Below are 72,089 nucleotides of genomic sequence, written 5' to 3' on the forward strand. Positions count from 1 at the left end.
GACTGATACCTTTTCCTATGTGTATTTCTCTGCAGGTCAGAGCCCATCAAAAAAAGGGTATATGGCGTGCCCTCGCCAAAGACGTGCGGACCCAGGAGGTCTACGGCAGGCGGAGCACCCACTGTCGCAAACGGTGGGAAGACCTGGGATGCTGGGCACGGAAGATGGCGGAGGCCCAGCTAGGGATGGCCTCCCAATGAGGAAGGGGTGCCATCGAACCCTGACCCCCCTGATGGCCTGCATACTGGCGATGGCCTATCCAGAGCTGGATGGGTGCTTGGCGGCATTGCAGCAGCCATAAGGGGGTGAATACAGTGCCCCAGTATACTACTTGTTCCTGGTGGGGTCGCATCCGGGCGGGGGATGTGGGCTTGTAGTCGCCCCTAGGCCAGGCCGGACATTGAAGTGTCGGGCCAATGTTGGGCAGGGTGGCCCACGTTGGGCAGGGTCTGATGTAAACCTCCTCCAACCAAGCTATTAGGCATCCACTACTGGGCAGGGGTCTGTGGGTCTCAGTTATGCTGCAATTGGCGTTAGTTATGCCTGTCCATGGGCTGGTGACTAGCATTGTGACTGGTAGTGCATTGCCTAGTGCGTAGGGCTATTCCCTGTGTGTCTGTGTCCTGTACGCCAACATTGGTGTTGTTGGCGCTATTGACCAAGTGTATCCTTTGTGTCCCCCCTGTTTTTGTTTTGTCACCCTGTCCTTATGTGCATTAGCATCATCTGGCGGAGGAGCAGAGGCACCGGTGACGGAGGGAGCTGCACCCTACATGGCCCAGGAGACCGAATCCACCTTCGGTGAGGGCACCAGTGGGACGGAGGGCGAGGGGAGCACCACGGCAGAGACTGTAGGGTACAGTTCTGACAGTGATACCTCCTCCGATGGAAGCTCCCTGGTGGTGGCGGACACCTCTGTGCCCACCCCAACTACAGGTACAGCCGCACAGCCCTCTCAGCAGCCCATCAGCGTGTTTCCTGTGCCCGCTCACCCAGGAGGGGCGGGGGCATCTCCTTCGCCCCATGCACCTCAGGCCCTGACCCAGTTAGCCTTGCTTCCCTGAGTGAGGAGGCTATTTACCTCCTGTGATCTATCTCTGTTGGGCAGTCAACCATTGCCAATGCCATCCAGGTGCTGGCAGCCCATTTGCAACAAACAAATGCATTGCTGGAGGGCATTCACTCTGGCATGGCGGCCCAACAGAGATCAATCCAGGCTCTGGCCTCCTCCCTGATGGCAGCCATTGTCCCTGTTTCTAAACTCCCCCCTCCAACTTCCTCTACCCAGTCCCATTCCCCTCAACCCCAACCTATCCCAAGCACACTGGCAGACCAGCATGCACCCAGGAAAACACAGAGGAGTGGTTCAAGCAAATACAAGTACCACACATCATCCCACAGGCCCTCACACAAACACCATCCAGATGCAGACATACCAACATCCACTGCCTCCACACTGTCCCCCTACTCTTCATCGTCCACCTCCTCTCCACTCACACCTGCATGCACTACATCCTCATCCACTACCACCATCACGCCTATCACTACACGCCCCTCACTAGCAGTCACCACCCCCACATCCATGCACACGTCCCCTGTGTCCTCTCCCACTGTGTCTGTGCCCCCTCCTCCCAAAGTACACGAACGCAAGCACTCAGACACCCAACAGCCATCCACCTCACAACAGCATCCACCTGCATCCAAACACAGCAGACAGACACCTCCTACAACCATTTCTTCTTCCTCCTCTCTCAAACCTTCACCCTCTTCCCGCCCCAAAGTCCCTAAGAAGCTTTTCCTCTCCACTGTTGACCCTACCACTCCGCCCCGTCCTTCACATCGGGCCATGGTGGTCAGAACCCAGACGAGCACCTCGGCCACCCAGTCCATGACCTCAGTAATGTTGATAGCTACTGCAGTTGGGAGAGGATCCCGGGCCAAGGCAGCAACACAGAAAGGGTGCCTGCACCAGGTGCATCAAAGAAGGGCAAGGAGGCACCACCAGCAGCGTCTAGGAAAGGCAATGAGGCACCACCAGCTGCGACTGGGAAGGGCAAGGAGGCACCACCAGCTGTGACAGGAAAGGGCAAGGAGGCACCACCAGCTGAAGGAGGGAAGGGCAGGGGGCAATCCCCGGCTGCTGCCAGGAAGGGCAATGGGCCTGCACCAGCAGGCAGGAAGGTCTGAAGGCCTGGTGCTGGGACTCATTCGGAGCCCCCACCACCAACCATGGTGGTTCAGCCGTCCGAGGCTGCAGGGGATGGGCTGGAACCTCCCCCCACCACTGCCAGCACTGGCAGCAGCACCAGCACCGACACCAGCACCACTGCCAGCAGCAGCAGCCCCAGTGGGCAGCCGTCCGAGGCTGCAGAGGATGGGATCGAGCCTTCCCCTACCACTGCCAGCACCGACAACAGCACCACTGCCAGCAGCAGCCCCAGTGTGTGCCGTCCGAGGCTGCAGGGGATGGGCTGGAGCATCCCCCCACCACTGCCAGCACCGACACCAGCCCCGCCATTGCCACCACTGAGCAGCTGTCACTGTCGGCAGACAGTGTGTAGTCCTGCGTCCATGGGCTGTTGTGCATCCTGGCCCCTGCAAATCCTGTAGGTCTGACAACCAGGTGAGAGACTGAGACCTTGCACTCCCCAAGATCTGAATCACAGGGCACAATGCCCCCTCCAGAACCAGTGAAGAAGCTATCCACTCACCCTATCCTTCCCAGGATGAAGCACACTGGGCACAAGGTCCCCTCCAGAAACAGTGGAAGAAGCCATCCACTCACCCCATCCTTCCTGGGATGAAGCACACTGGGCACAATGCCCCCTCCAGAACCAGTGGAAGGAGCCATCCACTCACCCCACCCTTCCTGGGATGAAGCACACTGTTCACAAGGCCCCCTCAAGAACCAGTGGAAGAAGCCATCCACTCACCCCATCCTTCCCAGGATGAAGCACACTGGGCACAAAGCCCCCTCCAGAACCAGTGGAAGAAGCCATTCACTCACCCCATCCTTCCCAGGATGAAGCACACTGGGCACACGGCCCCCTCCAGAACCAGTGGAAGAAGCCATCCACTAGAGAGACTATGGCCTTGCACTTCCCAGGACCAAGCAGTGGTCAACCCACCCACTAGAGAGACTGTGGCCTTGCACTCCCCAGGACCAAGCAGTGGGCAACCCACCCACTAGAGAGACTGTGGCCTTGCGCTCCCCAGGACCAAGCAGTGTGCATACCACCCACTAGAGAGACTGTGGGCTTGCACTCCCCAGGACAGCGCACAGGCCAGGTAGCTCCCTCCAGGACCAGTGGAGTTGTACCATCTTCCGGCTGAGGTGCCCCACATTCCCTGTCCCCCTGAGGTGCCTGTGTATTTTCGACATGATGCCCCTGCAGTGTTCTCTCCGTGTTGTTGCAAGAGTGAGGTGGGGCCTTGGCATATGTGCTGTGGCCCTGCGGCCCATGGACATTGAGGACTGGGCAGTGTCCCTACATTTATAAATATGCATATATGTTTGTATTTTGATGCACTTATTCATGTTATTTTATCTTATCACACTCACATTCTTCAAATCATTTTGTCCTTGCATTATTCCTGATGGGTACAGGATGAATATGTAATGTTTGTGCATCTGGATGTGTGTATGGTGTTGGGGGTGGGGGTGTTGAGTGTTGTGTGTGTGTGTCACTCTCTTTTTCTTCCCCCCCTTGTGTGCTAGGCAGCAGTACTCACTGTGGTCGTCTTCGCCGGCGTTGATGTTCATAATGCAAAAAAAGGTAGATGAGCATCGTAAATATGTGCAGCTCGGGCTCCATTGCATCATGGTTGTTCCCTGAGTCTCCACAGGTGAGTCCTTTGACTTCTGTGTAGTGTTTCCGCCATGCTTTTGATGTCATTGGTCCTGCCCCGGAAAAGGTGGTGGATAGGCCTGTCGTAATAGTGTGGGCGATATATTGTCTTCCGCCTGGCTGTTGGTGGTTACTGCTGTGGTGCTTGTTGATACCGCCCTGGCGTTTGCTGTGTTAAAGTGGCTGTCTGTCTGAGTGGTTTCTGCTGTGGTCATAATTCCATTTTTGTTACCGCCGGCCTGTTGGCGGTATTACTGCCACTTTTTCGCCAACCGCCAAGGTTGTAAGGAGGGCCTATGTATAGTTACAATCCTCTTAAGGGAACCTTAATAGAAAATGGGAAAGATAAAGAGAAGAAGGGTCTAGTTTCATTTATCTTTGTTAATCAAGCCAAGTTAGATGAGATGTGTAATACTACATATCTTTCATGCAATGTTAATGGCAAAATATTGTCCTGTAATTGACTGGTTAACTACGTTTAATCCTGAAGTAATTTACTTGCAGGAGACTCATCTTAAAGAAAATACACCTAAATTCTTTATCCCAATGGCCTTTACACATGCATTTTTTGCCTCAGCTGGGCTTGCAGCATGGCGTGTGGTTATCTTTTTGTCAAGATAAGTAGACTGGGATATCAAGGAAGTTATTAGAGACAAGCAGGGTCAATGGTTTTGGCTGAAAGTTTGGCTCCAATGAGTTCCCCTTAACCTCCTCAACTATTATGGCCCAGTGCAGGATGAGGGTGCTCCTTTTAAACTTTGAAGGAAATATTTTCCCTGCCAATGGATATGATGGGCCCATTAATTTGGAGAATAGATTTTAATTTTATTCAGTATTTTAAGTTGGACACTTCAAATAAATATAGAAAACAGCTGAAGCCTAAAACAGCTAAGGTGATTGGTTCAATGAAAAGTAATTGAAATTTGTTAGATCCGTGGTACCTTGATCATTATGGACAGGCTCAATTTACCTGTTTTTCAAGCCAATGTAATATGGCTTCTAGACTGAACTACTTTTTAGTCTCAAATCAGCAAAATAGAGGGGGACAAGGATATGGGCCAATGCATTTTCAGATCATTCTGTGGTAGGAGTCACTTTGGAGGTAGAGCGCACCAAAATCTTGAGCGTGTATTGGCAGTTTGATAGGACACTCCTGCTGAATCAGGAATGGTTGGATAGTATGCGTAAATTTATCCAGGAATTCTTCATGATTTATCAGGGTACTGCCTCCCCATTCTCTGTATGAGAGTCATTTAAATTTAAAGTTGCACTTAGCGGCCAGGTGATTGCTTACAAGTCAGCCCAGAGGAAAATGTGGGAAATATGAGTCAAGGAATTACAAGACGCTCTCTATTGTGCTCACAAAACTTTAACTAGGGGGCGGCAGAGTGTAGAGCTGATTTAAAAATGAAATTTGATCAAGCCAAACAGATGTTGAGTGACTTCCATGTTCTCGAAGAGATCACTAGCTTAAAAACTTTGATGAGAGCCAGCTTGTGGACAAACTGCTAGCCTGGGCAGCTCTTGGGAAACAAGACGAATTGCTTATTCGGGTTTAAAGATCCCAGCTCCAATCGAAGTCAAAAAGATGATATTAAAATAACACAGGCATTTTTGCAGCATTATAGGATGTAATATGGTAATTTCTGAATCTAGTCTTGAGAAGTTTTATAGATTATTCAGGCTTCCAAGCTTGACAGAGACCCATTTAGCGGCATTATTGCTAGATATCTTGCTGGAGGAGGCTGCTCAGGTGCTTCAAGGGATGCCCAATGCCAAAGCAGCCGGTATAGATGGAATTCAAACTGAAGTCATTTCAGAAAGAGCTATTGCCGCATTTCTTACATTTATTTAATCAAATTAGAGATAGTATGGACATCCCCCTGACATTTAAAGAGTTAGTGGTGGTAAGTTTTTTTACAAGAGAAAAATATCATTTTAGTGTACCGACCAATATGCCTACTCAATGCAGACTACAAGTTATTAGCCAAAATCTGGACATTGCGTATAATTGAGATTGGCCAGACCCTGGTCCACATGGTTCCTGGTGGGTTTTTCTGAAGCGAACGGTGCGAATGCAGTATTTGGGCCAGGCTATTGATTTTTTCTCCTACGCCCAGGACAGGGCTGCAATTGCAATGATTGATGCCAAGAAGGCATTCGACCTTGTGAATTAAGATGCTCTTTCCTTTGCTCTGGAGAAATTTGGTTTCCCAGATCGAATGGTATCAGTGCCCAATGTCCCCTATACTTTTTACGCTTTTTATTGAGCCATTAACGGAACTTATATGTAGTGCCAACAGCATTGCCCTCCCCCCCCCCCGCAATGGATGTCCAAACCTAAGTTGTTTGTAGAAGGCTTGGTGTTACATCTAAAGGCTGACCAGGTTAATATTAAGGAAGCACTGGATATCATTCAAGGTGATAGAAATTTGGGGGGTATAAGGTGAATCAGGATAAAACTGAGACATTGCTTACTAATGCTCATCCATTGATGCTACCACCAGCGTTAATACAAAAATGTTTTAACAATATTCGCATAAAGCTATCATGGGATCCTTGTGACGAATTGCTACATGAATTTATTTAAATTGAACTATTAGAAAACAATGGTGAAAGTGAAAGGGCTTCTAGAAAAATGGTCTTTGCTGCAGCTCACGTTGAGAGGGAGAGTGTCATTAATTAAATTGTCAGTCTTGTCGCTGTTTTTATTTATTTTTGTAAATCTCCCAATAGAGGCCAACAAGGCATTTTTTAAAGACTTAGATTTCCCTATAGTTAAGTTCTTATGGAAAGGAAAAAGTCAAATCCTAGAGTGAAATATTCAATTTTTCAGTTAGATAAGGAACCAGGAGGATTACCTTTATCCGATTTCTTTCTGTATTACCAGGCCGCATGGTTGGATATTATGTTCAAAATGTGTATAGTGGATACTTTTTTTAATCCGAAAAATGGTACAGGAGAGTGAAAGCAATTTGCCAAAATGGCGAGATTGCCGAAAAGAACAAGGTGCTAGCTGAAATTATTTAGTCTGTACAAGGTGTTTTAAATGTAGGCATAGTCTGCCATGTCATCGCTGGTAAGGTTATAGGACTGATAGGGGCTTGGTTTGGCACTTTCCAAAAATATTTTTAGCATCTGAAACTCTAAAGGTTGTTCGACACTCAGAGACTTCTACCTATGCACTCGGCTTGCTAACTGGGCTGAGATTAATGTACGAGTAGGGATGGAGGTGCGTAAGCTCTGCATTGTTTTGTCCAAATTAAATGTTTGATATATACTTGTCTGCAAGAGATGAGCCATTCTTCAGAGGCAATTAAGAAACTTTGGTACCAAATTCAACTGGTGGGAATAAGGAATTGGTACAGGTATTTTTAGAAATATACAGACTTGTTATTGAGAGAAAGGTATCTGAGTAAGGTAGAACAGGAGACAGGATGGAGTTTGACAATCGGAGAATGGGAGCGCATCTCGATATTAGGCCATAAATCTCTTAGGGCAGCTAATTTCAAAATAATGAATTTATCTCATTGGTTAGTTTATCACACAATGAAAGCTGTTCATAAAATGTAACCATCTGTCACCAGCAAATGCTTCAGGTGTGCCCAAGAGGAGAAAGGCGATTGGTTACATATTTTTTTGTGTGTCCTAAATTGTCACAATTCTGGGATACATTTTTTTGATAGCTAAATCAAGGGATTAGGATGACGTGAAAGCCAGGACCGAAGATGGTACTTTTTGGAGTATCAAGTCAAACTTCTTGGCAAGATAAGTATACTCAAAGTTTTGTCTAGCATCATTAGCCATTGCGATGTCATTGATTTTAACATACTGGCATACAGTCACAGTACCAACCCCTCAGATGGGGTTCGTGAAGCTATAGAGGTCAGGGAAATTCGAGGTGGCGTACGCTAGGAGAATGGGCAGCCTGAAGAAATATCTTTTTGTGTGGGCTCCATTAAAAACGATGATTGTGTATGCAGCAGTATTGTAATGCAATTGTCCTTTTGGTTTAATGGCTAAGGAACATTAAGCTTCGATAATGCAAAGGGACCATGAAGTATTATTATGTATTATGACGAATTTGCTGCAGCATCATCGAATGTGTTAGTAAAGGTGTAATGGCATTGAAGAATTGGTTTCGTTCTAGAATGTAAGTCTTGCAAAGCATGAAGGCACTTTATGAATTGATGCACCTGAAAATGAGTTACAGTTTTCTATTTTGCAACTCTTCTTAACATTATTGCATTTTTATTGTGGTGATAAAGGTTCTACAAATGTGATTCAGATGAATTTGCACAGATGTTATGTTGATTAACCTTCAGATCTGCAATAAATGTTGTTGTGTGGGACATATATGCTTTACAACTCTTAGAAAAGTGCTGTAGCACTGCAGCTCTTTTTTTGCCCAACTGCTTATTTTGCACCAACCTTTGTTGCACTTTAAGTATGTAGACCACTTAGCTGTGATAAAGGTTCTACTAACATGACTCATGTGCAGACGCTATCTTGATCAAGTTATGCATGCTTAATATATTTCTTTGTGTTGGATAACCATGATATTTTTAGTTTAAGAACGTTCTGTAGCATTGTAGCGATTTCTAGGATGAGGAATAAGAAGGAAAGAAGGAATAAAAAGATCAGAGAGCAATTTTTTCATTTTGATGCCAAGCTCCTTATTTATAACAACATTTTAAGATTGTTGTTTAATTTATATTCGGGCTAGGCCTGTTTCGGAGAAACGAAACTTTCGGTCCTGCTGTATAATGTTATTTTAAATTTTGTATGTATATGATGGATTTTTAGACTATGTTCATTTTTAATGCGGGAGACCTTTGGTCTGGTGTATGAATTGAGTCTTTATATTGTATTGTGGATTTGATAAATCTGCTCAATACATGTTTTGTTTTTTTTGATTCACCTCTCTCAGTTGAGCTATGGATTGCCTCATATCCAAGGCTTTATCATATGTCTTTGTTCTGTAGTGAAACTACTAGACAGCATATGGGTAGGGTAGTACTTACCTTTATACTTTGACTCTCTCACCCTCCCACTGTTGACCACATTAGCATTCAGAAGCCAGTAAATGGGGTGGGTAGGAGCACTTAACATAAACTTTTAAAAAAAAATGTTTAAGTATTGCTGTCAGATAATTCTACTGCTGCTCCTCTTCCACCTACCAATATAAACAGATGATTAAAAAACTGTGCTGAATACACGTCCCTTTTCCAGGACATACACCTTCAGTTGCACCACGACGTTTACAATAGATATACATAGCATAGGCAGTTCCCAATTCATTTTGATCTAATGTATGGTGCTGACTTGCAGGTCACAATGTTCAACCGAATAAATTGTCTTTATAAATCTCCCAAGTGTATAGGTGAATGATTCAACAGCATGTATGTCATTGAGGGGTCGCCAGCAGTCACAAATAAGACCCCTGACTTGCCATTTGTCACCCCTGGCACCAGTGGCAGCTCCTCTTCCGAGGTGCAGGACCGTCACCACACTGCTTTCAGGAAAAGAAAAAAGGAGGAAAAGGAAGAGGAGTGGTATGTGCACCATGAGTGTGCATGTCTGTTGCCCGGCCATGTTGGGCCGGCCAAATGGTCATGTGCACTTAGCATTTCTCCACCCGGCTGTTTTGCACATCCAGGAGGAAAAAGTGCACAGGGTCCCATTCCCTGTGTGAGCACCAAATCAGGCCGCTCACACCAATCACGACGCTGCTGTCATGCTGGTGACAGCAGCGTCATGATTGGCTCTTGGGAGTGTCAGAACCTGTGTGCTGTCCGGAAGAGGATGAGGCTGCTCAGGACGAGGACGGAGGAGAGACAAACCTGTCTCCCAATGGAGCCGGTAAGTGTTCCCCCCACCAACCCCATTCAGTGGCAGTCACCTTGCGACCCCTGGGCTTGGGGGTGGCAAATTAATTGCCAGGAACACATTGGCAGCTCATCCTTATGGACGTCAATTATAGCTCCACTCTGTTTTCTGTCAAATTGTTATTACACTAATAGTGATGAGTAATAATATATCATTCACTATTAGTGTAATAAAAATGCGGTACAGTTAGTTGGAATATGCCCTTCCATGGCTGCTGAGGTAAGTAAGAAATGCTTTTAATGTATGTTGTTTGATGCTTGCGAGTGAGAGTGTGTTTATGTGAAAGAGTGTATGTAAGTGTGAATGTGGTGTATGTTTAAGTATGTGTGTGTCTGAGTGAAAGTGGTGGTCAAAGGGCGTGTGATGTCCCCTGGCATTTCAGTGAATTGACTTCCATGTTCAGGAGCTGGATAGGTTCGATGTAAAAACCTTAAAAAACACTTAAATACATTTGCAAAATGTGTCATTATGTCTTTACCCAGGCATGAGAGTAAAGTTAAAGTTACTGGTGTAGATTTAGGAGTTTCTTGAAGAACTGTGATAATACATTTTACTAAACCGTGTAGCAGAATCTGTGCTTCTGCATTTTTTAATTCATCACAAAAAGGTATGTTAAAGTACCATATTTTTGTTTATCTCGTAAAATAATGGCCGAAATTTGTAAATGGAATCACCAAATTGCAATTTGACTCTTCTTTACGGTCTGTCAATCAAGTAAAGGACGGAATAAAAATTGCCTATTTCTTAAAACCGGTTTTCTTTCATCTCCCACACTGGCTCCAGGAATGCGTCTAGACAAGAAATAAAGACACAACATGCGCCATCTGAAAGCTAAATTGTAATTTTAAGACAATAAAGAACTTTATATTGGCAGAAGAGAGTAATCTGATCTCTAAAAGGTTCATTTTCATTTGCCCCAGAGAGGTAGAGTTTCATCCCTTCAGACAAGACCTTGTATAATTAAATATATTTCGCATATCAGGAAGAATAGCCGCTGAGCAAACAGAATAATTCTTCCATTCGTTTCGAATGGAAGCAAAATGAAATGAAGTTATAGGAAGCAGTCACGCTAAAGTAGGATAGAAGGGATGGATGCTATTCATGCTTAGTCACAATCCCTGGCCCATCTGATCCATTTTCTGCTTTTGAATTTATGCATGTTCAACATTTCATTTTAGTGGATTTTGTAAATGCCACTTCATTGCTTAATGAAGAAACTGAACTGATCTACTCTGAGTTTAAAGAACTGCTATTACTTTGGCATCAGGAAACCGCAACAGGGCACTCTAGGGAAGGTGGGCACCGAGTTACGAATCTGTGAGTAAAAAATGCATATTGTATAAGAATGAGAGAATCCCTTAGAGGACACTGTAAGCAGGAAAGCATTTTAGATGAGCAAGGCAATAATACATCAAAATAATACTTTGGAAAACTGTATTAGCTCCAGAGCACTGGGAGAGACTTCACTGGCCAGATAGGAGGCCTACTTTGATGACAATCAAGGGATCACTGGTTATGAAATGAAATTGATGGCAGTTCACGAAAAACAAAAATTACGTTCACATTCCTTAAGGATTTTTTTACCTACCGTTAGAATGAACAACTAGGGTGCGCGTCGCGGGCCGTTCGACAGGACTTTGAGCCTCCCGGTCGGCCCGGCGATAATTTGATGAACGCTGCGCATTTAACTGATGACGCTTTCTTCGTTGCCCGGATTCTGAAATCGGAAGGTGGGAGCCTTCCTTCTACGCTTCTGGCTCACTTCTGGAGAGCGGTATTGTGCAGGAAAAAGCTTATAAAAATGCGTGTCATCTGACTAGATGCCATTATCGTTCTCTGACAAGAATTCATGAGGCAAAGGCACGAGGTTCTCAGTAGATGGCTACCTCTCTTGTTGAGACAATCAGTAAATTCAGAACTATTTCGATACTATGACATTTCATATTTTGCCTCTAAAGAACCTTCACAGCTCTCAACAATCAAATCAAATCAAAAACATTTATAAAGCGTGCTACTCACCCGTGACGGTCTCAAGGCGCTAGGGGAAGGGAGTTACTGCTTCTCGAAGAGCAAGGTTTTGAGCTGCCTCCGGAATGCAGGGTGGTTCTGAGTGGTCCTGAGGTTGGCGGGGAGGGAGTTCCATGTCTTGGCCGAAAGGTAGGAGAAGGATTTCCCACCTGCCGTGGTGCGGCGGATGCGAGGGACGGCGGCGAGTGCGAGGTTGGCGGAGCGAAGTTGACGGGTGGGCGTGTAGAAACTGAGGCGACGGTTGAGGTATTCGGGTCCCTTGTTGTGGAGGGCTTTGTGTGCGTGGGTGAGGAGCCAGAAGGTGATCCTTTTGTTGACGGGAAGCCAGTGCAGGTGTCTCAGGTGGGCGGAGATGTGGCTGTTGCGGGGTATGTCGAGGACGAGGCGGGCGGAGGCATTTTGTATTCGCTGAAGACGTTTCTGGAGTTTAGCGGTGGTTCCTGCGTATAGGGTGTTTCCGTAGTCCAGGCGGCTTGTGACGAGGGCGTGGGTCACAGTTTTTCTGGTGTCGGCGGGATCCAGCGGAAGATCTTTCGGAGCATGCGGAGAGTGAGGAAGCAGGAGGATGATACGGCGTTGACTAGCTACATAAAGCTGTGTGATCGGAACTCCAGACTATTATTGTAGCTGTTGCCTTACTGGATATATAGCCCCAGGGATATTGCCAATATTGCATCTAGTTTTTATAGTCCCTGGATAGTGATTACTTGGTAACTTTATCATCATATCCCCTGTGCCTCATTCTCTTATATGGGTAAACTTCGCAAGCAAAAGGACAAAGATACACGTAGTCTCTCCGCTTCTAAGCTCATCACTCGCCCAAAAACCCATCAATTAGACCTAGTTCCCAAGACCTTGTCGGTACTAATGGAAGTTGCAAATTATATAGGAACTGGCTGTATAGCTCCAACTTCTGGTGCTATCTCAAAAAAAACCTTCTTATTCAGTTAAGTACTATAAGAACGACTTAGAATCACCATGTAAATCACCATCACCTTTCACTTTAGAAGACGCCATGGAAGAAAACAAAGCTCTAAAACCTTATTTTGAGAAAACCAATGCCTCTCTTCTGAGAATTGAGGATAAATGGTTCTCTCATGATCAATACATACCAGCAGTGGAGCAGAGGATTAGTGATGTGGAAGACTAAATTCCCAAAGTAGAATTACTCACAAAGGACATTAATTTACTCAAGCGGGCTACCAAAGACAGAAATAGGAGGAATAACTTGCATTTATATGGGATTCGGAAGAAGTTAGAAGGATCCAACATGATCTAATTTCTGCAATGGATATGCCTTCCATAGTCCAGCTGCAAAATAAAAGTCAGTTTAACACCTCTTGGGTTAAAAACCATCTGAGAATGAGGCCAACAACAGACCAAGATGCATAATAATCCTATTTTTCCAGTATAAAGATTTAATATGCATTCTAATGGCTGCCAAACACACACAATCCTTGCAATGGTCTGGTCACAAAATCTTCTTTCCAATGGATGTTTCTAGCACAACAGCTGCCAGGTGCTTTCCTGATTTTCACCCACAACTAAACTCTTTGGACATACAATATGGTTTAGTCCAACCATGTTTTTTCAAAATTGCCTACAAAGAAATATCTTACACTTTTGAGGACTCAGCTAAATTATGTGTCTTCCTTTGACAGCACTGCCTTGAGGAGATGGAAGCTGGAGTTACATTTAAAACATAAATGCCACTTTTACACTTACTGTATTTTTCTGTTTGTTTCCCTCATATATTTTCTCTTCTTTTGTATCATATAGCATTTAATTAACACAAATATTATAATTTAACCTCTTGGTTCTTGTCTTCTTCCCAGCGTCTATCAGTTCCAGAGTCTGTATTAGAGTATCTTCAATGTTCAGTCATCCGTTGTTGGCCGATTTACGCATACCTTTACCCTTGTGGATCCCTATCATGTTAAGGTAATTATGTTCTTTGATTTATTAATTATCTGTTTCATGTGGACTTTTTAATGTTATCTCTGTTGCTAGATTTTAAGCATCTGTGCTCGTACATTACATAATATTCTGTCCTTGCTTGCTGGGGCTGAGTCTGGTCTCATCCTTTTTGGCACTACACACTCTCTGTATCCTTTGGGATGTATCTCTTTCAACTTAACGGTAACACTGTAACTAAGGTTTCTTCCTCATGCATTGCCTTTTTGTCTAATATGTTCTCTGAGGGCTTTTTATCCCACTTTCCTCCCTCCTTTTCACAATCTTTGTCTTTCAATTCAATACTTCTCGCAAACCTTTCCCACTTATTGACAGCAGGGAGGCCTTGATTTACCTGCACTTCATTTTCTGACATTGCCTGTGGCAGGGGGGGCCATGTGGGCAGAGCGCCAGAAGGCGCACAAATAGGGGCAGTCAGTCCTGCTGCGCAGGACGCGCTTATTGACTGCGGAGGAGGCCTTGATTTGCCCACACTTCAATTTCCAACATTGCCTGCGGGAGTGATGGCCACATGAACAGAGTGCCAGGAGGGGCACAAATAAGGGAAGTGGGTCCGTTGGATGCGCTTATTGACAGCAGAGAAGGCCTGGAGTTGCCCACACTTCATTTCCCGATGTTGCCTGAGTTACGGACTGCCGCATGGACAGAGCACCAGCACAAATAGGGGCCGTCAGTCCTGCTGCGCAGGACGCGCTTATTGACTGCGGGGGAGGCCTTGATTTGCCCACACTTCAATTTCCAACATTGACTGCGGCAGGGACGGCCACATGAACAGAGCACCAGGAGGTGCACAAATAAGGGAAGTGGGTCCGCAGGATGTGCTGATTGACAGCAGAGAAGGCATGGATTTGCCCACACTTCATTTCCCGATGTTGACTGAGTTACGGACTGCCGCATGGACAGAGCACCATGAGGCACACAAATTGGGACAGTCAGTCCTGCTGTGTGGGATGCGCCCGGGTGAAGACCGGGCCAAGAGTGGGCCCGCCTTTGGCCATCATCGCCCGGAATAGGCTTGGTCGAGCCACTCCCTTAGTGTCTGCAGCACCTGCTTCTTACAGTAAGTGGTGACTTGTTCCTAACAATTTTATCCAACTCAGCTGAAGTCGGGATGAGGTGCTTTTTGGGCAGGACTGTGTCTTGCTCTCTTTGAAGCATATTGCAAGATGGGAAAGCACAAAACAGCTGCAGCAACTGAGACATTAGTACGTTTTACAGAAGGCGGTCAGAGTACTTGAAAGGGAGATTGAGTCAGCCGACCGATGGTTGTCTATTGTAGCTCCCCCATCAGCCCCTTCAACACCACCCCTGCTTCCATCTATGCCTCAATCTAACTTGTTGTTAAGCCACCAGGGTGTAGTGCTGGGCAATTGTCAGGAATGGCTGGTTATTAATCCCACTGATCTATCTTTAGTTGAACCCTCATTGGATGAACATTGGCCTAAAGCTGGTCTGCCTGAAAATTTGGATTCTAGAGGAAAAAGGAAAGCAGCAAAAAGCTCCCAAAGAGCAAACACGCACACACTGTATCTATAAGTCTTAGAACACATAGAAGGGGCTTTGAGGTGGTATTGGCGGGCTCAAATGTATTTTCAGCAGAGCAGCTTTTGGAGGAGCTAGAGAAGAGACTGTGCCAAGTTGAAAAACACTGATCAGCTGTTGAGAAGACCTTTGGGAAAGTTGTAGCAAATGTTTACCAATTAAATTTTGCCTAAACCTCCTCCTCATTGGTCACTGTCTTTGCCAAGCCCCACCCTAGCAGTAGTGTCGACTGGGTATCCTCCACCTCCTAATGGGAATTTATTGAGCCTGGAGCCCCACTGCAGGGTTGATCACCCTGTCTTTGAACCTGTTGCCGAGGTGCATAGGGCCACGTCTACTGTGGTGGCCATGGAACAGCATCAGCAGAACAGTATTGATCAATCCAAGATGGGTGGTATTGGGGAGAATCTAGGGAGCAGCTGTGGTCGGAAGCCTGCTGTCAGTTTGAAAAGATCAGCAAGGAGGAATGGGGTTGTTAAAAGGGGTCCAGAGTGCTTCACTTTCCCCCTGAGGCAAGTCTCCCGGTGGCAGTAATTACAAATGTCCCTAGCCTTCATTTAAATAGCATGGAATACTTCACTGAACTGAAGAACAAGGTTTTACATTGGTTGCATGTTAGTGCAAATTTTTCCCTACTTCGTTGCGTCTTCAATAATAATGGTGAGGAGAGTGGCATGGGTGGGCTTTTTGTGCAACCAATGTGAGGGGGACTACATTGTGATTCATTTTAATTCTCCTCTAATTGTTAACCAGGTCTTTTCTAACTGTTGCAAAGTTGACCCAATGTAGAGGATCCCTTCTTTGCACAGGCTTGCAGCTTTCTATCCACTTCTAGGTCCCATTGCCCCTGTAGGATTGCAACATGGTTTTTGGGATCTTACAACACCGAGTGGCCAAGGTTGTGCTTATCGTTACATAGAAATGCCCGAATTTCCCCAATGGCATTTAACATATACAGAGGTGGGAGAGGTTCTCGCCCAAAACCCAGCAGATGTTCCCCCAGGACAACTCCATGCCATGTCCGAGGATATAGTCAAAATCATAAGCTGGAATATACCTGGACAAGGGCTAAAATCTCCAATCCGGATTGGGGGGACTTTATAAACCAGCATTATATTTGTATTTTCCAGGACACTTGGGCCTTGGAGCCCAAGTAAGGACCAGGATATAAGAGTTTCTGGATTGCTGCTGGTAGGGTAGCATCTGGCAGGCCCTCAGGAGGCTTATTAATTTGGCTCAGATGAAACCTCAAGGGTAGAGTTAGAGACATTGAGCTGGGCTCTGCGGATATAGAGGGCCTAGTTCTATCTACTTCCCACTTCTGTTGATGAATCTTTATAATAGAAGTGTGGGAAAGAGTAGTGAATCAGAAACCCTATTTATGTTAGAAAATCTGCTTGCAAGATGCAGCAGATCCTTTATGTGTAGATAGCTGGAGATTTCAATACTACTTGTGATCATTAGTCAGTGGCCCAGGAGCTCAGCTGGGAAGAGGACTGCCTTTGGAGCATCTCCAATAAACTGTGCTTAGCAGGTGTAGGTTCACCAGGGCTGCACTACAGGTTGTTGATATTACGCTATCACACAGCATACAGGCATGCAATGGCCATTCTTGTTCAGATGTCAGTTTAGCTCCAACATTTAGATGTGGAATGTGTAGGAGCTGTATAGATTACCTTCTCTGAGATATATGCCTGTGAGGCCATAAGGTTGATATGGAGGTATTGGAGCATGAAGAAAGTGTTCATGACCCATTGTTACTCTCTGTTAGAAATGTGTTTCCATGTTTAGAGGACTCTGTGCCTGGGGATCCTGGCAAACATCTTATAGTGACTAATAATAGGCAAAATGTCAAGTGGGAAGCGTTTAAATCCTCCCCCTCCACTATTGCCACCCTGTACCAGCTGATGGCCAACCACATGGAAGATATGCTTCCACTTGGGTCCGATCATGGGAAGTTAGTGGATGAGCATTTGGAATTTTATGATTCTCTTAAAGTTTTATTTGTCAAAGATTCAGTAGGCAAGATGGAGCCAAAACAAATCTGTGGGTGGTTCACTAAATCACCTAGGGAAGCCAAAAACTGGTTACTTAGATATACTGAAAGGTGGGAATAGATGTACGATAAAGCAATCTAGAGTGAGCCATAGGTTGGAGCTGAACCAGGCTCAAAGGCAATGGGAGGCAAAACACTGGGAAAATCATTTGGAAGCAGCAACGTGCAATGATCAAAGATGGTTTTGGAAACTGGTATCAAATAACAGTGGGGTGACCCAGCCTCCAATGGGGTCATCAATTCTACCAGATCAATGGGTTCTATGTTTTAGCTCACTCTATTCTGTTGGGGATGACCCCAGACCTGAAATGGTGAGTATTTCTGGGGGGGAGAGACCTCCTCTACTTGAGTTTATTTTAACTGAAATATTAGCAGCTGTAAACTCACTTAAATGGGCCAAGACCCCTGTCTTTGCTAAACTACCAGGAGACCACTACAAGCTTAATCCTGATATTTGGGTACCTTATAGCAACACGGTCTACAATGCAGTAGCTGCCAGTGCACATTTTCCCCATTTATGAAGGAGGCAGAAATAATCCCTCTTTTTAAAAAGGGCAACCCCAGTGATCCAGTAAATATTTGGCTGATCAGTCTGATTGATAATCTGCAAGACGTTTTCCAGGCAGATCCTGGATTGGTTGATGGAATGGATTGAGGAGAGGTTTCGATTTAGTTCCAAGGGGAAAGCTGTGGTGTTCATTGAAGAGAATGGGTGTTCACCTAAGCTTTTAAATTTGATTATTCACCTACACGAATGTATATATGCGGGACTCAGGTGTGGCAATAATGGTAAATTGACAGATCCAGTTAAAGTCAATAAGGCGGGTGCGGCAGTGCTGTGTTTTGGCCCCTACCTTCTTCCTTCTGTATATCAATAACTGCATTGAGTATTTGATCAATTGCGTGAATGACTCCCCTACCTTGGCAGGTCAAAAATACTGGGGTTATTCTACATAGACAATACTCTTATCTTGGCAAAAACAATAATTGGTCTCTGGAATCTAGTTAATAATTTGTTTGTTTTGCAAAGATTATGGGCTTTCGGTCAAAGCAGCAAAAACAAAATTGATGGTATGCTATGTCCCTGAATTCTGTAAACTTAGAGAGAGTCACTGAGTTTGACTATCTAGGATTAAGACTAACTGATTCAGGTCAGTGAGATGCCCATACACGGAAAAGCTCTCCTATAGGCCCTCATTATGACATTGGTGGTAAATCCCACTTACCGCCACGCTGACTGCCGCCAACTTACAGCCGCTGCGGCAGATATCCATTCACCATATGATGACACACACACACACCAATACGTCACTATTCAGCCACATACACAATTCTGCCACACCAAAGGTCAGTGATAAACTGGTGGTTTCAAAACCTACACCGTTATGCCAACAGAACAACGCCCATCACATTATGAACCATGAATCACCACGGCAGACATTCAATGGCAGTAAACCAGTGATGGTATATACTGTCGTGCTCAAAATACACACACACAAACAAAACAGCACCACATTGGACAATTCAAACAACACACACCTGACACCCATTCACACACCACACACACCCACTCACACCACTATAAAACACCCACCCACATTACCCACAACCCTTTACCATTACAAACCATTGTCAGCAGAGAGACATCAAGACCACAGACAGAACCAGAGCCACACACTACCTACACCTATACACCACCCACGCACCGCACATCACACATCCAAACACATTACCCTACACACCCTTACCTACATACCTCACACAACATGCCTTCCCACCACAAAGACACCCCCAATTCACAGAGGAGGAGCTAAGGGTCATGAAGGAGGAAATCATCAGGGTAGAGCCACATATATTTGGAGCACAGGTGCAGCAGATATCGGTAGCTAGGAAGATGGAGCTATACCGGAGACTCGTGGACAGGGTCAATGCCATGGGACAGCACCCAAGTACTAGGGATGACATCAGGAAGAGGTGAAACGACTTACGGGGAAGGTACGTTCCATTGCAGCAAGATGCCAACTCGCTGTACAGAGGACTGGTGGTGGACCCCCACCTCCTCCCCCACAACTAACAGCATGGGAGGAACAAGTCTTGGCAATCCTGCATCCTGAGGGCCTGGCCAGAGAAGGAGGAGGACTGGACTCTGCTAAGTCAACTCTCTACTACTATCACCCCTCCACCTGCATGCCATCACATACCTCCACCCTCACCCTCACTCCCATCACTCCACCATGTCCCACACACCCGACCATCACATCCCACTCATCCCAATGCCAAGCCCTGCATGCCATACCAATGCATGGACACCACTCATAGACCTGCATGGACACGTATCACTAAAGCATGCAAACTAGAGAGAATCAGCTATCCCACCACGTACCAACTTACACAAGTGAAAGCTGCCAGAGCAAATAAAAACCAAAGAGGGCAAGCCATTGATGCACAATATGTCAGACACAGAAACAATAACACATCATTTGCATCCCCACAGGTACCCCAGCCAATGTCACCGGAGAGGAGGTGCCAGCACTATCCATTCCCCCAAATGAAGAGGCCCACAGTGATGAAAGCAACTCTGGTCTTCTGGATCTGGATGACAAACCTGGCCCATCAGAGACCCCTGGACAATCGGTTACCCAGGCCCAGTCACACTCCACCACAGAGCCTCCCCCATCAGGAAACACGACCATATCACCCACCCAGTGTACCCACACCTCTGTCCCTAGGACACGTCAATCAGCAGTGTGTCCACCTCTACAGGGACCAAAGGGCACACCTCATACCCAAGACAATCAGGGACCTGGTGTCAGTTGCAGTGGGCACACGGTTCAGGGGACAAAGGAACAGGCCAACAGGGAAACTGGGAGGACTGCTGTGTGCCAGAGGGAGGACAGGCCCAGGGAACTGACTCTCCAGGAGGTACTTGCAGAGATCCTGTAAGCATATCAACATTCCCAGGACACGATGGGCCAGATCTTGGACAATGTGCAGGAAAACAGGCGGTTGCAGGAGGGACAGTACCAGGGGATCAGGGAGGACCTGCCGGCCATCAACACCACCCTTGTCTCCATAGCAAGGGTGCTGGTAGACATGGCCAATATTATGAGGGAGGCAGTCACACAACAGCGGGCCCCTGCCTTTAGCCAGACATCTGAACTGCCTTCCACCTCCGCTGCCGCTAGTGGACAGGAGGCCCGCCACAGGACCAACAGGCCACCATCACCCCTCCCCCTGCAAAAAAGAACCACCCCACAAACGTTCCCTGTGATCCAGACAGAAGCCAGAGACACTTGCCAAGACCCCACCAGGAAATGAGACTCTCCTGATTGTCACTCTTGTGTCCCACCCTGTCCACCTTGAACTGCCATTGCTCCCCTTCCTATGTCCTTTTGGACAATGCACCTGTGTTACAAACTGGATGAATACCCTGGACTTTCCTCCAACATCACCCCATCCCATTGCACTCGCCCCTCAATATTTTAGCACTTTAATAAACACCCTTGAAAAAAATAGAAGTAGAGAGTATGTCAAAATTTTCAAGCATGTATTCATCTAGCCATGTTCAAACATTGCAATTCAACTGTACAGTAAATGAGCACGTTAATGACCTGTATCTGGCTGCATTGATGACACCAGGAACTATTGTGAGGCACCAACATTTGTAAAATGAATTGCCGAAGGGTATAGTAAGTTGGCATAGAAGTGGGAAATAACAGCCTGCCAGTGCCACAGAAATTCAAAATAATGAAAATGAAATGTGAAGTAACACTGTCTTACCTGTGTGTCATTGGAAGTATTGTCTGATGACTGATGTTCTGTTGTCCTCATCCTCTGCCTCCTCATCCTCACTGTCCACAGGGTCCACTGCTGCCACACGGGCATCTCCAGCCTCCTCCTTCTCCAGAAAAGGCACATGATGTCTCAGGGCAAGGCTGTGCAACATGCAACATCCCACTATTATCTGGCAGACCTTCTTGGGTGAGTAGCACAGGGATCCACCTGTTAGATGGAGGCACCTGAACTGGCCTTCAGGAGGCCAAATGTCCCTTCTATAATCCTTCTGGTTCGCCCATGTGCCTCATTATAACATACTTCTGCCCTTGTCCTGGCATTCCTCACAGGGGTCAGCAGCCAAGATAGGTTGGGGTAACCAGAGTCACCTGCAATATTGAGGGACAACATTTAGCCACACACTGTCCCATATGGCCCACACCATACCCATACTCCAACATTTACTGGATGGGGATCAGGGATCACCTATTAGCCACACCCTGTGCCTCTGTAGTTTGGCCATCACAGTTGGGATGCTGCTATTCCTCAGGACAAAGGCATCATGCACCGACACAGGATACTTAGCATTGATGTGAGAGATGTACTGGTCCGCCAATTTTCTACACCTGTTCATTTGGACGGGGGAGACAAATGCTATATGTGTTCCATTTATCGCCCCAATTATGTTGGGGATATGTTCCATTGCATAGAAGTCGGCCTTCACTGTGGCCAAATCTTCTACCTGGGAAAATACAATGTAGCTGCACATGTGTTTAATCAGGGCCGACAACACTCTGGTGAGCACGTTTGAGAACACTGGCTGTGACACTACTGCTGCCAAGCCCACTGTCACTTGGAAAGAACCAGTTGCCAGGAAATGGAGCACAGATAGAACCTGCACAAGAGTGGGGATCCCAGTGGGATGACGGATAGCTGACACCAGGTCAGGTTCCAATTGGGCACACAGCTCTGTGATTGTGGTCCTGTCCAGTCTATAGATAACTATAATGTGCCTCTCCTCCAGTGTGGCTAAGTCCACAAGGGGTCTGTACACAGGGGTTTGTCTCCTCCTCCTATTCATCCGCAGCAGTAGGTGTTCAAGGGACACAAGAGTGAGTAGGCTGTCACAGTTTGAACAATAGAACCACCACCTCAGTGTACATACAGTGGGAATGGCAATGTACGTGCTATTTTAGTCAATGACGCAGTTATGGTTTATCTGATCGTTGTCCAACACGATGAAATGGCGACCACCTGTCCTGTATCTTGGGACAGGTGGAAGTGAGGTAACTCACTTGTTTCCTGACTTTCCACAGGACGACACCCACACATGGGCCAGGTTGTTAATTCATATCCTGAAGTCGAGAGTTACTGTCATCAATGGGGGCATCTTCTGTTGGGGGACTGGTTTGTCATGCACCTCCTCTCCGATGACATTGTCTGGGGCACCTGCGGGGATGTAAGTGATGTATTATGCCTCATGCCTGTGGAATATTGTACATCCCTAGCTTCCCCTCTATCGTTGCTGTTTCCCTGCCACCTTTGTTTGTGTATGTTGATGTATTGTGGGATTGTTAGTTCCCCTATGCTGTGCATGCGGTGATCTTGTGATGGGTGTCCATGGAGGGCTGGGCGGGCTATCCATGCATTGGTATTACATGCAGGGCTGGGCATTGTGGTTAGTCATATGTGTGGGTGCAGTGTGTGGGATGGAGTGGAGTGATGGGAGAGAAGGTGAGGGGGTGTGATGGCATGCAGGTTTGGGGGATGATGAGTAGTAAATGTTGACTCACCAGTGTCCAGTCCTCCGGCAACTGCATTGAGTCCCTCAGGATGCAGGATTGCCAAGACTTGGTCCTCCCATGCTGTGAGCTGTGGGGGAGGAGGTGAGGGTCCAGAGCCAGTCCTCTGGATGGAGAGCTGGTGCCTTGCTGCAATGGAATGTACCTTCCCCTGTAGGTCGTTCTACCTCTTCCTGATGTTGTCCATTGTTCTTGGATGCTATCCCACGGCGTTCACCCTGTCCTCCATAGTTCCATCTTTCTGGCAATGAACATCTGCTGTGCCGATGCTCTAAACAGCTGTGGCTCTAACCTGACTATTTCCTCCACCATGGCCCTCAACTCCTCATCTGTGAAACGGGGGTGCCTTGGGGACATGGGTGTTCTGGGGTGTGTGTAAGTGTGTGGGAGTTGGGTAGTGTGGTTGGGTGTGGTAGTGGTGTACTTGAGGAATGTATGGGTGTGTGTGGTGTGTATGTCTAGTTTAGGCAGAGGTCTTGGTGTCAGTCTGGTGGCAATGATTTGTATTTGTAAAAGGTTGTGAGTAATGTGGGTGTGTGTTTTATAGTGGTATGGGTGGGTGTGTGTATGAGTGTCAGATGTGTGTTTTTTGTATTGGCCAATGTTGTGCAGTTTAGTATTTGTGTGTCCATTCTAAGCGTGCCGGTGTGTACTGCAAATGGTTTACCACAGTTGAATGTCTGCCATGGTGATTCGTGGATCATGATGTAGTGGGCATTGTTTTGTTGGTGTAGGGGTATGGGTGTTGGTACCGCCACTTTAGCACTGACCTTTGAACTGGTGGATTTGTGTATGTGGCAGTATTCTGTTAGATTGGGGGGTGTGTGTGTCTCATAATATGAAGAACGGATAGTCCCAACCGTGGCGGTATGTTGGCTGCCGTTACCGAGGTGGTAAGCAGGATTTACCGCCAATGTCCTAATGAGGGCCTTAGGGCCTTATTAAGAGTGTGGTGGCCCAAGGACCATCACACTCATGGTGACGGTCGGACCACTGCAACTTTCGCAGTACGACAGCAACATTACAATCCTGGCGGTGGAACTGCCGTCCCTGCCAGAAACATGGCTCCAGATGGCATAACATGGCGGTCTGAGTTGTACTCAGCCAGGATGGCGCTGAACTCAATTACAACTCCCCTTACTGCCAGCCTTTCCATGGCAGTCTGACCACCATGGAAAGGCTGACGGTAAGGGTAAGCTGGGGGCCATAGAGGGACCCCTGCACTGCCCATGCACATGTCCAGTACCATTAGAATGCTGATTTGCGCACAGTGTGCATTCCAGGAGTGCTGGTTGGCCCCCTCTTGCTACGGAATGGGACTCAGCTTCCATTAGGGAACCAAGTCCTCTGTTGCAGCACAGTTCCCACTGGACTGACTGGTGGGAATACTCTATTACAATGTTCCCGCCGGTCATCCCAGTAGGAACATTGTAATAGGGCGGGGGTAAATCACTGGTATGATGGTAGCATCCTCCCTGCACTATTGGCGAGTGGCTGGTCCCACTAACAATGTTGTAATGAGGCCCTTAGTATAGAGAATAAATAGGAAGCTTGTGCTTTAGTAAAATGATGTAGAAGCTTAACCATAAAACTGTAGTTTTCTTAAGGAAAGTGAATAATGAGGACCCTTGTTGACTTATACAAAGTATTTGGCAAAATGATTCAGTTAAACATTGCTGTCTGTGGACTAGTGTTTTCTCGGTGAGAAGACAAAAAAATGTTTCTGTTCTCATGAAGACATGGATTGCTGATTTCACTGATGATATGGAGAATAAGAAACATGTTGCAGAAGTTTAGATTTTCATGATTATATTAATGTGTGTTCCTAGAGTAGCTTGCCTCATTGCTTTTTGCCCTCCTTCATTTTCCTGCCTGAATCTGTGATGCTCTGAGACTCTACTGAGTTTCTTAAGCCTCTCTTCATGAGAAGTTCCGCTTTGATTGTAACTGATATTTGACTTTGAAGCACTATGCTTTAACTTGTCTATTTTATCTTTATGGGTTCTGACAGACACCTTTTTCTCATTCTCCCCAATCCGTTCTGAATCTAATACTAGGGACTCTTTCTTTTATGGAACATGCTTAATGCATTTTTTTCTGATATTGATCTGTTATTTTGATTTATTAACTGTTGAAATTGGTGATGTTATATGCTGTATTACTGCAAAACACTATTGTCACTAAGTACTATAACTGTGCTGTTTCATGGAATATTTATTCACATATCTGTATATGTGATGACTGTTTCTCCAACAGTGATTAAATGACTGTTAATCTAGCACAGATAATGTTTTTTCTGGATCTTTCAAGTAAAGCATTTAAGTATTTCATGCAAGTAAACCATTTTTTTTTTCTTGACATCTATAGCTGATCAAATATGCTGTGGTGTAGCATAACTGTGGCAGGTCTGGAAACCTCTCCTTCTCAGGCCCACACACCTCAGGGCCTGGAAATGTGGGCAAGTGGGTGCTCAGTTTGGGCAGTTTCCATGTTCCATTCAAGTCACTCATCCGTGGCTGGATTTGTGATTTGCATCTATTGTCTCACAGCCATCTTATGTTAGAAAAGCCTGCAGGCCTTGACATGAGATGCAACCCCTAAACAAGTGCTAAAAATGATGTGAAACATGGACCTTGACTGAACTCATAGTGCTGACACTGATAGCAGTCTCTGCCCATCCTGCGAAACAGAAAAGTCTACTACCTCTAGTTCAGTCCTTCTCTTTGTGGTGAATACATCTGAAAGTTGAAAAGCAAGCTTTTGGAAAGTGGTTTATTAGTAGGTGCACATAGGTTTTAACAGATAGCAACAACACTGCAATCACAAATAAGGTCCAGTCAAAGTCTTAATGAATTAATCCTTGCTCAACGCTTGGTAGCCTGTCTGATGAACAGTCAGGTTTAACTTAGGAGCCAGGCGTGTAAAGCATTTAATATCAACAAAACAGTAAATACGTAAAACACAACACACAATAAAAATCCAACACCAATAATAGAGTATATTTCTATCTTCAAAATGACACCAAAATGACACAAATCCTATATAGGGAATCGGAGATATGAATTTTGAAAGATTATATGTAAAAATCTGCTTACCAGCACCAAAAAGTGAAAAGCACCGCCTGAGGCTATCTGGTTGCACCTGACCAGGGCAAAGAAAAAGTTTAACACCGACTGCGATGGAGTGCAAGTCAGCTACACTGAACGGTAGGCCTCCATCAAATTCACACTTACTCATCAGTCTCCTTGGCAGGTCTGCTTGTGGTTTGACATTATCGGCTTGCTTCAGTGTGAGGCCTCCGAGGTCTTGGTTATTGTCGACGATGACAAAGAGCTCCAGAGCTTCAGCAGGGCAAACCTGTATTTCAGGCCGAGGTGAGAATCAACGTCACCGGTGTGAATCGCAACAACAGGTCTTTCATCTTATGGAGCTTGTTGCCAAAGATTCTCCAATTGATTCAGGACTTTTGGAGCTTCTTCCAGAAGGTCCTTTTGGTGCCTTGAAGGGTCCACAACGCCAGTCAAGATTACGGAGAGAGTTGGACTACAATTCCCACAATTCCCACAATGCACCTGGTCAAATCCCTAAATAGCCACTGGATGCTGTTCAGCTACGCTATTCTTGCAGGAGTTGTTGCATGTGACCCTTGGTAGCTCTTTATACCTGTTGCTTTCAAGGGGTCAACTCCTTAATATTGGAAGCAAGGCAAAGTCCTCTCTTTGTGAAGCCCATAGTGTACAGCAGATGCAGTCCCTTTGAGGCAAGCATGGAGGCACCTTTGACCAATGGGGTACAGGGTGCCATCCTCTATGATGACAACTTCCTTAGACATGTGGCATATTTTGGTCCCAGAAAGCACTCTTTCACACACATCTAAAATGGAGAAAATCTGTCCTGGAGACTCAGATGTGGCTAACCCAACCCTGCAAAACTTGTAATCATGCCCTTAGTCACCTGGCATTGCTACACCAATGAGCTATTTCTCATCTTGTCAGCAAGTAAAATGGAGGCACATCTCTTTATTAATTAAAACTATCAATAGAAATGATTTGAATTTGAAACTTACAAGAAAAATTTTTGCAAAGTAGAATTTTTAGACCTGCAGATCAAAGCTGTCTATGGTATGCTCGAATCATTTACGGTTAAATGTACAGCTTGAAATAACATACTTCATGCCAAAAATGCACATCCCAAGAAACTCAACAGAAGTATCCCTTATGAAACTGGTGTACATCAGAAGAAATTGCAGTTTAGATGCAGCTTACAAAGAAGAGAAGCAGAAGTAACACCAAAGACTTGTAAAAAGAGGATATTTAGAAAAGATACTAAAAAAAGCAAGTAAAAGGTAAGGTCTCTGTAATTGAAATGAGCTACTAGCTAAGAAGCAACAACAGACAGAAAAGAACAGATTTGTCTGATAACAGACTATAGTTTGGAATCCAAGAACATTGTGAATATCATTAGCACTGGAACATACTTCAAACCCACAATATCTGACAATGTCTGATTGCTAACATAGCTAATATAACTTACAGAAGATCCAAGCCCTTGAAAGATGAAATAAAACATAGTTTCCACAAAGGAAAAGAGACTTTACCCCAGCTAGTACAACCCATGGAATGTTATCCATGTAAAAATGTCAAAGCATGCAGCAATTATAAAATAATCAAACACGTTTTAGGCCACTACCAGAAATACAATAAAACCATTAACTCTTTCATTACATACTAAATACAATATGGAGTATTGATATGTTGGAGTTGGAATAAAGATAGGTTGGCAGCAATATAGCCTCTTCAAAAGAGAGAGCCATAAAAAGCATAGGCCTTCATTACGACTTTGGCAGTCTTCCACAAAGACCGCTAAAGCCTTGGGTGCCAGGAGAACGGCAGTGCTGGTGGTCTCCTACCCACCATATTACGGGTACTGCCAGATTTCTGCCACATTTTGGGTGGAAATCCAGCAGTAGTCATGCTGGCGGACAGAGACGCTATGGCGGTTCCACCACCGGCTGCACCCTGCCAGTAGGACACCGCACTCCATGTTATGAGCCATAATACAGCCTGGCGGTGTCTAACTGGTGGGACGCTGCCGGCGATGGAAGCGCCCCTTCCTGTTCCCTGGTGGATGACTTTCTCCCCGGAACAGGTGATCATCCGACAGGGGAGTGTGGTGGGAGGGTGGGGGGGCTGTTGCGTGTGCGTGTGAGTGTATGTGTGTATATAAGTGTAGGTGAATGGCTGTATGCCTGGTGCATGTGGGTGTCTGTGTGCATGTATGTGGCAAGGGTGGTGGAGGGTGGGATGCTGTGGCTGAAGGGGGGTGGGGCGCTGTGGCTGAAAGGGGTGGGGGAGGTGGGTGCTGTGGCTGAAGGGGGGTGAGGGGAGTCTAGTGCTTGCTGGGAGTGGTGGGGGAGCCGTCTATTGGTGACAGGGAAGAAATCCCCTGTCACCAGTAGCCTTTCTGCCATGGTTTTCATGGTGGCACTACCACTGCGGAAACCATGTCGGAAGGCGAGCTCCTGATACCGCAGGCAGTCTTCTGTGGATGATTATCTCTGACCCAGAGGTTGCGACCGCCATGGCAGTATGAGTGGAGATGTGGCAGGCTGGCAGAGGCCAACCCGCCACACTCATAATGTGGCGGTCTGCACTGCCAGCCTGTTAATGGTGGGACCGACACGTTTACCCTGGCGGTCAAAAGACCGTCAGGGTCAAAATTACCCTCATAGACTTTACAAACCTAGTGGCCAGAGCTTTACCTCAGAATCTTGAAAGTAATGGTGATTCACTAAGACATTTTGGTATTGAAATGACATTACAGAAAGCAATGCAACTTAGGAATTATGGCAGCTGAAATTAAAGTAAATAATCATATTGGAATCCCAGGTGTCAAATGATGAAGAACTTGGTGGACATCTTAATACACATTAAATTATGGTTATATTCGGTATGTGGGTACATATATACACAGAATAAATGAACATTATTACAATGCTTTTCTATTTATATGATGCCACATACTGCAAGATAAGATCATGAGTTCTAGAAGACTGCACAATTTAGAAATGCTACAATAATGTATTCATTTTGTCATTTTCATTCTGTATGTTTTTCTAGTGTGTTACTTACATTGTTAATTTTCATTTAACAGACTAAGGGCGTCATTACAACTTTGGTGGACCAACTTCGGGACCTCACATATTACATCACTCACAACATGTTTTATGACATGATTGATAAAATCAATGCAACACCTGAAATTACATCATTGATGACAACACTGTGTGTGGCGGGACAGTACCCTCTGGGAATCAGCCAGCAGCTTCTGTGCATTGCCAATGGGGTTTGACTACAGAGCCTGAGAGACAGAATACCACTGCTGTGCAAGTCCAGTGCCCTACCCTTGGACAGTGGACAACCTCCCAGGAGCTGCCAATCTCTTGTGCCTGTGAGCAGGTCCCTGCGCCCAACCTCCATTGAGCATGACCTATGACCTAGACCAGTACTATGGTACTACAGGTTATGCAGCACTGGGTACCACAGTAGTGGGTGCTGGTATTGAATTACCCCTGACCAGAAACATATTTTTTCTAGTGTGACTTAAAAGAGGGTCCCACTGACCTCGCCCCCCACCCCACACTCTGAACTGGGTGTCTGTGTTTATTATTTTTTAAGAAATTCAGGGGGTCATTCCAACCCTGGCGGTCATCGACCGCCAAGGTGGAGGACCACGGAAGCACCGCCAACAGGCTGGCGGTGCTTCCCTGCCCATTCTGACTGCGGCGGTAAAGCCGCGGTCAGAAAAGGGGATCCGGCGGTTTCCCGCCGGATTTCCCCTGTCTGGGCTGAATCTCCGTGGTGGCGCTGCAAGCAGCGCCACCATGGAGATTCCGACCCCCTTCCCACCACCCTGTTTCTGGCGGTTTTTACCGCCAGGAACAGGATGGCGGGAACGGGTGTCGTGGGGCCCCTGGGTGCCCCTGCACTGCCCATGCCACTGGCATGGGCAGTGCAGGGGCCCCCTAACAGGGCCCCAGCATGATTTTCACTGTCCGCATAGCAGACAGTGAAAATCGCGATGGGTGCAACTGCACCCGTCGCACCCCTGCAACACCGCCGGCTCCATTCGGAGCCGGCTTCTATGTTGCAGGGCCTTTCCCGCTGGGCCGGCGGGCGCTCCTTTGGTGGGCGCCCGCCGGCCCAGCGGGAAAGCCAGAATGGCCTCTGCGGTCTTTTGGCCTCTGCCAAATGGTGGTGACTGCATGGCGGTCAGAATGACCGCCTCAGTCTTGTAATGGTAGCTGCAGTATTTCCCCAAGTGTTGCAAACAGTCTACCACACTATATCGTGCTACAGAAATGAAAGGGTGCTCCAAAGCTGAGTTCAGATGTACTGTTTATTCCGGTGAGTCGTCTCTGTCAAAATATAAAGTGCCCGATTCCCAACAAATGCACATAAATGGGGTGAATAGACATGAAAGACCTACTACAATACAGTTTATCAAAGTGAATGATTAAGTGCAAAGTGAATGATTAAGTGCATATGTCCTCAATTTGAAAATAATTCTGCAATAGAGTCAGAACAAAACAAATAGTACATTGACTACAAACATAATTTCAGGGAATACATACATATAGATTTATTGAGAGATGTAGAAATATAGATAGGCTCATGTATTGCCTTAATGTTTGAAAAGTAGCTGGACAAATTACGATGTGTGCAGAGGGGGAGTGTCTTTTTTTGGCAGCGCCCTGCATATTCAACAGCTGTAGTGAGAGACGGCAGCAGTGAAAATGGACCTGGGGCATGGGCCCCATCTGGCCCCCGTAGAGACACAAGTGATGTAATGAAGAGCCAATGTCAAGGAAGGAGCAAATTCATTTTACTGCCTCTAAGACAAACATGTGAGCATGTAGACATAGGCCCTCATTACAACATTGGCGGTAAAAGCCGCTTACCACCGTGCAGAAGACCGCAAACACACCGCTGCGGCAGCGGAATTCCGCCACGGTCATTATGACCCACTGCTTGGAATCCGCCAAAATTCAAACACCCACAGAAGTCCGCCACACCAAAGGTCAGTGATAAACTGGCGAAAACAAAACCTCAACCGTCACGCCAACAGAAATACGCCCACACTATCACAACACACAAATCCATGCGGCGGTCTTTCAACCGCGGTATTCCATTGGTGGTACACACAGCCGCGCTCAATTCGAAATACACACACCTGATACACATACACACACCACTCCCACATACCCATTACAATATAAAACTCACACCCACATCACCCACAAACCCCTACGACAAAATTACAGAGAGAAGGCCAGAGAGAGACACTACAAACAACTACCAAGCATCCACAGGCACACAATACCATCACTCACAAAACTTCCACGCACCTCACACAACACACCACTAAATATCACCCCACTTATCACTACACACACCACCCCACACATCACCCACACCACCCCATGGCACAGCAAAGACACCCCAGGTTCTCTGAGGAGGAGCTCAGGGTCATGGTGGAGGAAATCGTCTGGGTAGAGCCACAGCTGTTCGGATCACAGGTGCAGCACACCTCCATTGCTAGGAAGATGGAGCTATGGTGAGGAATAATGGACAGGGTCAACAGAAGTGGGACAGCACCCAAGAAATAGGGATGACATCAGGAAGAGGTGGAACGACCTACAAGGGAAGGTGCGTTCTGTGGTCTCAAGACACCACTTTGCGGTTCAGTAGACTGGCGGCGGACCGCCACCTCCTCCCCCACAACTAACAACATGGGAGGAGCAGGTCCTGGCGATTCTGCATCCTGAGGGCCTCGCAGGAGTAGCTGGAGGAATGGACTCTGGTAAGTCAAATCTCAACTATTACATCCCCCACCCTACTTGCATGCTATCACATTCCCCCACCCTCACCCTCACCCCCATCACTCCAACTCCTCACAAATGTCCCAATATCACAAACTACACATCCCAAACCCAAGCCCTGCATGCAACAACAAAGCATGGACACCCATCACCAAAGCATGGCCACTGCACATACCCATACACCCCCCTAAACCACCATCACACAAGGACCCACACAGGAATGTAAGCACTGAGGTACACGGTCACCCACCCATTGCACACCATGCCACACACAGATGTAATAAACATCCTTTTATACCCCTGCAGGACCCCTACCCAACATCACCGGACAGGAGGGTCCACACATGTCCACACCACCAACAGAAGAGGCCCACAGTGATGACAGCAGCTCTGTCCAACTGGATCTAGATGACCAGACCGGCCCATCGGGGACCTCTGGACAGTCGGTTCCCCTGACACAGTCACAGGCCACCACAGAGCTTCCCCCCTCTGGAAACACCAGCACAGCACCCACCCAGCGGGCCCATACCTCTGTCACCCGGATACGTCAATCAGCAGTGTGTCCACCACTACAGGGAACCCAGGCTAACCCACCACCCCAACAACAACAGGGACCTGAGGGCAGTGGCAGTGGGCACACGGTCGAGAGGACGGAGGCCCAGGAACACAGGGGAACTGGGAGAGCTGCTGTGCGACAGGGGGAGGACAGGCCAAGGGAACCCACTCTACACGAGGCCCTCTCCAACATCATGGGAGCCTACCACCATTCCCAGGAGACGATGGCAACGGTAATGGCCAAGTTTCAGGAGACCCAGCGCCTGCAGGAGGAACAGTATTTGGGCTTCACGGAGGAACTCAGATCCATCAATTCCACCCTGGGCACAATCGTAGGGGTGCTGAAGGAAGTCCTCAACACCAGGAGGGACACTGTGGCACAACAAGGGGCCTCTGACACTAGCCTGGACAATGAACTGCCCACCACCTCCGCCGGCGCTAGTGGACAGGAGGCACCACCACAGGACCACCACACCAGCAACCCACCCCCTGCAGAGGGTGAACCACCCCGCAAATGGTCCCTGAGATCCAGGACAAAGACAGAGAACAATGCCAAGACCCCCGCCAAGAAATGAGACCACCCTGAATGTCATCCTTCTGTCCCACTTTGTCACCCTGTCCATCCTCAAACTGCCCCAGCTCCACTTCCTATGCCCATTTGGGCAATGCACCTGTGAGACTAATAGACTGGATTCTGCCATGGACATTCCTCCACCATCACCCCTCACCATTTTACAACCCCCTCCAATATTGAACACTTAAATAAACGCCCTTGAAGCACAAAACAATCTGGAGGCAGTCTGTGATTTTGAAATAGTGTATTAGCAATTACAGTGTCAAAATGCTCTTTCAAATGTAATGTTAACATACCTAAGTCACACAGCTCTAGTCCATGAGGAATCTAAGCAGATGTCACACAGTGGGACCCACATCTGTGAAATCGTAAGGGAAAGTGACAACTCAGTGACCATACACTGGGTGAAAACGACAGACAGTTGAGAGGTAGTAGTGTTAAAGTACATGTAGTAAGCAGGTTTGTATTCTTAACGGTGTCTCACTGGAAATATTGCAGGATCATCGAGTTCCTGTTGTCGATGTCCTCTTCTTCTGCTTCCTCGTCTTCACTGTCCCCAGGCTCCACAGCTGCAATAAAACCGTTATCTGGACAATCCTCCTGCAGAAAAGGCACCTGTCGTCGCAAAGCTAAGTTCTGAAACATACAGCAGGCCACGATGATCTGGCACACCTTCTTTGGTGAGTAGAATAGGGATCCACCTGTCATATGGAGGCACCTGAACCTGGCCTTCAGGAGGCCGAAGGTCCGCTCTATAATCCGCTGAGTTCGCCCATGGGCCTCATTGTAGCGTTCCTCTGCCCTTGTCCTGGGATTCCTCAGTGGGGTCAGTAGCCATGACAGGTTGGGGTAACCAGAGTCACCTGCAAATGGCGAGGGACAACTGTTAGACACACACTAACCTGTAGGGATATCCCCAGACAACCATTCCCACTGACTTGCTTCCAGGTGCTCACCTAATAGCCACACACAGTGCCTCTGGAGTTGCCCCATCAAAAATGGGATGCTGCTATTCCGCAGGATGTAAGCATCATGCACTGAGCCAGGGAATTTGGCATTAACAAGGGAGATGTACTGGTCTGCCAAACACACCATCTGCACATTCATGTAATGATAAATCTTCCGGTTTCTGTACACCTGTTCACTCCTGCGGGGGGTACCAAAGCCACATGTGTCCCATCAATGGCACCTATGATGTTGGGGATATGTCCCAGGGAATAGAAGTCACCTTTTACTGTAGGCAAATCCTCCACCTGAGGTAAAATGATGTAGCTCCGCATGTGTTTCAGCAGGGTAGACAACACTCTGGACAACACGTTGGAAAACATAGGCTGGGACATCCCTGATGCTATGGCCACTGTTGTTTGAAATGACCCACTTGCAAGGAAATGGAGTACTGACAGCACCTGCACTTGAGGGGGGATTCCTGTGGGATGGCTCCAGCTGGGCACACAGTTCCAGGACTGTGGCACGATCAAGCCTGTAGGTGATGATCACATGTTTTTCCTCCATTGTCGACAGGTCCACCAGCGGTCTGTACACCGGAAAATGCCGCCATCTCCTCACATGTCCCAGCGGACGGTGCCTATGAAGGACAACAGCGAGCACAGAGTCAACCAACTCAGATGTACGTACCCACAGCTTACACAGAACACGAATCATAATCCAAAATTTGGCCTGTATGAGTGTTGAGGCAAGGCCTAGGTATGTGTGACGCAGTTAAAAATTAAGCCATGTGGGCCCCTGAAATGGCTGCTGCTTGACCTGTAAAGTGGGACAATGGGATGTGAGGTAACTGCGCTGGCTTTGTACACCGTCGCGGTAGGCGGTCGAAGACCACGGCGCAATTCTACATTGGTTAACATTGGACCCTATGGGTCCCAGGAGCCAATGACGATGTACGCCGGCGGTGACAGTACGCACCGCCGCGGACCTGACAGCCATTTTCTAACTATTCAATCACTCGATAACTGATCTTCGACAGGAGAGGACCTACACTGCAAGTGCTGCTGTGACCTCAGTCTGGAAGGGACAATGGCTTGTGCGTCTGGGGAAGGGCCCCTGCCTTCACATCGGAGGAGTTGGAGAAACTTGTGGATGGGGTCCTCCCCCAGTACACGCTACTCCACGGTCCTCCAGACAAACAGGTAAGTACACCGTTACCATGCTGTATGGGCAATGCCTGTGTGGAGTGGGGTGGATGAAAGATGGGGGGGGAGATTGAGGCGTGCATGAAAGGACAGTGAGTGCATGTGCCACATGGCAAGGGTAGGGATGGGGGCCAATGACTGTGACGGTGCAGTTGGTAATAACTTTTCTTTTCCCCCTGTACAATTCATGTAGGTCAGCGCCCACCAGAAAAAGGATATTTGGCGTGCCATCGCCAAGGACGTCCGGACCCTGGGGGTCTACCACAGATGGAGCACCAACTGCCGTAAGGGATGGGAGGACATTTGCCGCTGGAGCAAGAAGACGGCGGAGGCCCAGCTGGGAATGGCCTCCCAATGTGGGAGGGGTGCCTGTCCCATTATGACCCCCCTGATGTTCAGGATCCTGGCGGTGGCATACCCGAAGTTGGATGGGTGCTTGAGGGCATCACAGCAGCCACAAGGGGGTGAGTACACTCTCATTCTTCTGATTTTGCAGGCAGTGGAGGTGTCTGGGTGGGGGAGGGGGGCTTTGGGTTTCCCTAGGCCAGGGCGAGTGTGCTAGTTAGGACCCCTTGTTCTGGCAGATCCTGTGGCACCCCACCCCACCTGTGTACAGTGCCAACTACAACTAGTCAGGCTCCTGTGTCGTCCATGTGTGCAGAGGTCGGCCATAGCCTTGTAAGCCATGTCCCAGGGATTGAACAGTGTAGGGCAAGTGTGCGGCATAGTGCAGAGGGCTTCTGTGTCTGTCGTGTCCGCCAGCGGTAGCGGGAATGCATACACTCAACATGTCTTTCTTCTGTCGTCCCCCCCCCCCTTTTTGTGGACTCCTTGTTCTTGTGTGCATTAGCATCATCAGGCGGAGGAGCAGTGGCACCGGAGCAGGAGGGAGCTGCATCCCACATGGCCCTGGAGGGCGAGACAATGGACTTCACCAGTGGGACAGAGGGCGAGGGGAGCTCCACGGCGGGGACAGGAGCTGAGACCAGTGATACGGACTCGTCCTCTGATGGGAGCTCCCTTGTGGTGGTGGCAACATCTGTGCCCCCTACATCTACAGGTACAGCCGTCACCCCCCCTTCCAGCACCGCCCTCCCAGCAGCCCCTCAGCCTTTGCCCCATGCACGCTCACCCAGCAGGGTGGACATCACCTTCGCCCCAGGCACCTCAGCCCCTGCTGCCCTCAGTGAGGAGGCCTTTGACCTCCTCAGGTCCCTCAATGTTGGGCAGTCTACCATTTTGAATTCCATCCAGGGTGTAGAAAGGCAGTTGCAACAAACAAATGCATTCCTGGAAGGCATTCATTCTGGTCAGGCAGCCCTTCAGCGAGATTTTAGACTCTGGCCTCAGCACTGATGGCAGCCATTGTCCCTGTCTCCAGCTTCCCCCCTCCAACTTCCTCCACTCAGACCCAATCCCCTCTATCTCAGCCTATCACAAGCACACCTTCAGACCAGCATGCACACACGTCAACACACAAGGGAAGCACTGGAAAACATAAGCACCACACATCCCACAGGCACTCACGCAAGCATCACACACATGCAGACACACCAACATCCACTGCCTCCACTGTGTCCCACTCCACCTCGTCTCCCTCCTCCCTCCCAGTCTCGTCTAAACTCACACCTGCATGCACTACATCTACAGCCACTACTTCCATCACCAGCACACACACCACCACACCCCGCTCACATTCAGTCACAACCCCCACTGCCATTCACACGCCCCCTGTGTCCTCTCCCAGTGTGTCTGTGGCGCCACCACCCAAGATACACAAATGCAGGCACACACCCACCCAACAGCCATCCACCTCACGACAGTCTCCAGCGCATGCACCTTCACCCAAAGTCACCAAACGAACACCTCCTACAACCACAACCTCTTCCTCCACTACCAAAACCCCTCCAGCTACCCGTCCCAGTGTTCCCAATAAACTTTTCTTGTCCAACCTTGACCTCTTTCCCTCACCTCCCCCACCCCGTTAGTCTCCTAGGGCCCGACTCTCCAGGTCCCAACCTAGCACCTCAGCCACAACATCTCTGGGACCAGTGGTCCCTTTAGTCACCGGAATCTGGAGTGCACCGGCCACCAGGGAAGCCAGTCTGGCACGGAGCCACAGCAAGGAAAGTCCCCCACCTGTCAAGCATCAAAAGTTGGCCAGTGCCCGGCGGGAGAGGGGGATGATTCCAGCCACCAAAGCCGCTCCCAGGGGTACAGGTGGGAGTGTGGAGTCAACTGTGACACCTTCCAAGGTGGGGAAGGGCCACAAGAAAGTCAGCAAGTCTGGGAAGAGCAGCACGGCGGAGAAGACCGCCATCATCCCCGCTGCCCAGGAGGCCACCGCCATCATCCCCGCTGCCCAGGCGGCCACCGCCATCATCCTAGCTGCCCAGGAGGCCACCGCCAACACCAGCCCTGCTGCCCAGGATGCCACCGCCAGCACCAGCCCAGCTGCCCAGGAGGCCACCGCCAGCACCAGCCCAGCTGCCCAGGAGGCCACCACCAGCACCAGTCCTGCTGCCCAGGAGGCCACTGTCAGCACCAGCCCAGCTGCCCAGGACAGGACCGCCAGCACCAGCCCCGCTGAACCATGAAGGACCGCAAGCACCAGTACCACTGGGCCAGACAGTAACGCAAGCACCAGCCCCTCTGCGCTAGACAAGACCGCCAGCACCAGTCCCGCTGGGCCAGACAGGACCGCCAGCATCAGCCCCGCTGAGCCATGAAGGACCGCCAGCACCAGCCCCACTGGGCTAGACAGGACAGCCAGCACCAGCCCCGCTGGGCCATGAAGGACCGCCAGCACCAGCCCCGCTGGGCCAGACAGGACCGCCAGCTGAGTCACTGCCAAGGACCCCGCAGCCACAAGCACCGCTGAACAGGACACCGCCGCCACAAGCACCACTGCCAAGGACACCGCCGCAACAAGCACCACTGCCAAGGACACCGCCGCAACAAGCACCGCTGAACAGGGCACCGCCGCCACAAGCACCGCTGAACAGGACACCGCCGCAACAAGCACCGCTGAACAGGGCACTGCCGCAACAAGCACCGCTGCAAAAAGCACCACTGCCAAGGACACCGCCGCAACAAGCACCGCTGGCCCAGGAGTGCCAAGGGCACTGACGCTACTGAGTCCGTCACGAGCAGGATAAAGCACTCTGGGCACCATGCCTCCTCCAGGACCAGTGGAGAGATATATCCACTACCTCTGTCCTTGGCAGGATGAAGCACTCTGGGCACCATGCCCCCTCCAGAACCAGTGGAAAGATACATCCACTACCTCTGTCCTTGGCAGGATGAAGCTCTCTGGGCACAAGGCCCCCTCCAGAACCAGTGGAGGGATACATCCACTACCTTTGTCCTTGGCAGGAAGAAGCACTATGGGCACAAGGCCCCCTCCAGAACCAGTGGAGAAAGGCATCCACCTGAGAGACCTTGGCTTTGCACTCCCCAGGATGAAGCAGTGGGCAACCCACCCACTGTGGAGACTTGAGAGACTGTGGCTTTGCACTCCCCAGGATAAAGCAGTGGGCAACCTACCCACTGTATAGACTTGAGAGACTGTGGCTTTGCACTCCCCAGGATAATGCAGTGGGCAACCCACCCACTGGAGAGACTTGAGGGACTGTGGCTTTGCACTCCCCAGGATGGAACAGTGGACAACCCACCCACTGGAGAGACTGTGGCTTTGCACTCCCAGGATAAAGCAGTGGGCAAGCCACCCACTGTAGAAACTTGAGAGACTGTGGTTTTGCACTCCCCAGGATAATGCAGTGGGCAACCCTCCTACTGGAGAAACGTGAGAGACTGTGGCTTTGCACTCCCCAGGATTAAACAGTGGGCATGTGGCCCCCTCGTGGATTTGGCGTAGTGTACTCAACCGGCTGAGGTGCCCCCCCTTCGCATCCCCCTGAGGTGCCTGTTTTATTGCTATCTGATCCCCCTGCAGTGTTCTCCCCATCATGTTCGGGGATTGAGTGTGGGCCTCGCCCATGCCGTGTGGGCCCAGTGTTCCACGGACTTCAATGGAGCACTACCTGGACTACTATTCTTGGTGTATATATTTGTTTGTAGTGTATATATATTTTTGCATCCTGGATTTTAATAGATTACAATGGTTACACTCATTTGCTTTTGTCTTTGCATTCTTCCAGGTGGTTTGGGGGGTGTAACTGTGATGTATCATACTGTATTAGTGTGTGTGTTGTAGTGGGTGAGGGTGGGGGTGTTGCATGTGTGCGTCCCTGTTTTTTCCCTTCCCCCTCCCCTGTGTCGTAGGTGCAGTACTCACCGTTGTCTTCGCCGCCGCAGTTCGTGCTCCTGGTAGAGGAGCAAGAAGATGAGGGCTGGCAGGATCTGGAGCTCGGGTTCCATGGCGTCCGGATTCCTTGTGGGATGTGTAGAGGTGAGCGTTTTCCCTTCGAACTCCTGTTTCCGCTTTGTTTTTGTCTGTGGTGAATCTGCCCCAGAAAAGGTGGCGGATTGGTAGGTTGTGATACTGTGGGCGCTACATTGTCCTCCGCCTGTCTGTTGGCGGTGACCGCCAAGCTGTTTGTTTGTACCGCCGTGGCGGTCGGAGTGTTAAAGTGGCTGTCTTTGTTGCCGGTTTCCACCACGGTTGTAATTGCAAATTTTTTACCGCTGGCCTGTTGGCGGTCTTACCGACACCCAATGTTGTAATGAGGCCCATAGTGTAATAATAATAGGAATAATAATAATAATAATAATAACACTAATAATAATAATAATAGCAATCATTCAAATACAAAAAACAAATATGGTCTAAGGTCTCTGTGACTTGGGGGAAGGCAAAAGCAAGCATTGAAAGACATCCTACAAAAAGTTCAGTGTTATCCATCTCCACCTTATTGTCACACAGATTGAGGTGGACTGTGTACTCTAATGTTCCTAGCAGTATACAATCATTGAGAGCATAGGTAGACCAGTGGTGGCTGGTAACTTTTTAAGGTGGTGGTACGTAAATAAGGCGGGGAATGTTTCTTTACTGACGTGATCCCTAGTGACATAAGGAGGGCTTGGTGAGATGTTCTCATGAAGACGTTTTTAAAACAAGAGGCTCAAGTGACAGAAAAAATATTTGGTTGTTCTTTAATACATATGCAGTCTTTACCAAACCCCAGGGCTTTCATTAGGATTCCATGAAAACATGTTTCTTCTTTAAATCACAAATAACTATGGTGGCTAAATAGCAAAATAAATAATTGCATTCGCTGTGCCTGGTGTATAACTAGGAATTGAAGGTACTAACCATCCTTTGAAACTGATTGAAGGATTACTATTCAACATGAATGGGGCTGGCTTCAGCTAGAGAGTATAGCAAGTGATTATATAGATTACAGAAATTACTAAATTCATTGAATTTGTACAATATATGTCTGATGTGTTCAAGAGCTTGGAACAAGTGTCTTTAGTAAAAAAAAAAGGCTAAAGCTCTTAGTGTAGTGCAGCTGGTGGATGATTAAATCAAATTAGAAGTAACCAGCTTACATTCAGAAAGATTGTTCAACAGACACACAATATAGTGCATAGAGTTCAGCCCCCTCTGCTCACATTTGCTTCTAACACACGAGTCATAGCTACATATGTCAGTAGGCCCATTCATCTTCCACAATAGATTGTTGCTTTATAAATGGTAACTTGTACTATACTAATTGTCAGAAAATATTAGATGCATTGTCTTTTTAGGACTCTTGACCAGAATGTTCTAACACCGAGAAGGGAGCAAATAGGAGTCACTAGGCTCACCCATACACATTCTCCACTCACAAGCCTTAAACAGTTTGTATTTTTATAATGATTGTTATTGACAGTAAGGTCAAGCAGTTGCAAAACATATGTCACATCTTTGCATGCTCCTCATCTGGGATTAGTCACCCTGTGCAATTTATCGTAAGCTGGGCAACATAGTGAAAAAAACACAACTGCCATCCAACGGAAAGATGTGTAAGTTAGGAACGTAGGGCCTGATTTATAGTTTGGTGGATGGGTTACTCTGTCACAATCGTAACAGATATCTCTCCCACCGTATTACGATATCCATAGGCTATTTATGGGATCGTAATATGGCAGACAGGATGTCTGTCACATTTGTGACAGACTAACTCCCGCCGCCAAACCACAAATCAGGCTGTAAATCAAAGTTAGTCCTTTATTGCTTTTTTTTTTTTTACTTAAAAAAACTTTCATTTGATACCACGAATCACAACTGCTTAATTGCAGAGTGAGCAATAAACCATAGAAAGGGAGTTGAATTTTAAAAGCGGTAAAAGAAAAGCAAGAGTGCAATGTATTTTCCTCTTGAAAGCAATATATAAAGAGTGAACATGACCTTTTAAAACAGTACACAGGGCATGTTTATAAATGAGGCGCTACAGGAAAAGAAGAGCCAGTGTCAGCTGAACTGCTTCCAGAATAGAAGATAATATGTGTTCACCAAGAAATGGAACACCACCTTCTGATCAACTTATATAGCTGAATAAATAACAGTGCCTGCACTGGCCTGCTGTGGCCCCTCACTTGTCTAACCTATTGTGCTCAGGGGCATACTGGACCATCTCAGAGAGGCAGAAAATGGGGGTGGTCAGAGAAGGGCTTCACTGGGGGCAGTGCTTGGGCCCTGGCAGCATCACAGTTCCCTACTACACTCCCAAAGTTGGCAGCTTTGTCCCTAACACCACCACAAAAACTGCTGACTAAACTCACCCACTTAATATGTTATAAAACTACGGTCATTAGTGAGACAAATCACAGCACAATGATTTTTTTTTTGTTTTGCTAGCATTACATTTAAATTGGTAAAAACCGCCACTGACTGAAGAAAGTATTTACTAATGACTGAGGCCCTCATTATGACTTTGGCGGACAGAAACGCCTGTTCCCCGATGCCATGCTGTCAGAAAACCACCATTGCGGTGACCTGACCGCAAGTGCTATGAAGAGTTTCCTGCTGGGTCGGTGGGAAGAAACAGAGTCGGCTCATAATAGACCCGGTGGCAATGACGCTGTGCATCAGGTAACTCGCCCCCCGCCATGCACAATTTTTTCATCCCAAATGTTACTGCAAATATTATACGGATATTATCAATGATGTTATCAAAGATGTCCTGAGTGCCGTAATTTGTGGGGTAATTAGCAGTGCATGGGGAGGGTGCGAATTGTATTTACCTTAGGGCATGAGTTATAGTTACTTGAGATAACTATAACTATAACTGGTGAATTTCTATGGTTTCATACCTTTAAAATGTCAGCCTAACTATAACAACCCTTTAACCTTTAGTTTTTAAGTGACTTTCTATGTTTAAAAAAAATTCTATTTCCTAACTGTAAAATCCCTTTAACCGTTGTTTTTTCAGTGAATTTCTATGTTTTTTTTAAAAGTATGGTAATTTTCCATACTATACGTTAATCCAACCACCCGGCACATGGCCTTCAGCTGTGCTCGACAGCGGTTGGCCAGAGAGCCTGGCCTGCAGCCAGGTCCTAAGGCCAACCCCCTCTAAGCACCCAACCTTGCATCATACACAGCATTTTCCCATGTGCAGCAGGGGTTGCCCGCAAGGCCTGGCCTGCAGCCAGACCCTGCGTCCCACCACCCAACCCCACATTGCACACAGCCGTTTGGCCATGCGTTACAGGAGTTGTCTGCAGCCTGTCTCTTTGGGTTTAAGAATAGGTGTGAGATGGTGTATCTGGGAATGAGTGTAGCTGTGACAGTCTCTGTCTTGGTGTGACAGTGCATGCATCAGTGTCTTAGTGGGTGCAACAGTGTCTGTGCAGGTCTGTGAGAGGGTGTATGAAGGTTTCAGTGGGTCTGTGAGTTGGTGTGTGAGAGTCTCAGTGGGTTTGTGAGTGGGCACGTGATTGTCTGAGTGAGTCTGTGAGTGGGTGCGTGAGGGCCTGATTGGGGCCGTGAGTCGGTGCACAAGGGTCTGAGTGGCAGTGTGAGTGGGTGCAGGAGTGTCTGAGTGGGTCTGGGGGTCAGCACCTAGGGGTCTGAGTTGGTGTGTGAGTGGAAGAAAGAGATTGAAAGAGAGAGAAGGATAGTGGGAGGGGGAGGGAGAGAGATAGAGAGTTTTTTAGGCTCTGATGGATGATATACTTAGAATGAGATATTTTAGGACAAATTGAATAGAAAAATGTATTTGTCAAGAGTGAGATCACTTTTCAGTATGAGCCTTAAACATTTGAAGTTTAAAAAATAGTTAAAGGATAGAAATGATAATGGACACACCTGGAATAGAACCCTCAACTTCCAGTGTGAGGGTCTGTGACCATGACCATGAGGCCATAGGGTTTTTGTTTTTGACTTTGTGCCTTTTAAGGGCTATCTGGGACTGCGGGCAGCCACAAGGACCCCCCACAGTCCTCGCCAATTGTTAAAAAAAATATATTTTTACCCTTTACAGGCTATCTGGGACCCCGGGGAGCCTCAAGGCCTTCCGCGTGGTCCCAGCCAGCTCCCGCCTCCAGCATGAGCCAGCATTACTCCAGCTGCAACGAGCCCCTTTTAAAAGCAGCTTCCTGCTTGCTTGAGCAATGTTTTCATTTATCTTCCCTGAACACATATCTGCATGCAGTGAAGACAGATGAAAACTCTGCTTTCTGACAGCGGGACCTGTTTGACAGAGTTATGTTTGCTTTTGCTTGGTGGGAGCCGTCAGCTCCTACCAAGCAAAAGCAAACAGCTAAATCCTGGAGGTGGGCACTCTGGGACACATAGCAGGGGCTGGCACTGGGGGTACGCGGTTCCCAGGGCCATCAGTGGCTCCTCGAGGGAGGCAGCGTAGCCCCCTACCAACATGGAAATGCACCAGGGAGGTGGTGGTTCCCAGGGTTACAGGGTCTGAAAAAGACCCCCTTTACATTTTTTACTATTTACACAAACCAAAGCTGTGCACGGCCTTTGGCGTGAGTTTGGTTACAGTGGGTGTGGCAGCAATGTGAGGTCCCAAAGGGGGTGGGGAGCTGGCTGGGACCTCAGGGGCCTTCAGGCTCCCCCTATGGTCCCCAACATTGTCTCTGGGTGCCGTGGGGGGCACCCAGGTCACATGGCTAGGCCCTGGGCATGTGGTCCCCAGGGCCGGGAGCGGCCATGAGAGGGGGCTACTCACCCCTCCTCTACAACAAAATTAAATATTTAGGCCAGGCCAACGTGGCTGCCCTCCCAAAAAATAAATAAATATTTAGGCTGAGCCCCGGGGGATAGGGTCACCGGGCCCAAGATCGGTTTGGGAAGGGGGATTGCCTCTAAAATCTTTTTTAAAATTAGGTCACAACACAGGGGATGGCGACCCCAGGGCTGGAATCCACCTGGGGAACACAGACATGAGGCCTCCTCCCCCCAAAAAAACAATTTTTATAATGCTGGGCCCTGGAAGATGTGGTTTCCCGGGGAGACTTGCAGACCTGCATCCAACTACTGCCAAAGGCCATGTGCAGTGTAGAGTTGGGTGGTTAGGAGTGTTGGCTGCAGGGTCTGGCTGCAGGTCAGGCCCTACAGCCAACCCCTACTGCACACAGCTGAAAGCAATGCGCAGCACAGGGGTGGGTGGGTATACAGGTTGACAGCAGGTCATGCCCTGCGACCAACCCTACTGTGCACCCCCGAAGGCTGTGTGTGGCCTAAGGTTGGGTGGTTATAGGGTGCTGGCCACATGGTCAGACTGCAGGTCAGGCTCTGTGGCCAACTGCCACCATGCACAGCCAAAGGCCATGCACAATGGTGGTTGGATTAACGTATAGTAATGAAAGTGATCTTTTGTTAAAAAAAAAAACATTTACATTTACATTCCCTGACAAAACACAAACATTACAGGGATGTTATAGTTAGGCTCACATTTTGAACAGACCAAACCATAGAAGTTCACCTGTTATAGTTATCTCAAGTAAATATAACTCATGCCTTAAGGCAACTATAACTCGCGCCCTTGCCATGCACTGCTAAACACCCCTCAAATTACGGCACTCGTGACATCTTTGATAGCATCATTGATAATATCAATGTAATATTTGCAGTCAAATTTCGGACCAAAACACTGTGCATGGCAAGGGCAGGTGTTATAGTTAACTTACAGCATGAGTTCTAGTTACTTTAGATAACTCTAGCAGGCGAATTTATATGATTTTGTACAAATGTCAGCCTAACTAGAACATCCCTGTAACATTTGTTTTTTAAGTGAATTTCTATGTTTTTAAAAACATTCTATTTCCTAACTACAATGTCCCTGCAACCTTTGGCTTTTTCGGTGAATTAATGTATATATTGTATTCTTCTCATTCTTCCCATCCAGTGCTTAATTTGTCAATAAAAACATGCCGGTATCCAAATCTCTCCTCTGAGACACGCGGCTGCTGCCCTTAAATGTGCGAGCACCTACTACTGAGGCAGCGTAATCCTGAAGCCATCTCTGCCAGCTGCACGTCAGGCATACAAGAAGTATGTTTTATTGCTCGATCCATCAGGGAAAGGGGGCACCGATATATTTGAAATTCCCCATGACGCTTCTTTTACTTATGTTTACTGACAGGAATGCTGACTTTTTATATCAATAGTACATGCTTTATGGCACATCAGAGCATTTAAATGCTGTCTTCCTCCCACAAACCTACTTCCAACGTGAAATATAACCTCATACAAATAAAGCCATCCAAATTCCGTGTTTTATTGTCAAGGGGCGCCTGCTCTAGAGGATTCTTTTAACAATACAGAACTGGAGCGTGCTGTCGTTTGAGATTTTACTTTACTTGTTATGTTGAAAAGTCCGTTATCATTTTCATTGTCGGCTTCCCATAGGAAATCTTTCTCCCCGATGTCATCCTCAGTCCTAAGGCGCATATATCTATTAATGTTAACGTCCACCTCGACAGCAGGGATGAGCATTTTGTTTCGGGGGGGGGAGGGGCTTTTCCCAAGCTTTAACGCAGGAAACAAAATTTGGATTACAGTTGAAAGAACAGAATATATGTTGCCAGCTTTAAGGGAAATAAATGTAAAGGTGTCATCTATGCCAAGTTATCGTGCGTATGAATGATGCAGCTACAGAAGTGACATATACAACTTTTTTAACTCTCATTTTCTAATTATTCATCTGTCACAGTGCTTCCTATTTTAAAGCAAAATACAGATAACATTACCTCATTTTACCTGCTGTTTGTATCAATGTGGGCAAGATTCACATAGCAAGATGATGATGTCTCTATTTTTATACACAGGTTGCAAGATGGAGAAAGGGGGGCCGAGTTTGGGGCCTATCGTATATTGAACTTGTCTCATTTTCGACATACCTTTTGTTTTTTTGACTCAGTCAGGAATAGAATCGTTTATTTTATGAAAACGGATATACATTCAACATTTTTTTTAACTTTGGTGTGTTACTCAATGCGTTTAAAACATTGATGAAGGATGAATGTATATGAATTAGTAAAGCATGAGTCTTGCAATCGAGTGCTGTACATTCATTAGGGATTTGGGACTTGCCAGTGACTCTTATTCAGTGAGGCCTGCAGGTCTCACTGAATCCCTGTCTGCTGAAAAAAGTCTTCTGAACTGTTGCACTCCAGTGTGTCCCTGGCTTTTCTGGAGATGGGAGATATGGATAATGCCTTCCTGCTGGTATGGAAATTATTTTGGTTTTGTGCCTCTGAAAGACAAGCATGCCTGAGAGATACTCAAGTATTTACTGTTATTTTTAGAGAGGCTTAAGTGCAGTCAATGTTTGTGTGCCTCTGACCCAAAATAACTAGCCTATGTGATAAATTGGCTAGATTCCAGAATGTTCAGGTACACGCTACTGCACTCATAGTTTTAAGGACAAGTAGCAGGGGTGTAAGGTTTCATGCCTGGAAAGATTTTGGGATTATTTTTCAAGATCTGTATTCTCCAAACAAGGAAAGTTCAGTTTTGTCAAAATCTATATTGTATTTTTCACGTACGTTATGATAACCATTTCTTCCAGAGTGGGACTTCAGAACTAATGTGCAAGTACTCTTACTCTTGCATCTGGATGGTGATAATGCCCTACTCCATGGCCTTCCAGGCGCTGCAATGGTACATGAGTGGGGCATCCAACACACCACACAACTTCTCATCCAGACTTGAATAAATATGATCATATCTTCATCATCCTAATGGATTTCAATTGTCTCTATTTGCCAGCCCTCACCATCTTCAAAGCCTTGTGCAATATTTACAAAGCCATCATGAGCAGCACCCCTGTTCACCTTGCAGACGACTTCACCGTCTCTAGTGGTTTTCTGAACACTTGCAGTCAGCACATCATCAGACTGAAAAAAAGACAGAAGGCCTTTTTCATCTATTCACCCAGGATCTAGATAAACATACCTGTTTCAATCAGGACTGCCCCAGTGCTACTCCAATTTAGGAAAGAGTTGAATATGTGCTTATTTAAAGAATACTACATCACAATACATTAACCATCCACATCTCAGTTTCCTCTCCTATTACCCACTGGCTTTATTTTGGTCTTCGCCCATGTACAGTGCTCTGGTACCATGTGGCTAGGTTTTTGCTGAAGGAATACCATATACATATGCACATCTGTACCACACATTCATAAAATACCAGTTTGTCTTGAAAGCAAAGTACCAAAGGATACAAAACGAGCATTGGCCAATCCAATAGGCCTAGCCTTTGGGGTTTGATGGCTTTGCCAATGGTTTTTAGCCTTGCTGCACAGGATCCATAATTCTGTGCAACACGGATAAAAAACAGAAGGAAAAACAGCTCTGTGGCATGGTGGTTGTGTCATTTTGTGAGTGCATGTGCCATGCATGTGTGTGCCTACAAAATGACCAGAGTTTTTTAATTTACCAATTTTCTGGAAGAGGAGGAGCAACACTCAGGTCAGGCTAAGCAATGTGGAGGGCTTGGGGGGTGATAAGCAACTCATAGGGTGTAGGTGGGGAAGCTAGAAACACAGGGGGCAAGAGTGGTGATCAAAAGTAACTGATGAGAGAGAAAGAGGGTGCAGGTGGAGAGGATATGCAATAGGGAAGAAGAGTATGGCTTGAGGAAGTGTAGGTAAGTGGATTATCAGTAGGTGGAGGTATTCACCTTCAGTTAGCGATTATACCACATTCGCTAATAGGTCCAGTCAAGTCTCAATAAATTAACCCTTGCTTAACCCTTAGTAGCTTAGCAAAAGAGCAGTCATGCCTAACTTAGTAGACTTCTATGTGTAAAGCATTTAGGGGGTCATTCCGACCCCGGCGGGCAGCGGGCGCCGGGCGCCGGGCGCCGGGCGGAGACCGCCAAAAGACCGCTCCGCGGTCAAATGACCGCGGCGGTCATTCTGACTTTCCCGCTGGGCCGGCGGACGACCACCAAAAGGCCGCCCGCCGGCCCAGCGGGAAAGACCCAGCAAAGATGAAGCCGGCTCCGAATGGAGCCGGCGGATTTGCTGAGGTGCAACGGGTGCAGTGGCACCCGTCGCGATTTTCAGTGTCTGCCAAGCAGACACTGAAAATCTTGCTGGGGCCCTGTTAGGGGGCCCCTGCACTGCCCATGCCAGTGGCATGGGCAGTACAGGGGCTCCCAGGGGCCCCACGACACCCGTTCCCTCCAGCCTCTTCCTGGCGGTGTAAACCGCCAGGAACAGGCTGGCGGGAAGGGGGTCGGAAACCCCATGGCGGCGCTGCTTGCAGCGCCGCCATGGAGGATTCCTTTGGCCAGGGGAAAACCGGCGGGAAACCGCCGGTTTCCCTTTTTTGACCGCGGCTTTACCGCCGCAGTCAGAATTGGCCAGGAAGCACCGCCAGCCTGTTGGCGGTGCTTCCGTGGTCGTTGGCCCTGGCGGTCAGAATGACCCCCTTAGTACCATAAAAACAGCAAATAAGTAAGACACAACACAATGAAAATCCAACACAAATTTATAACAATAGATAATATTTGTATCTTTAAAATGACACCAAAATGAAAAAATCGAATGTAGGGAACTGGATATATACATTTTCATAGATTAAATAAAAAAATGTGCATTATGGTGTCAAAAATCATAAAGCTATCTGGTTGCACTGGACCGGGACAAAGTCAAAGTTCAAATCCTGTACCATGACCCTAGACAAGGCAGTGCTGCAGGGCTCCTCATTGACCCCTACACTCTATAATACCTGCGCTCAAGCAGTAAAATCCTGTGGTTTTCAAGTCATCTTTTATGCAGATGACACTTAATTGATCATCTCCATGGGACAAAACCCCGAATCTACCAAAAGCAGTTTAGTAAATTCATGAAGAAAATTACCTCTTGGATGGTGGCAAACTGCCTACAACTAAACAGCAATAAGAAGGAGGTTCTGCCATTTGGTGAGGCCCATGCACACTGGTCGGATTAATGTGGCCTCCGGAACTGGGCATGCCCCCACACCCCAAAAAGGTAGTGAAAAACATGGGCATCCTGATAGATGAGAATCTCTCCCTGAGGGAGCAGGTAAACTCCAACTATGGTGCCTGCTTTGGGATCATGCACGTGCTCAGGAAGGCATTCCAATGGAGGCTGCTGCAAACCAGGAAAACACTTTCTCAGGCACTTGTTGTAAGCCACCTATATTATAGGAATGCCCTCCTGGTTGAGGTGAATAAAGCACTTCTATCCAAGATTCAGGTAGTTCAGAACACGGCTGCCCACCTGGTCTGTAAACTCCCACTCCCACTCCTTCTGAGCATTTGTATAAATCCCTACATTGGCTGCCAGTAAAAAAATGATCCTTGTTAAGATCTTCTACCTCGTTCACAAAACTTTAGTAGGCAACGGTCCTTTCTACCTTCAAGAGAAACTTCAGCCATAGACGCCCATTCATAGATTTTGGCAAGAAAAATGGTATATTGTGGAGAAGGATTTTGCATACATTATTACTACAGTGAATACATAAATTAATCACTGGTATTATTAGAAACTTTTTAAGAAAGCAATTTATTCTACTAATCAAAATAGCGCAATTAACTATTACTCAGTGTGCTAGTACCTGGAGTCTGAATAAGCAATTATATTGGTTTCCAAAACAGAATTACACACACAAAACAAAAAAACAATTGCCAATCTCCTGGCTAAGACATAACAAATGTGCCAACAACAGTCTTGCTTAAGTCTTCCAATTAAATTAAAGTAATGTGGCTGCACTCCTTATTTCTAGATCATAGTCCATATTGGAGATAGTTTGTGGGATGAACGCACACAGAGGACAGTCCTGCCCTCTTTTTCCCAATGTGAGTCCCAAATATTACTGGATATCTTTCTGATTTAGATGACTCCTCCATAGAAAAATTATTGACGCATTTCAGCCCTTGTTTACTGTGGGCCCGTTCTAGACAGTCGAAGAATGAAGTGCCTGTACTCACTGGGTGGGGGTTCCGTATTGAGGCTGAGGCAGTGCATGCAGTCATCCACTGATTCCCTCTCTGAGGGCTCCTAAATCAACCGAAGCCATGATTCAAAAGTTGCGCTGGCTTAAGGCTGAAACCTCTCATCTCTGCTGAGGCGGAAGTGGAGTAATCCCAAGTATGGTACAAGCCTGCACCCGTATCCGGGAAGCCAAAGGTATAGGCTTGGCAAAATGGGCAGAAAGAGCCAGAGGTGTCATGGAAATGGCACCAGAGATGGTAGTGTATCTGTCGCTATTCATCGCAATTTAAATACCCTCTTCAAGCGATTGAAGAATCTGGAAATGATCCCGAAAGGCAGATGTAACCTTTGATCTTGATAGTGGGGAATCTTTGTCCTATCTTGCTTTCAACCATTTAAACAGATTGCCTTTTCACACTTGGTCCTGCTCTGGCTTTGCCATTGTAGGAGGCTGACCCAGTTTGTAGTTGGTGCCTATGGTACTTACACCTTAAATCAGGTCCAGTTATCCCTTATTAGTGAAATATAGGCAGTGTCTAGAAGCCAGGATCTCAAGAGGTAGCTGTAGCTGAGCAGCCAAGGCTTATCTAGGAGACATGCAAAGCTCATGTAATACCACTGTAGTTACACAGAATACTCAGTGTTACGAAAATAAAGGTACTTTATTTTGGTGAAACAAATGCCAAAAATAACATGGAGACTATACTCCCTTGGAAGGTAGGTAATACACAAATTATATAACTAGTATGCAGAAATAGGCATGCAAACAGTTAAAAACAGTGCATTTAGTGAAAATCACAATAGTTAGAAATGGGCCTAGGGGGAACACAAACCATATACTAAGAAAGTGGAATGTGAATTTCAGTTTCCCACCTAGGCCAGTGTAGTGTGCAGAGGGGTGCTGGGAGCTAGGAGTATTATAAATCAACAAAGATAAGTAATAGAAACCACCCCAGAGTCCAGGAAAGAAGTAGTAAATCACAGTAACTTTCCTGGAACACACAGAACACGAGAAAGAAGATTATGCAGGACCTGTTAGATACCAACAGTGGATTGTTGGACCTGACGACCTGTGGAAGAAGGAGACCAAGTCCAAGAAGGGTGAAGAGTCCAGGAGAACAGGAGCCCCTGCTAACCTGGATGAAGGTGCAAAAGAAGAACCACCAGTGAAGAACAACAGTCAGTACTGCACTTAAGAAGACGGATGTGGGTTACTGGTTGGTGCAGATGATGTCACATGCCGGATGGAAGATTGCAGTCTGGTTTGCATCGTTGGAGTCTGCCAACAATTCTTGGCCCACGCAAAGCTTGCAGTTACCTGGTGGACGCTACCCAGGAGTGGGAGTAAGAGGAGGCTCTCAGCAACTCAGAGAGCCAACAAAAGACCAGGCAGTGCACACAGGATTCCCACAGCACGGAGACAAAGAAGGTGCAAAAAGAGGCCCATGCAGCACTACAACAAAGGATCTCAAACCGCCGGAGAACCACTCAGGAAGTTGTGTGTTGCATGATAGAGTGTTGGGGGCCAGAGCTGCACGGTGCATGAAGAACTTGGGGAAGGATGCCAACAAGTCTTGCCAATTGCAAAACACGTGGTTCAAGGGGGTACTGTCTTGCGTGGGGAGGCAAGTTCTTACCTCCAACAAAGTTGGACAGTAGGCTGTCAGGACCGTCCAGACCACTTCAGTCCACCACCTGTGATGCAGGTTCCACACAGATCGTGAGGAGAGAGGATACACTCAGCCGGTCATCAATGCAGAGAGGTGCCTGCTGATGCAGGGGAGTGACTCCTTCACTCCAAGGGAGATTCCTTCATTCTTCTGGTACAGGATGATGACAGGCTATCCTCTGAGGATGCACAACCGGGAAACGGTTGCAGTTGCTGGCAGGAGCAGAAGACACAACATTGCAGAAGTCGTCTTTGCTTCTCTGTTGCAGTTTGTAGAGTTCCTGGAGGGTCCACATGCACTTTCGTCAGTGAGAAGGTGACGTAAAGGATGCAGAGGATTCCTGCTGGAGTCTTGCAATCCGAATCTGAAGAACCACTCAAGAGAGTGACCCTAAATAGCCTTGAAAAGGGGATTGGTCAGCTAAACAGGTAAGCACTTATCAGGGGAGGGCACTGACATCACCTGCTGGCACTGGCCACTCAGATGCTCCCAGAGGTCCCTGACAAGTTGGAATCCAAGATGGCAAAACCCATGGACCCTCCAAAGGAGCTGTGAGCACCACCCCTGAGGTGGTGATGGACAGGGGAGGGGTCACTCCCCTTTCCTTTGTCCAGTTTCGTGCCAGAGCAGGGACTGGGGGTTCCAGAGCAGGTGAAGACTGGATTATGCAAGGAGGGCACCAAATGTGCCCTTCAAAACATTTCCAGTGGCTTGGGGAGGCTACCCCTCCCAAGCCTGTAACACCTATTTCCAAAGGGAGATGGTGTAACACCCCTCTTCCAAAGGAAATCCTTTGTTCTGCCTTCCTAGGCTTGAGCTTCTCAAGCAACAGGAGGGCAGAAACCTGTCTGAGAGGTGGCAGAAGTTGGGGCTGCCTGGAAAACCTCAGAAGGCTGCAATGGCAATACTGGTGGTCCTCTAAGGAGCCCCCAGAGTGCATGGAATCATACAACCAATGCTTGCAAAAGCCTTGGGGTATTATTCCAACATGTTTGATACCAAACATGCCTATATTCAGAGTTACCATTATGTAGCTGGACAGTCCAGTACACACATAAAATGGCGCCCGGCACTCACAGAGTTTGGGAAAATGGTCCTGGAGGTCATGGGGGTACCTGTGCTAGTCCCCTCACACACAGGTACTCTGCACCCTGTCCTCAGGGCTGGAAAGCCTGCTATAGGGATTAAATTTACCTTCAAACTTAGGGCCTGATTTTGATTCTGGCAGTGTTATCACCATGCCACGTCGACCGCAGAACCGAAAAGATCGTCAAGCTAACTGTGTTCTACCTGCCATATTAGATGTTACAGTTCTGCAAGCAGATTTAATGGCAACTGATTGCTGACAGAGGGAGCTGGCGGCAAGACTCAATGGACTTTGTATAATGGCAGGGCCAATGGAATAGACGTAAGTGACACACACACACACACACTGTCCCTTAGTGTCCCTGCACTACACAACACAGCATATACACAAAATAACCCATTGCCATTCCAACACAACACAACCTGTGCATGCTGATAACACACATTGACATACATCCATGCCACAGCATACACACACTGTTAACAATGCACCCACACACAACACAACAACCAACACAACTAGACACTCAGCTACACAAACACACTCACACACAAGAACAACTACACACAACACAAGAACGTCCATCGCACAACAGCATTACTCGCCTGATGTGACACATGGCAACACAACTTACACAACAACATCAGTCTCACCTGCAAGTGACACACATACGGACACAACCACACTACCCACTCCAGCTCCCTCCACCTCAAACAGCCAATACACACACAAACATATACAATATTGACACACATACACCACGGACAGCACAAACCTACCTGTGCAGGTCCAGTAAATGGGGAATAGTGTTTCCTCCATGGATCGGTGGCAGTAGTGACAGCAGGTATTGTCCTGTCATGTCCAGTCAAGGACGGGGGTGGAATGGGGAAAAGGGTGATTTCCCCCCCTTTTCCACCCAATCCACCAACTCAAACTTGGAGGTTGGACTGGCACTTTTTACTTAGCAGTAAGGCACATCCAAATCTGCACATGCGTAAAGTGTCTGGGGTGCCGTCATCAGCCAATTTTCCCTCTCCCACCAACAATGTGGATAATGTTTCTTGGCTTTCATCTATGGGACTGCCAACATCTAAATAGGGCTGGTGGCCCATCTTGGCAGCGGGTGAGTTTTCAGTTGAGAAGTCAATGGCAGGATCGTTAACACCAAGATCTAAATCAGGCCCTTAGTCTTTTGTTTTGCTTTTCTCTAGATGTCAACTCTGCTGGCTTCTCGAAACCAGAGTTTGACTCGACGGTGGAGACCTTCTTCAACTCGGTGGCTCGGTGAAAAGATGGGTGTTAAATCCTCGGCATCACCGTCGATGAGGTTCTCGTGTTCATCAAGTGCTTCGCTCTTGAAGGTGAATTAGGCACTCTCTGGAGCTTTTCAGTGGGACGCACTAACAAAGTTAATTCAACTGGTGAGTCAATGTTGGTGGATTGACTCTTGATGTGGAGCCTGTTTGCTCATTGAGTTTTTCGGCAAAACTTTGCAGAAAGCTTCTTTCTTTGTAGATCTTGCAGTTTCCTGGCTTCTTTGGGGAAAATGAGTGCCCACTAGCTCAGTCCAGAGGTTCAGAGTTTCTTGATTGCCTCATGGGGGCTAGTACTCAGTTTCCCACAATCCCCCTACACAGTCCAGGAAACATCCAGTTGCCACTGGTCAGCTGGGGAGATCCTCTCTTTTGGTTTGCAGGCGACTTCTTACAGCACTGTTGTACTTGTTGCTGATCAGGATATTCACTAATTTTCCTTTGAGTCAGGCACAGTCCTTTCTTTGTGGAGGCTTGAGAGTACAGCAGGTACAGTCCTTTTGAGTGCAAGCCTTCTGTGTGCAGTCCAAGTGTCCAGCAGGTCAGTCCTTCTTCCCCTTTTGTTCAAGGAAGTGTTCTCAGGAGCTACTGCAGTTCTACCATTTTTATTTTCCATTTTGGGCTGGTAAGAGGGAGGACACCCCAAACAATAGGGGTAAAGTTACCTTGCTCTGCTTTGACCACTTCCTGTGAAGTGTGGCATTTGTTTGACCCAGAATCCACTGCTTTGACAAACATCAAAATGGAAAACTTGTTTCCTTGGTGTATGTATCTGTGTACTCCAGCCCATAGATGTGGCTAACACATGACTACACTCCCCTCCCAGCCCCTCTCCTAATTTAATTAAGGGTGCTGGTTCCTATGACATCTGTTCTCCTGCTTTTGAAGTCCAGCTCATCTTCCCAGCCCGAGGTTTGTCCCTGGCTTTTCCAGGAAGAAAATGTCCTCCCACCAAATGGCTGTATTCTTTCTGCCCCAGGCCTCTTCACACCTACTCAAGGAGCAGCTTGGGTCAGGCTGTAAAATGCTGACCAATCAGAAGAGGCTACTACTGGCCTGATTTAGATAACTTCAGGATAGTAAGTTCTAAAACTACTTTCCTTTAATAGGTAAAAAAAAGAATTCCAACCATAGCAGATTTTTGGATTTATTGCAACCGTTATTTTGATACTTTCAGTGAAATTACTAGCTAGCTCCAAATAAAAGTCAAACTTTAATAAGTTTATTAAAGCCTTCCTATGTTAGCCTCTGGGGCTATCAACTCTACAATTGGGAAAAAGGCCTTGTCTGTTTTCCTTACAAGGGCATATACAGCATGTTGTATATTGTCCCTGCTTTTTATAGCAAAGCACCCTACCCTTGTGGCACATAGGACAGACCTTAGGGGTCTTATAATTATAACTTTTATAACTTATAATTAATAACAAAAAGTGCCATTTTGGACTCTGGAAGTACTTTTTATTCCAAAGTTGAATTTATTTTGATACCAGCCTGCAAGGCAAGCCTGGCTTTACAATGACACCAGACACCACAGCAGTACACACTTAGGTGCATTAAGTCCACTGAGGTTTCTAAACCTACATGACCTACCATATACTAGGTACTTACAGGTAGTTTGTCCTGGCCAATTAGAATTACACCGATTACCATATAACTTTACAGCATTGAGCACTGGCCCAGAGCCTGGTTAGCAGAGCCCTGGGCACTTTCAGAGTCAGTAACCACCAGAATCAGAAAATAATGGGGGTGATCTGTGCAAAAAGGATGCCTTTCCTGCAGGAGGCAACATGGAAGGTGGAGACAATAATCCACAGACAAGAAAGTAGGAGAGTGCAGGTGGGGAAGCAACACAGGTGGTGGGGGTTGGGAGGAAAAGCAGAGGGTGAAAGAGCTGGGTGGAGTGGGTGGGGAATTAGAACACAAGTGAGAAAGCAATGCGTGGGAACTGCACAAGGGTGAGGGCAATATGAAAGGGATGGGGAGAAGCACACAGGACAGGCAGCAACACAGGGCAGAGGTAGTAAAGTACACTAGGAGACAGCTGGAAAGTCCTATGGAGTGCTTAACAAGAAAATGTTAGTGCCTAAAAAGCAAGCAATGGCAGCACAGAAGCAAGCCAATCAAGAGAGATGATAAAGAGGCTATGCTTCATGAGAAGGACATAGACAACTTGGCAAGCTGGGATGCAAATGAAAGAAGGCAAATGACTGTGAGAGGACTCCCAGCAATGTTAAGCAATGAGCGAGCGCCAAGTCCCGTATGCTTTTCACGCCCATATGTCGTGCAGCAGATGGCAAATGCGCTGTCTAGAAGGCTCAACCTAAGAGGTTATTCCTACATTGTAAATGCTACCCGACATAACATCCTATTTACCACACTGACCCCTTTAATGAAAACACTCACCTTCTGGAAACTAACTGATATCATCTTGCAATCATGTTTTTCCCACAAAATTGTCTGCCTCCCATGTCTGTACCTTGAAAATATAGGCTACCAAGGAGTGGAATAATGTTACATAACTGGGTCACATGGACCATTGGGTTAGTTCACAGCAGCAGCCCAGCAAACCGGGTGTAGATGCATATCTCTGCATCTGCATCACTGCTGAGCATATGTTTCCAATATCGTACTCCAATTAGGCATTTCACACACAAATCTACGTATGGTTTGGAAATACTGTGCAAATACTTTGGGACATAATGTAGGCGATTTTGAAACAGAATTGGAGTGTACGTAAATATGAGCCATCCACGATATCAAGGCAGGAGTTGAGACGAACTTTGATCTGCGGCCGAACTTCCCTTAACTTTTAATCTTTCTGTGGATGTAAACTGAGCGCCCATTTCATTGGGTAAAAGCTTCTTAGCCTACCCAAAGTAGTAAAAGCCGAAACCAAGGCCTAAGTGTCATATGATTCTACCTACTCAGATATTTCTCAAATTACAAGCAGAGAACTCAACATGACCTTTTCTCGTCCGCCCTATTTCCAATATACTTTCAGGTTATTATTATATTAGGAAATATACCTTACAAAAATGCTTTTTGAATTTCAAAACGTTGTTTTGAGGCGGAGAAGTTTGGACGTTGTACCAAAGTAGCTTCTCAAGTGTGGCTATTAAGTAATACAAGTCACCCTGCTAATGAGGCCATACTACCCCTTAGGTTTTATTTATTTACGTTTTTTTATTTAAAAAAATCCTTTCGTGCACAGCATAAAAGCATGTTTAACTGTGCAAGCGCTAACTTTGTATTCACAGACACTGGCAAGAGGACACACTTTTTTAAAGTAATTGTTTACTCCTTTGATGTTTTTGCCATATTCTTTAATATCAGAAGCAAATAAAGGAGAAATAATAAAAGTGCCTTCATCTCCGTGAACGAAGGTATTCCTGTACAAACAGCCCAGTCGACCTGTGTCCATATCTTCATTTCAATTTGCAATTCAAAAGTCCCATTAGTGCATGAACTTTGAAAAGAAGTCTAGATTCCGGTATTTTAAGACATCTGTGACCCTACTATTTAATAACGTATGACTTCTTCCTGTCTACAAGCCCTATAATTAATGAATACGTGGTAGTGAAACTAGTGCTGAAGTGGGCAAGGGGCAAGAAAGGAAAGCTGAGAAATAGTAATTAGTCATATATGTTGCAGTTTTCTATAGCGCTAACTCAGCCCCATTGTATTGGACACGGTCATGTTTTTTTTTGAAGGCGCGATTAGATTAAGTAATTTGCCCAGAATCACAGAATGTTGAGCCAAAGCTCGAAACTGGTTCCCTCCCCAGTTCAAGGTCGGTGTTTTTAGTCGTAACATCGCATGTCTCTTAACATTATATTTCATAAGCAAGTGAGGCATCTAAACAATACACCACACAAAATGGCCATTGAGATTCATCTTTGCAGTTAACAATTTTAAAATGTAACCACTTTCCATGGATCCTTCAGGTGACTGGCGGGGTTAATCAGTCTCTGAGTAAGACAGATGCGCAAGGGTTTGGGTAAGAGGGTGTGGGTGGGAAGGGGTTGGAATTACTGGGACAGCAACACAAAAGGAAGGGGTGGGTGAGAGGGGAAAGAAGCACCAAATACAAGGGGTAGCAGGAGGGGAAGAAGAAATAATTACTCTATTGAAGCGCAAGCAGTGGACAGGCACTAATTAAGATGATTTTAGTTGTGCATCACAGAAAGGAAAGGAAGTGATGTTTGCCATGTACTGGCCAATTACAAGGCAGTAAAGAAGAGTAACAGTGAAGCCGAGTGGTAAGCAATGGCTGAACTCCAAGCGCTTTACTATAAACAACAGCCTTGCAAGTGATATTTAATGTAGAGCATGCATTGTCGCAGTGTGAGAAAACAGGGATGATTGCAGAGGCCCCCTAACTTTTTGCCCCCATTTTCCACTTTTTGCTGGTGTTTTCCTGACTCTGATGGTGCCCTGGGCACTGCTAACCAGTCCCAGGGCCTGTGCTCTGTGTAAAATGGATATGCAAATTAGGCTAATTATAATTGGCTGAGTTAACCTACCTATAAGTCCCTAGTATATGGTAGGGCATGTAGGTTTAGGGACCACAGCATAGGCAGTGCACCCATAGGTGCACTGCTGAGGTGCCCGATGTCATTTTAAAGACAGGCCTGCCTTGCTGGCTGCTTTTAAATTAAAGTTATATGCAAATTTGACTTTGGAATTAAAAGTAGTTCCAAAGTCTTAAACTACCTTATTTTTACATATAAGTCACCCCTAAGGTGTGCCCTATGTGCCCCTGGGGCTGGGTGCCATGTAACTATAAGCAGGGACCTTATAAAAATAGTTGTATAAGCCCTAGTGAGGTAAAAACAGCCAAATTCGTTTTTCCCTCATTGTAGTGAATGGCCTCCATAGGCTAGAATGGGGAGACTTTATTTTAAATTTTAAAGTCCCCTTAAATGATGGATACCAAGAGTTTGGTATCAAATTAATTGTTATAATAAATCCCACAACTTCCAGTTGTGGGATTTAATATAACTTGTTCAGGTAAAGAGTTTTAAACTTTACCTGAAAAGTTGCCAATTTCAGCCCTGCATTGTTTTTGCTGCTGTGTCCTGATTGGCCATCCTCTAGCAGCCTAGCCAGGCTGCCTTGATGAGGTGTGAAGTGGCCTGGCTTCACACAAAGGAATGTGCCTGTGGGAGGGAATCTCCCCTCAGCAGATGGTGAGGCAGGAAGGGGGAGGGCTGCCAAACTGGTCTCCCAAGGCAGAGAAGGACCTTTGGAGCAACCAGCAACACCGCAACATCCTGTAACCCCTGACAACTAGGTGCCCCCTTGATTAGATTAGGAGAGGGCAGGAGAGGGGTGTGTTTATTTTTTTTAGCCACACCAGTGGGTGGGCTCAGCCAGATGTAACCTCCAAAAATCAGATTCAGCCATGATGGATTTTTGAAGAAATTTGCCTCCTGGGATTGATTTTTGCCACACTTCCAAGGAAGTGGTCATCACAGGGGGAAGGACCCTGCACCTGATTGGAGAACCAGGACCACCCTGCTTTTTACCCAGGAGCAAGGAAAAAACTGGCAGACCTGCACCCACACCTCAGATCCCTACCACATCCAACAAGGAAGAACCAAAGGAGAAGAAGGACTGCCCTGCTGGACCCCTGGCCTGCACCTGGAACCGGCACTCAGAAGGACTGCACCAGCTGCACACTTGGGCTTCGCCACAAGAAGGACTTTGCCTGGCTTCACCTGGTTCAAGGAGGGACTCCCTGTTTGCTACAGGTGAAAAATTGCTAATCAGAGTCCCCTGCACCAACTCCTGAAGAAATCAACCAGCTGACCACTACCCAGTGGCCAAAAAGGAGTTTGCACCAGGTGCATTCTGGGAGTTGTAGTCCGCACCCCCCAAGGACCATCTCAGAACTTCTGGTCCCTTGGGGTGAGCTGTGGACCTCAAAAGAACCCTAAAAGGACATCTGGGAGAAGCCCCAGAAGTTTGGAGAAGTTTGGACTACTTTTGAAAAAAAGCTCCATAGAGGGACCGACCCGCCGCGGCAGCTCTAGCCGGCTTGCCTCAACCGCGACCCGGCCTGATTTGCTCGTTCATCCCGGTAAAGAAAATCTCTGAAAAAGAGACTAAGTCCGAAGGTAAAAAGTTGACCGGAACCTCCCAGCCAGCGTATCCGAGGAGGGCTCCCGGGACGTCAGATCAAGATCCAGGTTTCCTCCGGTCAAAGGATTTTCACCTCGAAAAAATGACTAAGTCCGAAGGTAAAAATCTCCACCAAGGATTCCCGCGACGCATATCCGGAGAAGGGCTCCAGGAGGTCAGATTGGACTGGCAGGTTCGTCCCGCTGAAGAAAATCTTCGAAAAAGACACTAAGGGCCTGATTCTGACCCCGGCGGTCACAGACCGCCGGGGCCAGGGTGGGCGGGAGCACCGCCAACAGGCTGGCGGTGCCCCGCAGGGCATTCTGACCGCGGCGGTTTGGCCGCGGTCAGAAGAGGAAAACCGGCGGTCTCCCGCCGGTTTTCCGCTGCCAGATGAATCCTCCATGGCGGCGCAGCTTGCTGCGCCGCCATGGGGATTCAGACACCCCATACCGCCATCCTGTTCCTGGCGGTTCGCCCGCCAGGAACAGGATGGCGGTATGGGGTGTCGTGGGGTCCCTGGGGGCCCCTGCAGTGCCCATGCCAATGGCATGGGCACTGCAGGGGCCCCCGTAAGAGGGCCCCACAAAGAATTTCAGTGTCTGCTTTGCAGACACTGAAATTCGCGACGGGTGCAACTGCACCCGTCGAACCTTCCCACTCCGCCGGTTCCATTCGGAGCCGGCTTCCTCGTGGGAAGGGTGTTTCCCACTGGGCTGGCGGGCGGCCTTTTGGCGGTCGCCCGCCAGCCCAGTGGGAAACCCAGAATAACCGCAGCGTTCTTCTGACCGCGTTGCAGTATTCTGGAGGGGGGAACTCTGGCGGGCGGCCTCCGCCGCCCGCCAGAGTTAGAATCACCCCCTAAGTGTGAAGGTAAACTTTTAACCGAGGCCTCCCGCGGCCTGTGGCCGAGCAGGGCTCCATCGCGGTCAGCCTTAAACTTTGACTTTGCCCCGGTCGAGGTGCAACCAGATGACCCAATTGGCGCTTTTTGTTTCTAGGCGCTTAAAAAACAATATTTTTTTTTAAAATTCATATCTCCGGTTCCCCTTATCCGATTTTATTCGTTTTTGTGTCATTGTAAAGATAAAAATAGAATCTATTTTCTATAAATTGGTCTTGGATTTTTAAACTGTTTCCTGTGTTTTATTTAATTACTGTTTTGTGATATCTGAATGCTTTACACTCTGTCTCCTAAGTTAAGCCATGACGCTCGTTGCCAAGCTACCAAGGGTTGAGCTGGGTTTAATTTACTGAGACCTAACTGGACCTTAGTGGAGGTTAGTGGCCTATTGCTAAGTGTAGGTACCTACCTGCCCTTACCAATTACCCATTTGCCAACATTTTTGGTGAGCAGTGGTGGGATCCTGTACTTGTGTTCAGTATCACATTACAGTTTTAAGTAAAACAAATTAAAAATTCTTTAAATTGTCCTAGTGCAAACATTTTTTTTAATTTTTAATTTGGATTAATTTCAATTATTGGATTTTTGTGATGTTTCTAAATTCTTGTTTCTAATTTTTGCAAAAAGTTTTTGTTGACACAAAACTAGGGAACCATGGAGCTTGATCTGGCTAGCCTACCCACACTGACAGTAATCCAGCTTAGGGGGTTTTGTACTGAAAGAGGGTTGCCTGCAACCACTGACCTCAGGAAGCATGTCCTGATCAAATCCCTGACAGCATGGGCTGAGGCCCAAGAGGTAGACTCAGAAGAAGCTCCACGAGAGGGAGAAGTAGGGGAAGATGCTAGCTCCAGCCACTTAGGGGAGGGAGGGCATCTGAGCCTAAGTGAGGATGAGAAAGATCGGTCCTCATTACATACAGTCACTAGGTGCAGACCCAAAGCTAGTTGGGGGAAGGGGGTCCCTTCAAGAGGAGAGAACCTGTCCCTCAGGGAAAGAGAGATGGAGGCCCAGCTAGCATTTATAGCTTTGGAGGCAGAGAAGCTGGCCCTAGAAAAGAAGAAGTGGGCAAAGAAAGAGAAAAGAGATGGTGGCAGTGACAGAGAAGTTGAGGTGTCCATGGGTGGGGGGGTTTGCCCCAGATTACCCAAGGGGGTGGTTCCTACTTATGTAGAGGGGGATGATATAGACAAGTGGTTGGAGGCCTTTGAGGGGGCACTCCAAATGAGAAGGGTTAGGCCTCGATACTGGGGTTCCCTTTTGTGGGAGTTGGTCCCCAACTCAGGGAGGGATAGGCTTCTGGCCTTAAGGGGTGGGAAGGCAGATTCATACCCTAGCATGAAGAGGTGCTTAACCAAGAAGTTTGGTCTGACCCCAGAGCAGTATAGAATGAAGTTCAGGGACACCCAGAAGGTCAGTACCCAGCCTTGGGTTGACTTTGTAGACACCTCACTTAAGGCACTAGAGGGCTGGATTATTGGAAACAAAGTAAATACTTATGAGGGGTTATACAATCTGATCATGAGAGAGCACTTCTTGACCAATTGTACCCAAGAAAGGTTACACCAGCATCTAGTGGACTCTAAGCTGACCAACCCTAGAGAGCTGGGGGAGGCAGCTGATGAGTGGTTGAGAACCAGTATGGTTGTCAAGTCCCAGGGGGGAGACTCCAAGAAGGGGGGTCAGGTCCCCAAAAACCAAAGGAGAGAGGTGGTAAGCCCACCACAGAAACTCCCTTTGTACCCCAGAACCCTAAGAAGGAGGAGAGTAAATCCCACTCCCACTCTGAAAAGCAAAGACAGGGAGACCCAGGGTTAAAAAAGCTCTTGGACAGTAAGGTTTGCTTTGACTGTCAGCAGACAGGTCATTTCAGAGGAGATGCAGCCTGTCCAAAGAAGGTGGTTAGCACTGGGCTGTCCAGTGTAGCCATGGAGGAGGACTCCTCAGATGATGAAGTCCTCCTAGCATTGAGCTGGGAGACAGGACCAGATGGTAAGCTAGTGATCCCTGAGGGTGGGAGTAGGCACTTTCACCCCATTCAGGTGAATGGGATCCCTACCACTGGCCTGAGAGACACCTGTGCCAGTCACACTATAGTGAGTGACCGGCTAGTGACCCCAGACATGTATGTCCCAGGAGAGACCAGGAAAGTCAGGATAGCCACAGGGGAGGTCACCTCCAAACCTGTAGCAATAGTGCCCGTAGAGAGGGAGGGTATCCTTGACTGGTTTAGGGTGGTCATCAGTTCTGACCTCCCCCTACATTGTATCCTGGGCAATGACCTCCCAGAGGTGAGTCTGGTCCCAGATGGGGCGGTCGCCCAGGGTGCCCCCCCCAACCCAAAGTCCTGGGGAGTCAGTCCCTACAGTTAGGAGACAGGGGTCCCCAAGAAAAGGAAAGAAGAAAAGGAAGGGTGGGCCACTCTCAAAGAGAGTTCCAGGGAGCCAAAAGCCTTCTTCCCCAGTAGGGGGGAGCCCAGAGTTGGCACTGGTGAGGCCTCACCTAACCCCAAGGAAGTCCTGAGTAGTCAGGCAGCTGTCCAGATGCAGGGTGCTGCCCCTACACTGACAGAAGGGAGAGTGGAGGGAGGGTGTCTGCCACAGGAGGTGGTAGCCCCCCCACTCTAGACAGCAAGAGGGATGCCAGGGCCCCACTGTTGCCCTTAAAGCAGCTCAGCCACCTGTCAGTGGAGAGCTTAGGGTGTGGTTCTGGGTACTGACAGCTGTCAGTAGCCTCTGCTGGGTGCTAGCCTTCCTGGCAGCACTGTACTTGGCCTGGGAGGCAGACCCAAGGGCCAACAGCAAAGTAGGTCCCCTGACCCTGTTGGTCATGGTGGGGTTGCTCAAGTGTTGGGTGACCTCTTTGGGTAAGCTAGATGTTGCCCTAGCAAAGTTAGGAGTAGGGGAGGTGGGAACCTCACTACCCAAGTTGGCAGAGAGAGAGGAGGAAGACCCCCCTGAAGGAAAGTTTCAGTTTGAGATGGGTCCTTTCACTGTTGGGATGGATTCACTACCCAGAGGGAGTGACGATGACAGGAGGATGTAAGGCAGAGTCGGCCCTGCAAAGGGACAGCCAGTTTTCTTCAATGTCTTCCTCGCCTAACAAGCCAGGAAGACTCTCCCAGGGTTGGGCTGAGTCTCCTGGGTGTGTGGGCTGGGGGAAGGGGGGGCTTGTGTGAGAAAACAGGGCTGATTGCAGAGGCCCCCTAACTTTTTGCCCCCATTTTCCACTTTTTGCTGGTGTTTTCCTGACTCTGATGGTGCCCTGGGTACTGCTAACCAGTCCCAGGGCCGGTGCTCTGTGTAAAATGGATATGCAAATTAGGCTAATTATAATTGGCTAAGTTAACCTACCTATAAGTCCCTAGTATATGGTAGGGCATGTAGATTTAGGGACCACAGCATAGGTAGTGCACCCATAGGTGCACTGCTGAGGTGCCCAGTGTCATTTTAAAGGCAGGCCTGCCTTGCTGGCTGCTTTTAAATTAAAGTTATATGCAAATTCGACTTTGAAATTAAAAGTAGTTCCAAAGTCTTAAACTACCTTATTTATACACATAAGTCACCCCTAAGGCGTTCCCTATGTGCCCTTGGGGCTGGGTGCCATGTAACTATAAGCAGGGACCTTAAAAAATAGTTGTATAAGCTCTGGTGAGGTAAAAACAGCCAAATTTGTTTTTCCCTCATTGTAGTGAATGGCCTCCATAGGCTAGAATGGGGAGACTTTATTTAAATTTTTAAAGTCCCCTTAAATGATAGGTACCAAGAGAGTGGTATCAAATTAATTGTTATAATAAATCCCACAACTTCCAGTTGTTGGATTTAATATAACTTGCTCAGGTAAAGAGTTTTAAACTTTACCTGAAAAGTTGCCAATTTCAGCCCAGCATTGGTTTTGCTGCTGTGCACGGATTGGCCAGCCTCTAGCAGCCTGGCCAATCATTCTTTTTTGAGTCATTTTAAAGATAAAAATATAATACATTTTTATAAATTGGTTTTGGATTTTTAAACTGTTTCCTGTGTTTTATTTAATTACTGTTTCGTGATATCTGAATGCTTTACACTCTGTCTCCTAAGTTAAGCCTTGACGCTCGTTGCCAAGCTACCAAGGGTTGAGTTGGGTTTAATTTACTGAGACCTAACTGGACCTTAGTGGAGGTTAGTGGCCTATTGCTAAGTGTAGGTACCTACCTGCCCTTACCAATGACCCATTTTCCAACACGCAGGCTTGACTTAAAAATAATGGATAGAATGTTTGAATTAATCTCAGCCACTTGCAATTAAACAAGGCCACACCCAGTTCATCGCTATCCTGCTCACTGAGTCCTCTCAATTTGGACCCAGCCATATGCAAATCAGTCTCTATACATCACCAATATGCTCAGCCTAGCCTTACCTGCCAAGCTTTGTTCTCCCTGAACTGGAACTCAAGAGACCCAAGACTGATTTTGCCCGTATTAGGCATCATCAGTCAGGTAAAGCTTGGTTCCAGTATCACAGTGTTTACCCCCTGAAAAAAGGAGTAGAACTAAATTTAGTAGTTTAAGTGGTACTGCAAAAAGATGCATTAGTAAATACAGCACTGCCCATGGCCAACCACTGACACAGCATCCTTCCAAAGAAAATGATGAAGGTATCAACTAAAACTAAAACCCAATAGGAAGTAATTGTAAAATAAGTTACTTTGTTTTAAAAAGTAAAAAATATAATGAAATATAATTTATTGTTAAGACAAATACCTAAAAATTAAGCATATGTATTTTTGTAATTATAATCTTTTTTAGTAATGTTTATTTTAAGTCCATATGTCCAGTATTTTCTTATGACCGTGTACTGGGCTTACTCTAGCTGAGCTGTAGTAACTTACTGCTGTATTAGGTCCCCTTTGGCTGCAGTAACTTTAGAAGTGCAATTTATGAATAACAATGTGTTTATGGTTTTGTGAGTGGATACATGTCACTCCTTAAACCCGTCCCTAAACCCCCTCCTTATTCCTCCCTAAATCCCTTCCACTTAGTACTAAGTATGCAAATTTTTTCAGCCAATCCTCCTCCGCCCTGCCCACATTTACTGCTAAGTATAAACTTACTACACTAAACATACTACAAAATGCAGTTTGTGATAAGGCCCTTAAGAGTCCAAGTGTCACTATCTATTCACTTAAGTGCACCAGACTGTGTTTTGGTGTAGGTGTCCCCACATCTGTTTTCTTACTGTGTTATTTAGCAGTTTTCCTATGTGAACATTACAACCGATGATCCAAATACATTATTTTTTAGATATAGGCACACTGACAGCATTGACAGGCTTTGTGAAATTAGAGACACACTATGACACATTCAACAGGTTATATTACATTGTGTGTTATGTCATTACAGACAATATTAAGGTGGGAAGGAGGGTACAGCCTTCTCCAGTGCGCATAGAGCCTGGTGTGGATAGTTTTTGTTACAATGCATGTTACTTTGGATGAGTACCAGTGTCAATCAGTCAGTCACATAATTATTTACTGTGTCAATGATTTAAAATTGGTGCAATTAAATACACAGAAAAATGTCAATGCCACAGTAAATATCAGTATGGAGTCTGCTCAAAGCCAAGTAAAAGGCTGAGCAAAGATTCAGTGTACAATAAGAAGCAAAACTCTGATCATGACCAAAGCGCCTAAAATTATGTTCCAGAAAAATACAATTACATAAGAGAATAAAACAGCACAGGGTCATTTCATTTCACTGTATAGTCTACTGAAGCCCAATGAAAAGCTGAACAGACACTAAGTGCAACATGCAAACCCAAATTCCTGGCTGTGATAAATGTGAAAAATAGAATAATTAAAACCATCAACTTATATAATGAATAAATAGTTGTTATTTTTTTAAATGTAGACAGGCAAAAAAAGGTTCTGGATCACAGGTAGTCCAAAGAATGGGACAAATAAAATTGACAGTTTGTGTACCAGATAGTCAGACAATTCCAAGCTCAAGTCACAGCTGCTGCTGCTTTTCTTCATAATATGATGGCAGTATAAAGCCCAGGCAAATGAAATGTTCTTGTCTTTGTAATTGAAGTATCTTAATTTGATTTGACTTATTTTACTGTTCACATTTTTATTTGATGTTTAAATGTTTTAAATATTTATTTAGTGAATGCTTTTATGGTTATTTTAAACTGAATACAGTTTTATTGGATTGGATTGGTGGCAGTAGGTTCATTGGAATGGTAGTTGTCATACGGAAATCCAATGCATCTTTGCAAATACAGATATTATGTTGTAAGAACTTTGATTTTAATAACGTTTTCTTATTGCCTAAAGACATAAATCTTACTGGTTACCAAGGCGAGAAACTTGACATAATTGGGTACATGATAGCAAAAAAAGAACTTCAAGATAGGTCTGTGGAAAGGAAAATGTATGTGGCAGAATCTGGACCTCCAATCTCAGGTTGGCAATATCAGTATGATCTTCGTATTGTCATTATCCCTAGAACTCCTAACCAGATTATGGTGGTTGAAGAAATTACTGTTGAGAAGATCATCAATGGAGCAAAAGATATGTTTTCTGAGAACCTTGGTGAATTGAAAGGCTATGTGCACAAAATAGTAGTAAAGAAAGATGCAGAACCTGTGCAACATACTCTAAGGAAAGTACCAGTAGTAGTGAGAGAAGAAAACGATCAAAGATATGGTGTCCCAGGGGATTATTGAGCCCGTGGAAAGTGCTGAATGGGTTTCTCCAGTTCTTATTACAAAAATATCTGATGGCAGTTCAAGATTTTGTGTGGATTTGCGTAGTGTGAATCTCAATATAATAAATGTTAATTTCTCATTACCAAATATCAATGAAATAGTGATATTGCCTAAATGGGGGCTTTTTCAGTAAACTTGATCTGAAGAGTGCGTATTACGGCTTTCATAACCACGGAACGTATATTTCAACTTAACAGGATGCCTTTCGATTATCATCAGCCGCAAGTGTTTTTCACAGAAAGATGGCAGATATTTTCAAAGATATAAGCAATGTCATATTTTTTCAGGATGATCTCTTGGTATTTGGAGAAACCATAGAAAGTCCTAATGTTGCATTGAAACAGATATTGCATAGACTCATGCCTGCAGGTTTAGCACTCAAAGAACAAAAATTTAAATTTCTGGTTGAAGAGATTGAGTATCTAGGATATACACTCTCAAAGAAGGGAGTAAAACCAAAGAAAGACTTGTTGAAAGCTATTAAAGATGCCCCAGGTCCAAGTAATAAGGACCAATTGAGATCATTTATGGGTCTTGTAGAATATTACTCGAAATTTATCCATGCTAAAAAAATAGTTTTCTGTGGGGCGAGGAACACATGATGAGCTTTAATGCCATTAAGGATGAATTGTGCAGTGCTAAAGTTTTAGCTCATTTGATATAGCACTTAAAACTAACTTTACAGTGGATGCAAGTGCTGTAGAAGTGGGGGTAGTTTTGACTAAATCTCATACTACAGGGGAGAGAACTGTGGCATTTGTATCAAGGTCTCTCACCTCTAGTTTAAGAAATGATTCTGTTGTCTAAAGAGAAGCTTTAGCTGCGGCATAGGCATTGGAATATTTTCATACATACATTTGGGGTGTGCCCATAATACTATGCACAGACCAAAAGCCTTTAGTCAAATTATTGACACCAGGTGGAGCAGGTAAGGGTTCTGAAAGACTGGCACTATTAGCTTCTCGTCTCCAAGAATATACATGTACAGTGGAATATATTCTGGTTGACGCAATGTTCAAGCAGATTGCTAGTCACTTGTGCCTGTAGAGTGTCAAGAAATGGACAAAGCAAATGTGGAAAAGTGTGAGGGTGAAGTTGTTTTTGTATAGAAGATATTTTTGAATGTGTTCAAGGTGCAATATCTAGAGAAGAGTGGCACTTAGGGATGAAGGAGGATGTTACTGTGATAGAAGTGGCATCTTTTTGTTAAATGTGGTAGCAAAAGAGAGAATTCAGTGAGTTCACCGGTATGCCCGTATTTAAAGGTGCTGGATGAGTTGTCAAATGTTAGGAGTGAGATACAAAGGAGAGGAGATAAATCATTCCCCCAACAACATTGTTTAAGACACTTGGGACAACCTCTCAAAAGAACATTGAGAGACATTTTTTGGTGGTCAGGAATGGATGGAGATGTGGAGGAATGGGTAGAGAATTGTAAAGAATGTAAAGACAATAAGAAGATATTAAAGGTGGGCAATCAAACATTTTGTGGTGTCACTGAAGATTCTGGTAAGGTGTCGCATAGTGTGTGCATGGACTTCATTAGTCCACTAGGGAGTATGAGTGGAGAGTAGAAAATTGCTTTAGTCATGGTGGATGTTTACTCGAAATGGCTTGTTGTGAAGTTTCTTTGAGAAATTACCACCAGATGTATGATAAGAGCCATGGAAGAGATTTTTAACAAAGAAGTGTCCACTAGTAAAATTATAACTGATGATGGGACAGAGTTAGTGCTGGAAGAAATGAGGACTTATTTGGTTACAATTGGTGTCAAACACTCCTGTACCAGCATTTACAACCCGCAGGCTAATGGTATTGTTGAAAGGGCCAACTGCAAAAGCTGCAATTTAGATGGCAGTGACAAATGGCATTAGTATTAGGTCCACAGTGTCAAATCTAGTATGGGCGTACTGTATAATCAAGAATGGTGTAACAGGGAAGGTGCTCTTCAAATTAATGACAGGAGGGCAAGCGGGGACCAAAACCTTCCCAGCATTGATGAGAAATCTTTTGGATACTGATTGGGAAGTTGATAAGGAAATTCAAAACAGTAGTCGTAATCCCATGGATGGTAGTGCAAATAAGTATAGAAAAATTCAGATAGGAGATTGTGTTAAGGTTAAAACAGGCAGGTTGTCTAGGAATTGGATAAAATTTCAAGGTCCTTTCAAAGTAAAAGAAGTTCATCGATTGTTCGTAGTTTTAGAAAATGGGGAAAATGGAATTAGAGGAATGTTACATGTTAGGGTAATGCTAATTCTGTAACTGTCAAAGAGGAAGATAAGTGTAGTAGTTATATGTTAATGGATGACAAAGTATTCTTATATTGAAATGTTATTCGAGAAATCCAGATATGTATGGAGAAGAGAGTGTGTGGGAAAGAAGGAGTGAGTGGAAACAGAAACAAGGAACAAATAGACACAGTTCCTGGAAATAAAACAGTGGAACCACGGAGAGTTCAAAGACATCACAAGTTCCTGGGTATTTCAGATATTCTGGGATGTAATTGGAATGAATATATATAGAAGCAGTTTCTCATCAGAAAGAATCTTGTGATTAGATTCCATGGAGAACTTCCACACACTGTCAGTTGAAGCGGCTGGCTGATGGAGAAGAACTGCATGGAGCCGTCTGGTTTATAATAAAGCTTATTTTGTACCAATTAAGCGCTATTGAAGATATTTCTGCGTTACAACAACATACTACCCAAAACATGCCAGGTTCTTGGGGGTTGCTAGTTTGTCATAAAAAATTCAAGATGTCCTCGCAAGTAGAAATCACATGCTTTAAAAACACAATTTTTGATAAAGTGTGTCATGTGGTTAAGAATTCTGGACAGCAGCAAAGCAAATGAAGAATGGACTCTTGCCTATAATTACAAATCTTCAAGCATCTGTGCCAAATGTTGATGCCCAGTCAGAGTGGAATTCATTTATTGGAAGTTTCATGTGCCCCCCTTGAAGAATACAATGCCTAGTCTTCTTACTTAGTGCTGCCTTTCAGTATGACATATTGAATCCTGATTTTACAATTTGGGAAGCATGAAGGATTGTTTGAACCTTTTCTAGAGTAAGCCTCCTTGAGAGAGAAAGAGGTCCTCATCACAAGTTTGGCAGTCTGAGTATCGCCGTGTTGGCAGTGGCAGTCGCACCGCCGCCAGGCCGGTAGTGCAGACCGCCACATTATGACCATGGCGGTCTTCCCAACGGAACACAGCCAATTCACCGCCAGTACCGCCAGTGTGGAGGGGCCACCTCGGATGGCGGTAGGCATCTGCAGGCCAGCGGGGACCATGTTTCCGCTGAGCATAATATAAGGTTGCACACTGCCAGTATTTCCGGTGCGGTCGCATCGCCACCAAAACCCTGGCTGAACTGAACGGCATGCAAGGAGACACTCACCTTCAGGAACACAAACACATTCAGAGCCGTCATGGAACGATAACTTGAAGTCTTCCCACTGCTCCTGATCACCCTGCATCTCCAGAACACGTGATGGCGATGACGAAGAAGAAGACAACAACTGTAAGTACACCCACCTAGCACACAATGGAGGGAAAGGTATTAGAACACACGCACACACAAAACCCTCATAATGGACGGGTAGCGACTGCCACACACACGCAACCTCACACCCATACCAAGACACACACACCTACAGATATACACACAAAAGACACACATGCACATGAACATTGCACACACCACCCCACACACACAGATCACCACTACAGGCTAACACACATATACACAACACCACCGAGTCACACAACATCACAATTACAACAACA

The sequence above is a fragment of the Pleurodeles waltl genome, chromosome 1_2, assembly GCF_031143425.1.
Source record: "Pleurodeles waltl isolate 20211129_DDA chromosome 1_2, aPleWal1.hap1.20221129, whole genome shotgun sequence".
Classification (NCBI taxonomy): Eukaryota; Metazoa; Chordata; class Amphibia; order Caudata; family Salamandridae; genus Pleurodeles; species Pleurodeles waltl.